General features: G+C 40.3%; 2 protein-coding genes across 2 annotated transcripts; both read left to right on the forward strand.

Annotated features, from left to right (window-relative positions):
- The first annotated feature begins 13,985 nt into the window (after positions 1-13,985).
- sv2a (synaptic vesicle glycoprotein 2A) lies at positions 13,986-38,059 on the forward strand. The gene is made up of 12 exons (XM_085365935.1): positions 13,986-14,595; positions 27,259-27,439; positions 28,232-28,383; positions 28,578-28,711; positions 30,337-30,426; positions 30,932-31,039; positions 32,177-32,265; positions 33,729-33,893; positions 34,385-34,518; positions 36,460-36,666; positions 37,295-37,454; positions 37,876-38,059. Exons 1-12 carry the CDS (start codon positions 13,986-13,988, stop codon positions 38,057-38,059), a joined length of 2,214 nt encoding a protein of 737 aa, XP_085222061.1.
- A 6,260-nt stretch (positions 38,060-44,319) lies between these two features.
- bola1 (bolA family member 1) lies at positions 44,320-45,804 on the forward strand. Its single transcript, XM_085365936.1, has 2 exons — positions 44,320-44,370; positions 45,052-45,804. The coding sequence occupies exon 2, from the start codon at positions 45,073-45,075 to the stop codon at positions 45,523-45,525; it is 453 nt and encodes a 150-aa protein (XP_085222062.1). The 5' UTR covers positions 44,320-44,370; positions 45,052-45,072; the 3' UTR covers positions 45,526-45,804.
- Positions 45,805-72,089: the final 26,285 nt, after the last annotated feature.

Below are 72,089 nucleotides of genomic sequence, written 5' to 3' on the forward strand. Positions count from 1 at the left end.
TTTAGATTGTGGCTCGATGTGTTGCTGTTTGAGATATTTTAGCCCGCTTTACTTTATCAGACAGGTTCTAGTTAAGTGATTTCTCAAGTGATTCCAACAGGTCTGCCAGTAATCAGGCCCGAGTGTATTTATGGAAACTGAACAAAAAAATGTGGTCAATCACAGTTAATTCACCATTTAACAAGAGGTGCAATTACTTTTTCACACAGGACCAGGTAGGTTTGGTTACTCAGGTTATCTTTGTCTAATATTAAAATTTGTTTGAAACATGTGAGTGTGACAAATATGTAAAATGCTGGGAAATCAGGAAGGAGGCAAACACTTTTTCACACCACTGCATCAAATCAATGACTGTGATATTTGCACCTCCAGTGCAGTTTTCATCCCTCCTTGCACCGCTTACAATCACGCTGGCAAGTGGGGCATTTAATGTGCAGTAGGTCTCTTATTTTGAAAACCGAGCAGGTTCTTTATTCTGTTTCCTGTCCTTTTCATCTGCTCTGTGTAGCTGGATGTGATTGTGATGTGTCTGACTGAGTTGCACCAGCTGTATATCCAGGATTAAATATCTCAGTTATTACCCACAGAGGATAAATCTCACAACTTTCCACCCAGCACTTTATAAATAAGTCCAATAAGTGAACATATCATTCGTTCTTCAAGGCCATCAAGTTAAACCCTACCACATTTCACTTTATCCCCCCAAATCAGGGGTGCTGATACTCCTCTACTCATTCAACTGGAAGATCTTATATAGAGTACATCTGTAACCCGCGCTCACCCCAGCTCGCACTTCCATGCAGTTTGTGTCTGAATCCCGCTTGTGTTTATTGTGATAATAGCGGCTCTGTTCTGTTCTGTGCTGCTTTCCCTGCATCAGAGTTTCCACATATGGAAAGTCGTTGAAGTTTGAAAGCAGACACATGCTGACAGATATACTGCAGATGGAAATCTGCTTTTGACTCTGGCAGTATAATACTGCAGTGTGTCTTTGTAACCCCCCACCGAGCTGTCGTTATGGTTGTAGACTTCTAGCTTATCGTGTCATTAATGCTTAATTCGCTGTAACTGACACATATTTGTACATATTTGTCAGTTTCTAACAAACACACATTCAGCTGCACTGAAACTGCAGTGGACTTGTGGAGACGGTGCACCAGTGCTGAATACTAATGAACTAAAATGACATTAAAGTGAGCTGCTGTAATATGTTCATGTTGTCCACACAGCTTTTTCAGGAATTGAGCTGAACCTCTGCAGCTGCCCTGGGTCTGACTCCTCTTCAGTCCATTTTGCAGCGTGGAAAGCCAAAATGGATGCAGAGAGCTGACGTCACAGTGTTTGACACGGTGTTGCTAGCCACTTTGGTGCCACCAGGGTGACGGTGCACACTGAGCAGGGAGCAGTGATGTGAGTCATGTTAGTTGGGCTGCAGATTCTCCCAGAGGGGAATTGTGCATGCACAACCTAGCTTTGGGATGGGGGTGCAATCTAGTCAGTCTATACCAACCAAACATCGCACCCTCCTCTTATGGCTTTACCCTGGATGGGCCCGAGGCCATGCAGGAACGTGGTGCAGCTGAATAGCTGTCACTTCCTGTGTGACCCTGTGCAGATGTCTCAGTGCGGCTGGTGCGGATGAAAAAGCAGGAACTGGACAGAGATGGTGAGAAGTGGTTTATCGCACCAATACATCACTCCTGAGGGACGAGCCGAATCAGGCACCTCTGTCCTTGTGGCCAGAAAACAAGACATGAATAATTGATGGAATATTCACATGGTCTCAGCTGGAGTTCCCTGGATGCTTAGACTAGGCTAGCTGATAGAAAAATGATGAATGAGGAAGGATGAAAAATGCCGGGTGAAGCTGCCTGAGGAAGATTGGCTGGAGCAGGCTGATGAGTAAAAGCCAGTGTGTTTGTGTGCAACACCTTCAAAACAATGCAGATTGTTCCAGCTCACCCTGCTTAAGACTACAGGGCATTTCAGTGACTTTTACAAGCAGGGGACAAAAACACATACATGAGGATTATTATTAGTGGCAGATATTAATGTTGATGATATCAGACCCGTAGAATGAATAAAAAATTAGCCAATATAAATCACTTTAAACAAAAAACGAGTCAGTTTAATGAGGAGCTTTATATCATTTGTAGTAAGATCTTATTTATGAGTGATGATTAAATGGAGTTGGTGGGTCAGGGCAGTTACAGTTGTCATTATCTCTGGGTAACTGTACCAATACAGCTTACAGATTTAACACATTATTGTTCTGGGAAAAGTGTTTTACCTTTAAGGCAAGCTTCTTTATTTAAATCTAGAAGATTCAGATTAAGCAGCAACCTTTGATGCTGAAAAAAAAGTGACAGCTCTTAAAAATGGCAGCTCATCAAAAGTGTGCCAGTTTGCAGGTTGATTGGCTAATTGGACTCAGGTGAGACACATTCAAACAGGGGAAACTCGTAAGTGCGGGGCAGGTGATTACAAGGAGGGAAAACCTCCAAAGCAAAGCAAACAGAGACACAGAAAGAGAGCTGGTGCCAAAACGGAAACAGGAAGTATGGTGAATATCAGAGACACAGACAAAGAAACACAAGCGACATGGACAAGGTGAACAATGGGGAAACACAATAAAAACAAAATAACTTGGATAAAAAGGCAACATTAGACTATCAGCGCCATCTCCACTTATTTTTCCCATAAACTGTCTTTAGATTTTCATAACTGCTCTGTTTGTACAGCCTCCCACAGCCAGTGAAACACATCTATATACTATAGACAGTCAGCTGGCACGTCTCGCTTTTCCACTTTAGTGAGCTGATATGAAATGAACCCGTGGCTGAATGTAATCTCCTCCTGTGGTCTGAGCTCATAATGGCAGCGGAGACCGTGCTTTATTAAGAGCATTGGTGGTTGTTGACTGAGTATTTGGGAGGGGGTGGGTGGACCTTACTGACCCCACCCAGAATGCAATGCTCCCGATGCACTCAAGAGAGCAGAAAAGACTGTATGTATCTGAGATATCAGTAGGCTGAGAATGAACACACAGACGTCTGTGTGCTCGGGAGGATTTTATGTGCATCTTAATGGGCTGTGAATAATTAGTTAGATTAGACCTGTTTCCCCTTATTTTCCAGTGTTGATTATAAAGAAAAAGTGTCCAGCAAATGATGGAAGGGCACAGGAAACTGGACTGAAAGCTGGGTGTGAGAAAGCACCACTGAAAAGCAGTTATAACGCCTGAGTCGCCTTGATGAAAGGCCTTGGCTTTAGTTCTACTTGTGTTGACTTCAGAGGGGATTGTGACAGCAACTTACCTGGCATCATGATGATTGCAGTGCTTGTTGTTGCCAAGAAACTGAAAGGTTTGTCCTAAAATACCTTGGTACCAATGAATTTGACACCACAACCTCAGACACCCCCTCAGTCTATTAACACCACGGATTGAGAATGTGATGTGTAATTTGAAGGCCAGCCCGTGAAAGGTACACAATATTGTGAAATACACTGAAAATTATATTAATTTTAAGCCGATTTAATGTCTTTTTGATTCTGGAATGAATCTTTTTCTATCTATCAGCATGTCATCTTGATCAAGATGTGCTGAGCCACAGGGACAATCAGAGGAGAATATTCACTACGTGCGTCACAGCATGAAATCAAAGATGTCAGGAGGAATGAATTCAGTGCATGACATTACCAGCCATCTGCAGCTTGCAGGAATTACCACTGGGCCGTCTTTGGCTTTTTCACACTGCTTTTTTTTAATCACTCTGACTCTGCTCGTAACTGACATTAACTTGGATGTGGGGGGCGATCTGATCCCACCTGGATCACTCACTTAAGGTCAGGTGTGGAAAAGGCTTTCAGCTCTCTAAGGCTCACCTCTACGTACAAACATTTGCAGCGATTCACAGAGAAGCTTTCATCACTCAGGCTCGTCTCTGTCACGCTTGCTAATTACTGCGTCTGTGCTGTCAAATGCGCAACAAAATTCAGTGTGTCAATAAGAGCTTGGGTAATAATTATGAATATTTACTGGGTTCATGTTGGTTAGCTTTTTATAATAAGTTGCAAAAATCGTTGCAAGTTTTTACCTTTTAATGTAATGACTGTTATATTTTGCATGGATTGCCATATTGTGCATTGTGCAAGCTGTGCAACAAGTAACATAAATGCTGGTGAGGGTAGTTTTTTTTTTAAAGAAGTTTTGGTCTTCAGTAATAACTCTGCAATCATTTCACCACTCAAGTGGAGAGATGATGGGACAGCTAACCTTTCAGGTTATAGGATTGTCGTGTTTTAGAAGCAGGACAGAGAGGTGTGGTGAGTGCAGGTGAAGGTTTACGTGTTGATGACGACAGGTAATTAACAATGTGCAGTGAAGGGTGGGGGGTGTTACGTTATGTGACTCTGGAAAACACACGGCTTTGCAGTGAGTGTTGCATGTGCTTCATTGTCTAAATTGCACTGCACTTGTCCCACTGAGTTTTATGACCTCTTGTTGTCTTTCACTTTATCCTATAAACTCACTTATTCATGTAAATTCTGGTGCCAATAATCAGTTTGCATTGGCAGTACACAACCTAATTGGGGGCTTGATATATGAATCCTTCTCAGGTCACTAACGAACACAGTGCAGAGCCTAAAAAGCCCAGTCCTGTCTGGGTGGAGAGGACGATCAGGTGGTTTATTGTATCAGGTTGAAGAGTATGACAACACTTGTCATAAACAGCTGCTGATTGATGAGAACAAACCAACCAGTGAAGCTGTGGTTCAGGAAACCAAAACAAACTGTTGCAAAGATGCTCTCCAAAGAGCCGAGGGCAACTCACTGCAGTAGGCTGCAGCTGCGATCACATTGTGAGATGGACATCAATAACTTTCTGACATGGTCTGAACTTTGTCCCACACCAGTCTTTGGTTTATAATGGCCAATTTTCAGCCTCTATCTGGGTGGTTCTGAGATCAACGCTTAATAGCAGTGATCTGTGTGCTCAATATTCTTTTTCACTTGTGTAACATGTGTGTCAAGTGTGATGGGATCTGATCGAAGCCAGTCTGTTCAGATGATGTTTTCAGTGTTGTTTTATAAAGTGGTTTGAGGGTGATGCTGCTGCGCGATGAACTCTGCATTGGTTTCTTCTACCTCATCCATCTCCTCTCAGCACACCACTGCTTATCTTTTTCTGGGCCGAAACCTGTCTGCTGCTAAGTGGGTCTTGGATTTCCACAAAATAAAATGTCTCATTCTTATCAGTGCGTGCCACAGCCTGGTGTCAATGACAACATCCATTTTATTAGCTCAGTTTAACAGATGCTTTGGATTTTTTTTCTCTGTATGAAAGAGTAACTGTTGAAAGCTCAGGGCCATCAGCGAGCGTTATGAATGGTGGTTATACGCTGCTGTCGATAGAAGTGCCTCATCATTTAGACTAATTTAGTGGCAGATGGGAATCTCCAGTGCTCTTTGAAAGGAATATCAGTGAGGCTTACAGTTTAAAATACCACCGGTTATATGGATAGCTGCAACAAAACAGATTAATGATCACATTATCTTGTCTTAACGAGGGGAAAACCCAAAGTCTGGTTTTAAAAGGTCAATTCTCACAGATACAAACAACATTATGCTTCTTCCATTATCCCTGTAGTGGTTTTTATTTGGAGCAGGTTCAAAGGTGCGCTCAGAATTTAAGGGCTGATGTACTTTGTCTGAGATTCATTACTTAAGTAATTTTTGGTCACAATATATTAACACATGAACACTTTATTCTAACCTGCGAATCTGTTAAGTGAAGCAAATAAAGTCACAAAGATTGCAGTTCCTCAAATGGCCACTTGGGGCTTACTTCAAATGGATGTCAAGCTGCATAGGCTTGTTTGTAAAATGCCAACACATTCTTGGTCCCATAACATATTACGCTATGTGACAAGTTGTCAGAAAATGCCTGACTTTAGAACAAAGATAAACAATGCTGATTTTCTCCTACATAACAACAAAAGAAGGTGAATTTTCATAAAATGCAGATTTAAGGTTTAAAGGTATGCATCATTATAACACTCTGCCTTGACTGACGTGTATTTCCGCTAGCTGTCTGCACTCTTCCACCTTAGTTTATTTCAGTCACTGAACTCTTGACTTTGTGGTGTTGTAACTGTTTGGACAAGTTTACCAGCAGAGACCTTTTAGGCAGGCGGCCTGGTTGGTAATGTGCGCGATGTAGTTGTGCTGTTGCGGGAAATGAGAGACCACACCTCACTGCTTGGTCAAAGAGTGAGAGTAGCAAGACTGTGTGAGAGACTATGGCAGCCAAAAATGTGTCTAGATAGCTTAATTTGAGGTAAGACAGTTATCAACCTGCTGCATGCTGTGTTTGATGCCTTTGGAAAAGGTCAAGTTTGCTGCAGGTTTGCATCGATGACTCTGCTCGTCTCGCCATTTCTTCAAATTTGTCTGTGATTATGAGCCTCGGGTCCACTGAGGTATCGATGTTTGTGTCAAAATGTGGGGACCTGTCCATAAATACACAAACCATGTGCGATGTAAGGCTACATCCATCTATTGTATTCTTTCTGTGATTCATACACATTTAGGAACCACAAGTAACAACAGTATTTATGGATTCATGTTTTTGACCACATGCCAACCGTACGTCCAATATCACAGCTCCTTTTAGCTCTCTTTGTCTCCACCAGCTCCTGAATTACGTACTCATTTACCAGTTCTGCAGCTGGTGGTAAAAGAATGAGCTGTTAATGGTGAAAATGTATTGGCCTTGAATGCAAATATGGCTTACACCATAAGTAGCCTACTGGCATATTCATTTATTAGAACTAAGATCCTCATGTGTTAAGTTGTTTAAGCAGATGTTTTTCTATTTTCTGAAGCAGTTCCTCCACCCGAGTGTGTGACTTGTAACTGTGTGACTTGTGCAGTCTAGACTGCAGTGTAGCTCCAAGACAGCATCATTTATTTAACTCCCATATTTTTTGTTTTGTTAGCATGCTTTTAGGCTGCCGCATTTTATGTTGCATGTGTGGCTGTGTGTAAGGCAGTGCTTCCCAACCCTCTGGCATTGTCTCTGCTCACTGGAAGAAAATAGGATTACATAATTAAGTCTTTCATCAGCAGCCAACGACAGGCGGAGTATTTGCTCGGTTCCCCATTTGACTGTTAATTTATTATCATTTTACACGTCTTCGGAGATGACAGAGCAGTTTGGGAAAATGCTTTGTTTCACAATAATTCTTTGCACGGCACAACTCAGCCAGCCATTTCTGTAAAACTCCCAAAGGCCAGCAAAAGTGTATATTTATTGAAAATCTGTGAACAGGGAGATATTTTCAGTGCTGAGGAAGCAGCCACAGCTGCACACTAACCCTACAAATGCACTCCACCAAACTGTTTGTTATTCATAGGCAGCGAGTCAAGCAGAACACACTCTCATCTCAGCGTCTCCGGCTTGTGAAAGGCTTATCATAAGGTGATGGGATACTTCGTTATATTCAGATGGGCCTCAAGAGTCCCCTGGTACAAAGGTTGTGACCATGGTGATGAAAGAGGATCAGTTATTCGGTTGGCTTCTTAAAGAGTGGTTGATAATAGATTGAGCCATATGCAAACATGGATGTAGAACATTGTGGCTCTATAATGGCTAAAAATAGAGAAACAGACAAACAAATTTGTCATCTGACATGTGACGTAGCTAAGGTGATGCAGGATCAAAAGGTCAGAAATAAGTTAAGAGTTAATGTTACCAACAGTGATAGTAACAGCCTAACACAGTGGTAAGACCCGCCTCCATGTCCTTTTTTGTCACAAGTCATAAAGGTAGAGAGTGGACTGGTTGTTTTGACTGGCTGCTGTCATTTCAAATGACTTCTTCTACTGCAAAGCATTTTCAGTGTTTAGGCAGCTCACTTCATTAGGATGAGTCAGCATTTAAACACTTGAATGCACTGTACTCCAGTCCATTTAAGAGTGTATATTTTCCCTTTCAGATCATCTCTTTGATCCTTTCTAATTTGTGCTGCAGTCTTTACGCTACAGAACACAGACAAAGTGTCTTCCTGCTCTGTCGCACAGTGATTCAGACAGGATGGTGGATAAAAGCTGGAGTCTCAGGTTTATCACTTCTCTCTTTGCAGCCGTGAAATTCATCTTTTTCTGCAGCAGCAAGCACAGCCATCACGGCTGACGTGTTTCTTAATGTGTTCTTGGTAGAATCGCTCTCAAAATTGCTTCTAAAACACAGATCAGAGGAAGTTAAAGCTTTAGACTCAAAGGGGGAAAACCATATACACTTTATACGCCCATCTCTGGCAGTTATCTTCATTATATGAATTCATCCAACACCATCAGGTTGGTGCTAAATTCTAAATTTTATTAATAACGTGTGTTAATTAGGTAACACTTACAAACAGGTTCTGATATTGATGTCGGACAATATGAGACCAAATGGCATTATTTACTTTTTTAATCTTTTGCATATTGTAAGTTCCAATCATATTAAAAATTATACACTAATCAGCCAATTTACTATAGCCAAACCTTGCTAGTACTGGTTTAGACCCACTTTTACCTTCAAAACTGACTTTTGGTTGACTCAACTAGCCAGTTAAGATGCAGGTCATATCCATATTTGTCAGATTGTTATATACAAAAGAGTCTGTAGAATTTAATAAAAGGTCTGTTTAACTGTTTTATGCTTGGTTGTTAAATCTGATAAGCAGTCACTGCTTTCAAATACGAATCTGCAAAGATGTGTAGATTCTTCACACACATCTTCAACCCAGTGACAGAGAAGACCCCCGTTTTAAAGTGTCAGTGTAAAATATGATCTCCACCCTGGCGTCCGGTGCTGCGTTCTGGGGTGGAATAATGGCTAAAAGGATTATTGAATATTATGTCACAGTAAAGCCAATCTTTGACCCTTTAAATGTAAAATGTTATCATGGCATTATTTCCTCCCATTACACATTTGTGTGGACTAACTTCTGAGTTTCTCAGTTTCTTCTGCTTCAACATTTCTAACCTTCTTATTCGTGGGACTGCTGACCAGGCAACAGATTGATTAGCAGCAGGTGAACATGTGAGTCCAAGCTGAGCAACCAAAACAAAGCAGTTTGTTAATATGTCTGTACTGCCTTTAACCTCCGTATGTTTCTGATTTTCTATCTGCCTGCTGTATCTCTATAGAAACGACATTGATGCTTGTTTTGCTTGTTAATAACACATGTTTGAATCTCCTGGCTGGAGCTCCATGAATTGGTCATTCACTTAACACAAACATGCAAGTGAAGACTAATAATGAGCAATGAGCAGGATGAGATCCAGGCTGATGACCAAGCACCAAATGCCTTTCACAGCATTTGCTCGTGCTGTGATGCTGCGCTTCACAGTGTGAATGTGTGGAAAACAAAGATCTCCAGTCTGTTTAAGATAACCTCAGTGCGAATGATGATGGATAGGTGGACCAATAAGTGATGTTGGATGAACTATAAGAATAATTAAATCTGTGCAGCAACCTGAATAGTTTCTGTCAAAATCCATCCAGAGTCTGCGACCTGAGGGACTCACTGTAAGCCAAAAAATCCAAAGCAATAACTCAGCTCCAAATATTTGCTTTTCTCTCACTTGATTTGAGCAGAACTGTTAAGTGAGAAATTTAGTGACCCTGCACCGTACCTCTGAGGCCCAACTAACTTATGTACACAAGAAATCGATGTAACCTCGACTGCTTGTCGTTGCAGTTCAATCTGAAGTGTTTGTGTTTTTGACCCCTGTGTGTTTGTGACTGATGCAGTTCAGCAGTCATTAATCCTTAGTTCTCTGCCTGTATAAAGTACAGTGGTGGGAAAAATACTGGAAGAATCAGCTTCTTCACACTGGAAGAAGCTGAACTAGAACAGATACCTGAATTCAAGCTCCTTAGAAAAGATAGCTCAAGCTATAGATTAGTACAAAGAAGTCATCCTAATTGGGCTTTCATCAGCACAGAAAAGAAGATCAGACACCAACTAGGGAGGATCAGAAAGACAAACGCAACAACACTGTCATCCCCTCTGTATCGGAAAAACTCAGGAGAGTCTTCTCCAAGCACGACATCCCAGTGTACTTCAGGCCCAGCCGCACACTCAGACAAACACTGGTTCATCCCAAAGACAAAACTCCTAAACATAAGCTTAACAATTAGAGTATGCTATACAGTGTAGCAAGGAATGCTCAGACCTCTACATTGGAGAGACCAAACAGCCACTTCACAAACGCATGGCACAACATAGAAGAGCCACCTCCACGGGTGTCCACCTGCATCTAAAGGACAAAGGTCACTCTTTCGAAGATGCCAGTGTTCACATTTTGGACGGAGAAGACAGTTTGAAAAAGGGGTGAAAAAGGGGTGAAAGAAGCCATCTATATCCACTGTGAGCGACCATCTTTGAACAGAGGTGAAGGCGAAGGTAGACATTTGGTGGTCTGCCATCTATAATCCAGTTCTGAGATCCCTTCCCACACGCCTTAATGCCCACTCACATCCTGGTCCATCCGGGGGGACACTCCCACTGGGCTTAAATCTGGGACTCTCCACCATTTGACCCTAAAACTAAAGAAGCTTCTTGAATGAGAGGTGAAACATCTTCAAGCAACTTAAAGAAGTCCAGATGCTTTTCTTTCCAAGCTCCTTAGACAGCTTTAAGGATCCTTTGACTTTTCCTTTAGTGCTGGCATAATATCGGCATTTGTTCTTTTTTGTGTGATGTGTCTACACTGTTGGATGCATAGGGCCTTTTCATGTTAGCATGTAGCTCAGAGCACTGCTCTGTCTCACTGTTGCGTCCTTGTGGGAAGATCTTGGTTTAACTTTATTTTTGACATTTTTCACCTTTCATTCTGAGAGGTACAGAGCATAGACAGGAAAGCAGGGAGAAGGTGGATTTACATGCAGGTGATACAGGTGCCATTTAAGTAGATTTGTATTCTGTAACCTCTGCATTTATTTTGCTGTTCTCTTCTAATCCTGACAGCCAGAGTGAAAGAGGATCTCACTGATGCAGTTTTCTCTCGTCTCCTTGGGTTTTGCTTTCAGCTGGCTCTCACTGAGCTTGTTCTTAGACACTCAGTTGTCCCAGCAGACCTCTGGGTCGTGTGATGTTGGCTCGGCAGTCTGTCTGTTCATCACCCCCGAGGCTACACAGGAAGTTTTCAGGGATTCCCTCCCTCCTACCTTCCCAGTATTTAACATCCTGCCCCCTGTTTTGCATCTGTAATTTTCTTGCTATAATAATATCATTGTGCACTTGTTAACACTTTTACAAATGGGCCAGTGTTATTTATAATGAGCAGGAACAATGATAATGAGGTTAGCTTGGCACTTACCCAGTGTTGTTTAATACTGCCCATCTGTAGTGCCTGACATGTTTCTCTAATTACACTGTCCACTGATTTATTGATCCGAGCTCTCTCTGCACATCTGATCACTCCCTGAACATTCGGGCAACATAGTACACTTTTTATGAAGTCCAATATTTCCCCCCAACAGGAGAGAAGGTTTTCCAGGGCCTTTTAATGTCACAAAATGACAACTTTAAAGAATCATTTGAACCTTTTTATTTTGTTATTACTGGTGCCAGCTTCTTGACTACTAAGAGTAACTTCCGTGTTAGAGCCATGAAATAGATCGTAAAATAATTACACACATAATTTCTTTTTATTTTGTACCAATAATATTTTTAAATATTTTTTTGTGAAAGACAATAACAGGGGACTAAGCGAGGAAGAGAATACTTTATACTTTTTTGAGAACACTTCAGGTTAGTGTTCATAATTAGTGAGTAACTATTACAATTCAGTAAAACAAGATTGTAAGAATTTCAACTGTTGATCATTTTTACCTTTGTGACCTGAATATTTCACACTACTGAATATTTACATCATGGTGTGCTTGTACTGATCATATTCACTCTAAGCAGGCAGATAGCGCTGTTCTTTTGACCTGCTGCAGAACATTCAGCCAGCGTTTGTAGTCGTGACGCTCGGAGCTGCTTGATCCCTCAGGCTGAACGTTGTCTTTCTCTCTCCCACTGAGCTGCTGCTGCTGCTGCTGCTGCAGTTCTCTTTAAAGAGACTGTGGAAAGCTACTAAAATTACTTCAGTGCCTGCTACAGCTGCAGTCGACCCTCAGAGACTTTCTCTCCAAGGACACGTCATCTCTGCCTGTTCTCCTGAGCACATACATGTCGAAGATTTGTCATCGCTGCAGGCAAACAGTAAACAATCTTGGAGAAATTCTGCATGGCGGGCAGATGTCACGGCTTTATTAGCTTCCATGTTTGCTTGTGATTTCTTAAGATGAAGCAATGGGATGGAGAGATTTTGTGTCTCAGAATTATTTGATTTACAACCCTGTTAAACTTTACACCATCACTAATGGGTGTCATTGGGTGCAGCCTTTTAATTAGTAACCACGGCAAAGACTGACACCACAGGAAATTGGAATAAATGACCTCACTTCAGTAAGATGACTAGTTAAATCCACTGGACACTAAATAATTTACAGGGTTAATAACCTGCTCACTAAATACATATTATTATTCTTAGACTATACTAGAGTAGCTTTGCATGATTTACATGAATAGTTCATAACAATACTTGTTTGTCTTACGCTAGGCCTCAGTACAGCCCCTCTAAAACAAGCTTTTTATCAATATTTAAGCAAACTTCTTGACTGCCCCTCATAAACAAAAGACTTGCTATAGTTCATGTGAGCATCCACCATTATAAGAATGGATGTGTGATAGAAAATAAGAAACAGTGAAATAGATCCCATTTGAGGATTTCTAAGGACTCAAAGAGGCGAATGTGTCCAGTATTTAACACAATATAAATTGAGACACATTTTATCTCCTTCTTAATGTGGTGAATCATCACATTAATCCTTCCAGTCGGGAACTGTTCGTAGGATGCCAAATTGATCATACAGTAAATGCTCAGTTTATTATGTCTATTTGTTGAGCTTACAGCCTTTTCCTTTGGCACAGCATGCTCCTGTCAGTAAGACAAAACAGAGCAGCTTCACAGAGACAGAGGTGCCATGAAAAAGAGCAGGCAGTCCTGCTGATACAATCAGGATTGCTAATTATGACTCAATGAGGAAAGACAAGTTCTTTTCTGTACAAACTAAATATTTTATAAATACCTAATGATGTCTTGAAAAGGGAATCCTCTATGTGGGAATGACTCTTCAGACCATTTTGAAGTAGTATTATATTCTGACTGTGATATCATGGGATTGCCTGACTGTTTCCAGTATTCAGTGTCTGGATTTAAAAACAGTACATGGATTATAATCACAAGTGTTCTTGGGGTAAACTTGAATTTAACCCCCACCACGGCGGTACTTTCTGTATATGCTGACCTTTGCTACAGCTCTTTGCTTGTTAATTGCACAGACCTGTGTCACAGCATGGACCATTATATGTTCGGTAGCTCTGTGGTGCACCGCTGTAAATGCCACAGAGTGATTTGGGCTGTAGAGAGAGCTGTGAGATAACTATTAATATAGGCCACTGAGCTCTAGACTCAGTTGTCAGCTTCTTAAAGCTGTCATGTCCTTTTTTTTTCTCCAACCATTAGTGCTGAGCCAGATAATATGTCCTGCAAATGTCAATGCGATGTGAATGCCTGTGGTCCTGTGCATTTCAGTATTAATTACCTTGAACCTAGACTGTTTAAAAATGTGTCTCTGCCTGACAGGTATTGTATGACTCATGCTAACTCTACTCTTTTCTTTGCTTTTCCACAGGATTTATTGTGTCTGAGCCGACTCTGTCCAGCAGCAGCAGCAGTGCAGTGGAGCTGGGAGCTGTCCTCAGTGCTGAATTTATCAGCTCACATAAATACCCATTGCACACTCATGTGCCTGGGCTGCTCCTGATACTTCCTATTCCTTGCAGCAACTGACCAACACCACCTCTACATATCCAAGATGGACGATGACGGTCGCTACAGAGACAGCCGCTCAGACTTCGTCCGTGGCGCCAAGGACATTGCCAAAGTTGCTAAGAAGCAGGTCGGTAAGAAGGTGGGGCGTGGCATGGACAAAATGACAGATGAGTACACCAAACGCTCTTATAAACGATTTGAAGAGGAAGATGACGACGACGATTATGCTGGCGTGCCGAGCAATGATGGCGGATATTATCGCAACGACAGCCGTGCCAATGATGAGGAAGGCCACAGCGACTCCACTGAAGGACACGATGAGGATGACGAGATCTATGAGGGCGAGTACCAGGGCATCCCAAGAGCTGAATCGGGGAAGGCTGGCAGCATGGATGGCGTGACAGCCGCACAGGCACAGCAGTTCAGGGATCTTTCGGCCTATGAGGGCGAGAGGAGAAAAGATCAGGAGGAGTTGGCACAGCAGTATGAGGCCATCCTGCAGGAGTGTGGCCATGGGAAGTTCCAGTGGACGCTCTACTTTGTCCTGGGCCTGGCACTAATGGCAGACGGTGTGGAGATCTTTGTTGTTGGCTTCGTGTTGCCCAGTGCTCAAATAGACATGTGTCTCTCCGAGCCCAACAAAGGCATGCTGGGTAAGACATCCAGATTTCACTCTCTTGCTTGCCCTGAGCTCGCTTGTCAACACTCAGGAGGGGGGATTACATAAGAGCCAATGTGCAACTTTTCTTTCAACTAGTCTACTCTGTATTGTCTCTCTCTCTTTATTTTTTATCTGTGTGCCTCCTTTGGCAGCGTAGGCCACCACTTCACATTTTATCTCTGCCTCATCTTAGCCATTACCTTTGCAGCTTATTCCCTGGTAATTGGTTTTCGACGGCCTCGTTGGCAGTGGAACTACAGCTATTTAAGATTCAACTGCCCATGCAGCTCCTGAACAGCAGCAGCAGAATTTAAAATCGAACGCTCAGCCAGTCCAAACATAGTGTTCTCTGCTTCACTTCAGCTGTTTTTAGCTGGATACAATGTGTGTATTTATGTGTATGCATGTGTGTGTGTGTGTGTTCACACTCAGAAAATGAGGCACCTTCTTGGAGTCCAACCGCTTGTTTCTGTGCTGGTACCCTCTAAAGCAGGGGTCCCCAATCCCAGTCCACGAGGGCCGGTGTCCCTGCAGGTTTCAGATGTGTCCTTGATCCATCACAGCTGATTTAAATGGATAAATTACCTTCTCAGCATGTCTTGAAGTTCTCCAGAGGCCTGGTAATGAACTAATCATGTGATTCAGGTGTGTTGACCCAGGGTGAGATCTAAAACCTGCAGGGACACCGGCCCTCGTGGACTGGGATTGGGGACCCCTGCTCTAAAGTAATGATGTAGTACCATGGACAGGGCACACCAGTCTTGAACTTCCTGTAAAATGTATATTTTAATGTATATTCTAATGCACATTTTCTTTGTTTTTTTTCTTTGCACCTTTAAATTTAGAGTAGATAGTTTAAATATTTACCTTTGTAAACCCAGAATATCTGGTCAGGCTCCGAATCCTACCACGCCATCTGTCATTGGCTGTACACCAAAGGCCTGAGTAAGTGAGGGTGAGTATCTGAGGGTGGTGCTGGACGTGTATGGGTACCTCAACACAGTGAGGAGGTGTGTGGTAGCAGTAACAGATGGGTTCAAGGTGGGGTTAGGATTACATCAGCTCTGATGCCCGTATTGTTTTCAGTGGCTGACAGATGAGATCAGGCAGGAATGTTTGTGGACGATATTGTGATCTGTGGTGAGAACCTGGAGAGGTGTAGGTTTGTTCTGGAGAGAAGAAGAATGAAAATCAGTAGAAGTATGGTGTGAAGATGGTGGAGTTTTAATTGGGAGTGACCAGGATGGACATGACTAGAAATCATTACATTTTTAATCTCATGATGAGCAGTTTGGAGACAAATTGAGAAAGATGTGCAGAAGAAGGATAGTAGATCAGGTAGGAGGAAAACAGGAAGACCTCAGGGACGATTCATAGCTGTAGTGAAGGAGGACCTGCAGAGTGGTGGTGTGACAGGGAAGGATATTAGGGATAGGGTGAGATACAGGCAGATGATGTGCTATGGTCGCCCCGAAAGGCAGGAAGAAGAAGAAGAAGAAGAAAAAGGAGAAGTAAATACACTTCAGTGAAAGCGACGCATGATTTTGATTGAAGCACTGCTGAATCCACTAACAGATCCCTGTTAGAGCTCTGCCTGGACTCTGTGTTGTTGGTTTTATTTACTGTAATGTTGATGAGTTGGATGCGTTCTGATTACATAATTTCCTCTCACAGGGGTGTTGACTGTTCAACTGTATGCTGCTCGATGCACATCGTCGCAGCAGATGTGGATGTTGAATATCTGTGGTGTTTAAAGTGAACATCATGGGTTCATAAAAGTGTCCTCTGTACAAACATTACCTGTTAATTCTGATTGACAGTTCAAGTGCTCAAAGTTTGTTTCAGTATGAAACTTTCATTTCAGATTAATTTGAACTTTTGGTGATGATAGACATTCTGATTAAGTGCAGGATGTTTTTATCAACAGTATTATATGATTGATTAACTGGGCTATGCATAAATCAATGGAAACAGCCCAAACAGGCTTATGAGACACAATTAAATAAAAAGAAATCAGGGCCATGAAGTGAAAATAAGACAAAAAGCATGATGCCACCTGAGAAGGGCTAATTTACCCATATCCCCAAAAGAACATTTCATTCTGTCGCCCTCAGTGCACCAAAACATTGAATTTTAAAGATTTGGATATTCTTGCATCTTAATCAGGACAGAACTTTTTCTAATTTACATAACTCACACAGTCCGTTATCCTCCTGGATGTTTTTAAATCTGCCAGCTTCAAGGACAAGAGGAAGGGTTCCCCGTAATGTCTTTGATTCCTCAGTGATTTTGCAGTATAAGGTTCAGAATCACAGTTAAGCTTCATTTCAATATTTTTTTGTAGTTTTGGCTTCAACAAAATGTCTTTTTCAAATCTAGTAAACATCTTTGTTCTGATTTCATGTTGGTCATATTAAATTATTCAACATGAAATTCTATATCGCTCATGGAGAGCTGTGTGAAACCTTGTTATTGAGTCGATCTTCTGCCAAATTAAGCAAATTCATCATTTTACATTTTTGCTTTCTGATCCAGGAATCCATGTCAGAAAAGTCAATGTACAAAAGAAATTATGAACATACAGCTAAAGCTGGTCTGTACAGAGTCTGCTGCAGTTTATTATAAATGATTAGTGCCACATTTATGCAAGATTATCACTCAGTATGGTAACACCCAGAGCATGAGTTACTGTATATGTGTAATACATGAAAATACATGCTCAATTGTCCAGATACAGAGGTCCACAAGATCACTTTTGTTCATCTGGGAAGACCTTACCAGAAACGTTCATCAAGATGTATGCTTACGACAGCCAATGGTATTCATGAATGTAGCCTGTATATAAAAGATGGAAATGGTCACAGTGACATCACCCATTGGTTCTGGACTTTGTTGCCACAAATAATCATACTTCTCAGTTAACAACAGCAAGTTCTTACCACCGATAAGACAGAGAGGTCCAACTCAGTGATGACGACGAAAAGGAAAGATGGAAGAAACAGGAAAGAGGCGGAAGGGCAAATTATTAAAGAAAGCCAATGAAATAACTACTTGTATATAATTTTTCAAAATATTAAAAATTATTACATTTTTCAAAACATTTTCCCTCCAGCTCTCAGACAAACACATTAGCCAGTGCATATGATGGATCATTCTAAAAGGAAGTGGAGCAAAATTAGAAAACTTGCGACTTGAATTGCTGCCTAGTCTGGCTGCCATCTATACCTCCTTTCCCCTTCTTTCTCCCTCTGGGTTTGTGTCATGCTGGGGGAGGGGCAGGGAGACACGACTGGCCTCCATTCCCTCCCCTCTTCCTGTTACGCAACATTCCTGACTCATGCGAGAGAGCCTCTTGTGCTCGTACCTCTCTGCATGCTGTCTCCTCTTCCGACCCCCATCCTCAGGCTCCATCTCAGCCTATCCTGCTAGCTGCTCTTACCCCACTCAGTGTTCTGGATCATCTGTTTTGTGTGTGCATTAGTATGTGCATGTAATGGGTGACTGCAACAATGTCGACATGATCACGGATCCGTCGTTTGACATTTCAGCAACACAAAAACTAGAATTAAATAAGGATCAAACACAGGAAATGATGACAGATCGAGCGGTCTAAATAAAACCCTGGTGCAGCGTTTCTGCTCGACGAGCTCGACGAAACACATCGACACAGCAGTGAAACAGTGAAGTGGTTGTCATTGATTTGCCCTTGTTGTGAAGCTGCAGTGGACTGTAGCTTTTTTGTCATATAGGAGACGGGAGTTTGTTCCATGCAGGATATGTGCAGGATCAGCGCATCCTCAGCCTTTTGGTGTTAAGAAGTTTTCTCACTGCTCAGCATTCAGTGTATTTCCAGCCACAGTTCTGTTAAATATAGTCTTGAGAAGGTTTTTTAAATCTGTAACCTTTGCTACAATATGTTCACTGCCTCCTCTAATTATTGCAGTTGCATGGCTGCATTTTGAGACAGCGACTGCACAGTTCTCCTCAGGCTAAAAGGAACCTTTGTGTAATATAATGTATCCTCAGCCTTTTCATGGACATGGAATAAGTAACTGAAATCAAGGATGAAGGGATAAAATGGGTGAAAACAGTCAATCGGTCCTGGGGATGATCTGTCAGAGAAAACTGTAGGCAAAAAGATTTGGATATTGTAGCCTGCTGTACATGTATGAGCATCAGAAAGATGTTAAGTTTGCATATCAGTACTTCTCCAATACTAGAAAATTAATATTGAAGCTCCTGGGTTACATATTCATTTGAAAAACACTGAGCTTTGTTATCAAAATGAGCTTTTTCTTAAATTTCATTTGTATTTTTATAAACCACTAAAAGTAATATTTCCAGTCAGTACAGAAACAGCAGTCGTAAATTATCTTTACTACACGCAACACACAAATAAGCCTTATAACAAATGATTCAGAATACCAGAAAAAACACCTGACTTTGTTTACAAAATTGGAAGCAGCGTAAACAGTGCGGAGGATTTGATGAGTGCTGCCAAACAGAGCTGCAGGTAACCGAGCAAACAGCTTATTCAGGAGATATTTCCCCTCTTTTTGAAGGCATTTTAATCAGCTGCTGCAGTGTTTGTTTGGACCAAACACCCTTATTCACACTACCATCACAAAGTGAGACCACTGCAAAGCACTTATAGCATTTATTACTTCAGCTTTCAGTGGTAGCAGTGGATATTTGCTGGCTGACTTTCAGTCACCACAAGAAACTGCAGCTGTATTCTCCTCCTGCGCTACTTTTTATTTAGTTGTTCAATAAAAACAAAGCAGGGGAAGCACCACAAAGGAGAACCATGCTAATTTTTGCAGGTGATATGAAGGAAAACTAGAAGTTTACAGAAGACATCTCAGCTCACTGTGCTTCACAAGCAAATCGAAAAGTCATAAAATCCACAAACAACAAACCACTGGATGAAAAGTGAATTATTTAAATCACACAGGAAAATGAAATAAATAGACTAATATATAATAAGTAGGGTATAGAGGATGCATATGCTTTTTACTGAAAGACTGACCTTAAATGAACTCCTTTTGAGACATTTTAAATGCTTTTCATTTAACTTATATAAATCTTAAAACCTAAGTGAAAAGATAATCGTTTGCTCAACAGTTGAACACTGACTGTCTACTGATATTGGACCTTAATATCTAGAAGACATGTACATGTACCTTTTGCTTCCTGTGAACATATTGTGTCCTTAAAGGAACCCATAATTACCTTGAACCCTAATAATGAACCCTGAGGGGCACATTTGTGTAGATTGTACCTGTAGGAATACAATTTGGCTTTACTGTACCCTGTTTCTGAGACTTGTAAGTTCATGAGAGAAGAACACTGCAGTGTAAGCCATCTATAAATGATCAGTTCTGCTCTACAAGAGCTGCTAACATGTCTCCCTCACTGGATCCTTAAACAAGCCCCGTGTACTCTGCTAGTTGGGGAAAACCTGCTATTAATAGAAGCCTCCTGCCCTGCCCCCTCTTCATGCACATAGACACACAGTCTCGCACACTTTTGTCCATTTCCACACACACACACACACACACATGCATATACACTACCCTGGAGCCCTTGGGAGTTCTGTCACAGCGCTGACTGGCCATCGTCCTCCCCCCTTTCTCACCCCCCCCTCCCCCCCCCCCCTCATTCAGAGTGCAAAGGTGCTCAGCTGTCTGGAGATTTCTGCTTCTCTCCTTTCTCTTCATTTTGCACCTCGTCCTGCTCACCTCTCTCCTTCCGTCTCTCTTTCTGTCTTCACCACATTTTGTTTCAGCTTTCTCTGAAAAACAAAACGCAAAACGCGTCTCATGAATGATTAAAATGTAGACGAATAGAAAGCAGTGGTTGTTTTGATGTTACTGAGCATCTGCAGCTTACTGCAGCATCAGATTCACTGGAATTCAATGAAGTGTGTTACTAGTGGTTTGAAAATCATGAAAACGTCACCAATAGGAACATTATTTAATTGAATGCAATTCTAGATTCAAGAGTTTGTTGGGAAAACTGTCAAATAAAAAAAATCACAAAGAAATAGTCGGGATCTCATTACTGCTGAATGATTTCAAATACAAAAGCCGTTGGCAGCAGAACTGTTTTTGATAGGATGCTTCACCTCCACACTGTAGGCTGTAATGGCTTTTCTGTCTCCTTCTCCTTTTATTTAACTGGAATGAGGCTCAAGCTGTAGACTGTGCAGAGTGAATGCAGCCATGAATGTAGCATCTTCTCCAGCTTGGTGTTGTGAACCCAGGCATGATGAAACAGAGGAATTAAATCATATATTGCTTTATTTTCTGGTTTCTTTTCACTGAATCATACTATAGTTTACAAAAGAAATGGCATGCTATATTGAACTAGTGCTTCAGGCTATTAACCTAATCAGGTAAGGTCATTTCCTCATAGAATTCTCTGTGAATGAACTTCTTTGCAGGTCAGTTTTGCCCTTAAAACATCATTTGTTCACTATAAAATCCATATGCTGCCTTTTTGCCATTTCTACCCCATTTCCATACAGTTTACATCATATGGTTCATGTTCTGCTGTAGTCCCTGTTGGTGGTGACCCCATTTAATCCCATAAGGGTGTAGCCAGAACAACCTGCACAAGCATCAATCACAGCATCCCATCAGGCACCACTACTGCTAAGAACTGGGTCATTGCAGTGGTTATGTTTTTTTTTTTTTTTTTTTTGCACTATGATGCTTCCTTATTTAACAGTTTAAAACAAAAGCACAGTGTTGTCTCTTTGGCCATTAAATAATAAACTTTTTTCATTAGCTTTTTGGAAACATTTCTGTTTTCTGCTGATTGGTTTGCAGCTTTTCCCTGTAAAGAGCTCCCTGCTGTGGCCAAAACCAGCTCCACGAGTGTAAAAGTCCACAGGCTGTAAAAAAAAAAGAAATACCTGAAAGAAGCCACCTGTTCATCCACTGGGAATATAGTAGTATTGATTGGTCTTTCGACTGTTATGTGCATCTTTAGGAATTTGGTGAAAAATATTGTTTTTACTGCCAGAATGTATTTTACCTTTAATATTTTAGTTGGTTTCTGCCGTATTTGTCCATTTAAAAGTACATAAAAGCAACAACTTGGGCTTAAATCAAACTCTTCCCTAAGATAATGTTATTTTATTAGTCAAACTAAATATTGATGACATTGTGGTTTAGCTTTAAGGCGAGCTTTGTTAGCCTCTTAATTAATTATTTTACCCCTCAGATATAGAAGAGCGATAAATTGGGACACAATTCATCCTCAAGCCAAAAGCAGCTGCTAATGCATTCTAGCCACATAGACAAGCAAATGTGATGACAGGGGAAATGATAATGACGTGGTTACTGGTCACGACAGCAATCAGGCTTCCAGCTCCCAGCTGGATATGGTGGTTTAGAAAGAAATATTTACCATTTGATCCATCCTACTCACTATGGCTGTCTGTCTGTTTGTTTACTTTGATGCTGCTGCAATGCGGCGACATTTATCATCACCATCACTTGCTAGTTGTTGCTGCTGCTATGAAGGATATTTCCAGGAGAAGTAGCTCACAGCGGTACCGCTGCTTTGGAACACACACAGCTTTATGATTCCTTATCTTCAGCGGACTTTCTGCTGTACTTCTTAATCTCCTGAAGATTTAACCTAATTCTATAGGATGTTAGCAGTGAGTGAAAAGGAAATAAAGCATAAAACAAGTCACCAGATATGATTGGGTGACCATTAATAACACACACACTTGTTCAATGAAGGGAATGAAAGTCACCTTGCTCCTCATTTCACAGCTGCAAAAGTTTACACTGAAATATACAACCAAAGGACAGACAGCAGGAATGAAACATGTGCAGCCAGAAACAAATACACACTTCAATAATTTCATTTAAAGGTCTTTTCATTTAAAAAGAAAAAGGACGCCCACTGTCACATTATTCTAGTTCAGGACATCCATCCTCTGTGTTAACCTGGCTTTTCAACCAGCTTCATCATCCCAGCACTTTGCACCTCTGTCAGACTGTTTAATAACGGATCGTATTACCAGATGCGTTTAAAACCTGTGTAGAATTATTTTTTTCCCTGCCTAATTCAGTATTTTTTCTGGATGTCTTACACCAGCGGTCCCCAACCTTTTTTGTGCCACGGACCGGTTTATGCCCGACAATATTTTCACGGACCGGCCTTTAAGGTGTCGCGGATAAATACAACAAAATAAAACTAGTACTGGTACCGAAAAAAAGAAAATTTATTCATAACACACGTGAAAACCGAGTAAACGATAAAAACGATAACAAAACAACGCTGAAAACTGTTAAAAACCCTGAAAACTATACATTTCACATCTGAGCCTCAACTCTCGCGGCCCGGTACCAAACGACTCACGGGCCGGTACCGGTCCGAGGCCCGGGGGTTGGGGACCGCTGTCTTACCCACTAGCAGTTGGCAGGACTGTGTTGTTTTTGTTATGCAAGAAACAATATTAAATGTAACAATGTGATTCCCATGGCATTGAGTATAGTTTGTGCCTTGATTACTGGTACTTGTCCTCAGGTTAATGACCGTTTCAGATTTTCCCCATGAATTCTACCTTGAAATAGCAGTCAGCCTTTTCGGTCAGAAACTGAAAAATCTTGTCATGATAAAACAATGTCATCTCAAGGTTCACTGATACACTTATACCAGGACCTGTGTAGCAATAAATCTATTATAGCCCAGCAGTCCTTAATGAATCTGTTCCTTGGCATTGACACTACATGCACAGCTCATGTTCATGAACTGTGTGCTGAATGTTTCTCAGTAAACCACTCTGCTGAATGGATGGTGTGTCTCTGGCTCTTCACCTTTACTGTTTGCACCTTACCTGAAGGATAAAGCTCACAGGGTGACATTAAAGGATCAGTGTCTGAGCCATGCTGCTTCACAGCAGGAATTCGACAAGACTACGTCTTGGGCCTTGTTCTGTCTTACACATACACTCTGCTTCTTGTACCACTGTGGTGTTGAATTCAGTTAGAAGTTCACAATTCAGTAGAAGAAGTAATTGTCACCTGTCTGGTTGATGTCTCAGAGTTTAAGTCAAACCTGGACAAAATGGTGCTACTGTTCCTCTGGGACAAAATATCTCAGTGAGACCGGATCTGTCCTTCATCACTTTGCTGGTTCTAGTCATAGACTGTACATAAAAGATGGACACAGCCACTATGACATCACCCAGTGGTTTGCATTCTTTAGCTTCCTGGTTGTATTATTTATCAGGTCATTCCATTATAATTACCCCAGTACACAACAACATCAAAAATTATGTTTGAGAACTTCATTTCAATAAGGTGACGCTAACACTGTTATTTGAAGAGACCACGCCCCTATCATTAACAAAATCCAGAAGTACTGTTGTTATGAAGAGCAAACTCAGCAACAAAGGTCAAAGTGGACTGGGATATAAATGCATATTCAACCTCTGAAGTTGGGAATTTTCACAGTGAATGGAGTTTTTAGGGATTAACATTGTCATTATCATTTATCTGCCATAACAATGACACTCATTTCATGTGCACGTGCAGTAGTGGTGCAGCAACGGATCAAAAATCTCACTGTTCAGATCAGATCACGGTTTTAAGTCACGGATCGGATCAATTTTTGGATCAGCAAAAAAAGAAAAAAGACAAAAATGTAACATTTACTTAATGAAGTATTTTTTGCCTGTTAAAAACATTCAACTCAAGACTCATTCCACGCAATTATTAAAAAAAAAAAATGATACAATATAGGGCAGTGTAGGGCTTTGTATCTACCACTCAATTCAATTCAATTTTATTTATAAAGCGCCAAATCACAACAACAGTCACCTCAAGGCGCTTTATATTGTAAGGTAGACCCTACAATAATACATACCGCTCATTATATCGCACTCCGCTGTGATATAATGAGCTGTCACGGTCACGTAGCTTTCCGTTGCCCTGGAGGTCCACAAATTTGTAGTAGTTAGAGCAACAGAAGATGCCTGGGACAGTTCAGCCATAACTTTAAACTTTTCCTGCTCATACATGCTTGGAACAATCTTGCCACTAAAGCGGACGTGCAACGGGATATCATCAAGCACGTTCATCATAGTTTAAACCCCTTGTTTTGCACAACGGAATACGGCCTCCTGTCTGCAGCTAAACACCCCAATAGCTTCTGTAATAGCTTCATCCCCGGTTGGACTGGGCTGCTTAAATGCCGCAGACCGCTAGCGCTGGCCATAACTATCGCTTGACAGACCCACCACGCGCACCATACACATACTTCTTTTCCTTCTTTTTCGAATCTTCAGATCACGTGTGTACCGAACCGTGGAGTGGGATCGGTTCGGATTACGGATCAACCGTGATCCGTTGCACCACTAATGTGCAGATACTGTGGAAAGCATAAAGGGTCCCCAAAAACGTGACTCAGTCTAATGGGTTTTTGCAATAGTCAGTAATCAGCAACCTGTGGAGCTCTAGGCATTGCATTATTCTATGCATTTTAACACTTTTTCAAAATTTCAGCATCACAGTTAATTGAGACATTTTCTACTCGATCTTTTGAAATGTCAGATAAAACAGTCAGAACAGAACTGTGACCCTGTGCTCTTAGAGTAATGAGCCTTAAAAATACTCCACAAAATTTAACTAAATCTTTCACCTCCAGGGGGTAGTATTTCACAAAAGGGTGATTTAAAATGATTTTGGATCTGGTTCGATGTTCTTTTTACTTTTTAGCACTTTGACTGTTTTATCAACTGTCTTTGCCACTTAAATTAATCCTTAATCAATAAAATTGACTGAGAAATTTGACTCTAATGCACTAGAAAAATTACATTGTGCTTATTCTCCAATCCAATTGAATATTTTGAGAGCTTTGGGGTTAATTCTTGCCAAAAAATAGTATACAAATGCATGATTACTACCTTTTCACATACAAAAAAGTGATAATGAGAATTTAAATATAGATGTCACAATCAGACACAGTATGGTGAAAAGTTTCTCCTTAAATATTCAGAGTGATCTCACCAATAACTTGTCTCACTGAACACCCTCAGAGTGCGAACACTGTTGACAGGATGTCAATAAGGTGCTGATTGCAGGAGAACAACTGGTGTATGTGTGGTGTGGGAGCATCATCAGTTTTGCAGAGAGAGAAAAGGTTTGACAGACAGAGTGTGGGATATGAGTCATGTTGGCACCTTAAATCACAAGTCGGGTTGACAAAGGTGCTGCTTGTTTCTGTTAACGGCATCTCCTCCCTGGTGGCAACTTCCTGATGCAGAAGAGAATAAAGCAGTTTTATCCACGGGTTTCAGTTTATACTGTTTGGCTGTATAGAGAATTTCATTTGGGTAGAAACACCAGGAAGCAGCCACTAAAGGGATTGTATTGAAGTTGTAAAAGAATAAAATCTTTAGGGGCAGCGAGTGATGAAAAGGTTTCTTCAGATTCAAACAGAGGTGTCATTTATAGGAAAGCAACACAACATGTATACTTATTTTAAGGCTGCAGCAGTTTGTTCCTGTTCTCTGGTTCCAGCCTTTGTCTAAGATTTTTTTATCAGCACTTTCATGTTTTGGAAGATTGTCACCTTTTTGGTGACCTCATTATTAAGCCCAGGTCTTTAATGCATGCTAGCTCATTCAACTTAGCCAGTGTCTCAGATGAGTATATATCCATGTATGTCACTAAAACTATTCAGTGTAATTATATAAACCTTATAGTTTCCAAAACACTAATATTTCATATTATGAATGTAATAAAGCTCTAGTTAAAGCTAATAATCATTTACCAACACCTCTAAAGTTCATTTATTTGATCTGATTACAGATTATACCATATTTGAGCTTGAATATAAGCTCAGCATGGCCCATTTCCTAGGTTTGTGCTAACATCAGCTAATTGCCACCTGCATTTTGCTCCATGCTCCAGTTTTAGAGATTCATCTTTTGCCTGCTCACACTTTCTGAAATACACATCTGAAATATTGCAACAAGGAAACAAGGAAAAAAATGCTTAACTGTCTTTTGTGTGAAACCCAGCTCTCAGTTACAACCTGATTATACTATAATACTATAATACGTGTGTATTGTACTATAATACACATGGTCTTGATTAAATTTGAGAACCCCTTGAAACCACCTCCCTGTTTAAGTCTCCTGTCTCTTCTCGGTCACTTACTGTTACTCAAACTAGTATTGTCCAGTAATCAGTCTCTCTGGTTCCTTTACTTTGCTGCTTTTTAAAAGAAAAATACATTTATACAATTTAGGGATAGATCAGTGTTTCTTTTTTATTATACACATAGTGAAGGATGATATTTTGCATATTTCACAAAATCTGTTGTGAATAAGATGTACGCCACGACCCTCTCTGCTATGAAATATATGGTTTGGATGATTATATTGCATTAACTTGCTGTTTCATGCTTAATGCAAAATGCTTGAGTCCAGTGAGGCAGTCAGATGAGCTAATTTACTGGGCAGTGGAAGTTTAATGAAAGTGCAAGTGGAGGCTGGAAGTAATATCAATGAGTTTACTGATGAATAATAACTCATTATCTTGCCCTTTGTCTCTCTCCGTCTCATTATCTCTTCCCATGACGTTCTCTTCCATTACTCTTCCCTCTTAATCCCCCCTCCCTCCAGGTCTGATTGTGTACCTGGGGATGATGGTTGGGGCGTTTTTGTGGGGCGGCCTGGCCGACCGAATCGGGCGACGGCAGACCCTCCTCATCTCCCTCTCCATCAACAGTGTGTTTGCCTTCTTCTCGTCCTTCGTCCAGGGCTACAGCTCCTTCCTGTTGTGCCGCCTGATCTCTGGTGTGGGGTAAGGGGATAGATGAGTCACTCAGACACAGCTGCCAGAGCTGGAGATGAGGCAGTCACGACCCACTGTAGTACATCAGTCAAACTGATAAGCAGAGCAATGTCACGTGGCACAGAGCAGATTAAATATGAAGTGGCTATATTTCATTAAAAGAAAAAAAAATAGTGTGCCCTTAGATACTGGTTGTATTTGGTGTTTGCTGTATCTCAGGTGAAGTGTTGAAAGGTACTTTTGGGCCTCCCATTTCCTCAGGTTTGGGCTTAGAAACGTCAACAGCTTCCATAACATGGTCCAAAGTCATTGACTAACAATGTGAACACTGACCTACTGCAACAAGCCAACCTGTCTGTAGTTTTACTTGCATGCAGCATCTTAAGGCTGTTGTAAAAGGATTTTAGTCAAAGCATTTTGTGCTCATTGCTGGTGGTTATAGCAGAATGCCAGCAGAATGACAGCCTGCATGAAATCATGCCCTTTCAGCTGGTTGTAAGAAATAATTCATAAATATTTTTCTGTTTTCATTTTTGGTGAAATCCATTAAAATGATTTGCTGTACATGCTATAGTTAAAAGACACAAACAGAATTAATATCTATATTACAAATCTTTAGAAATATTTCATTTAATATTAGCACACATGCAAGAAAGTATGTATATAATACCAAGATGGACAGTTCAATGAATTCTCAGTCATTCACTGATAAATAAAAAAAATCACAAATGACTGAATCTTTTGTTATGGGAACAGATGCTACCTTTTCTAATTCGGTTACCTTCCGTTTTAACTCCACAGCATTGGTGGCTCCATCCCAATTGTGTTTTCTTATTACTCTGAGTTCCTCGCCCAAGAGAAGCGAGGAGAGCATCTGTCCTGGCTCTGCATGTTCTGGATGATTGGTGGCATCTACGCATCTGCTATGGCTTGGGCCATCATCCCACACTATGGTAAGAAAATGTACAGTATTTAAATATGAACATTCTAAGCTTCGAGATTGTTTCCTCACGCACCAGTAGGCCAGTATCCATTCTAAGCTATGTAAATGCTAATTTTGTCTTTACATTTCTCTACAGTTTTTATTGCAAATGACAAATGCTGCAGTTCTGTCTCACGTCTCTTCTTGCTTCCTTTCCTCATGTAGGCTGGAGTTTCCAGATGGGCTCAGCCTACCAGTTCCATAGCTGGCGTGTCTTTGTGTTGGTGTGTGCCTTCCCCTCTGTGGCGGCCATCTCTGCCCTCACCACCATGCCTGAGAGCCCCCGCTTTTACCTTGAGGTCAGCCTGACAGCTCATACCCCACTTAGACCTTGTGGAAATATATTTTTGAATACATTTTGAATGCTTGAAAGCATAAACAGCCTTAAAGACAAAGTGCTGCTTATGCACTTTTCCAAAACATTTTGAATAACTTAATATGTACATATTTATCGTCCAGGAGAAATCTGAACATTGGAGATTCTGAAATATACATCATAGATTCTGAATTCAGTTCAGTATGTTTTAAACACTGACACAGAAAAAAAAACTGATTTTTATTTAAAAATGCCCAATATATAAAAAAAAAAATCAGGCATGTTGTCAGTATTTTAGTACTAAACCACTTTTAGCTAATCATGTTAGCTGCTGGTTTATACCACCAGATGTTCTCACTTCTTGTATTGTTTCTACATATTTACTTATTTATTTTATTTTACACCTGCACTCACGTCCCACGCACTTTCATTCACATCAGAATATCTCAGTTTAGTAAATGAAGCTGCAGCTGGTGGCAGACAAAGATAAAACACTGTAGAATCAACAACCTCTCATTTGGCATTTTGAAACATTTCCACGTGTACTGTGTGTGGTTTAGTCTCGATTTGGACTGAAATGTAGTCAGGCTTTCACATAAACATAACTGCAGCACTTACTGAAATTTAACGAAGAATAAGAATCAAATGGAGGGCAAGATTACAGGCAGAGAAATAAATGCAGAGGCAGCAGACTAAGGTAAAATCCAAAGCAAAATGAAAAGGTCATAAAATACAAAACAAGACGCTGGGTGAGGAACATGAACTGACAACTGAAGACTCTGCACTATATATAACCTGCACATTCTTAATCATCCAGGTCATGGTATTCTGAAGGCTAGAAATAAAAGCAAGTGGATTTCTTTTTGATTCATGAAAATATTCAGTTTCTAATCCAAGAGGCCATCTATGTCCACTGTGAAAGATCATCACTGAACAGAGGTGGTGGCTCACGACACCAGCTATCAGCTGCCCATAACGCAGTCTCGAGATTCTTTGCGAGCCAATTGTGACCAGCGTAACTTTAATAGCTCAAAGGATGTTGAAGTATGGCTGTGTTTCAGAAAGTAGCCACACCCCTGGCTCGCGTGAATCTCAGAACCACCTCCAAGGGCACGAAGGTTACATCTTTATCTGTTTAAGAAAAACAAAAACGTAATTTATCTAAGTGTGCACATTGTTTAATAGTTGTATAAATATGGATTTATCTGAATGTGACTCTAAGTACTGCACAAGATTTCCTATATGCCCAGACCTAGTTTACAAACGGTAAATGAAAGATCTTGTCTTTATCTAGGATTTTAAGTACTGAAGAAACCAAAAAGACGTCCAGTTGCCTTCAGTTCAAATGGTTAGGAATAAACTAAGTTAAGATAACTTGAAAACGAGTGTCACATTAAAATTAAAAATCTATTCATAATAAAACAAACAATGAACTAAAAACAAACAAAACAAAAAACCCAAAACAAATAATCATCCATGATGGAAAGACAACAACACCAAATGAAAACTAATATAATAAATAGATAATAAAATATAAGCTGCGTTAATTTAACTGAAAATGGAAATGAAAGATCTGCTAAACATCTTTTTTTGTGCCCCTCCTAAAAGAATGGCAAACATGACGAGGCGTGGATGATTCTGAAGCAAGTTCACGACACCAACATGAGGGCCAAGGGTTACCCCGAGAGGGTCTTCTCTGTAAGTAACACTCAAGAATGTTAAGCTTCTTTCATGCTAACACTTTTGCATTAATGCAGAAAATAACATCATCATAATAGTTTGCAGTTTGTGGGCTTATAGAGTGCAGCAGGTTTAGAGCTCTGTGCTGCATATTTTTGCATATTAATGAGTTAAAACAGATGCTCTTTAAACTTCTGTAATCTCTTTATGCCTCAGGCTGTACAGTTCATATTAATAATTTAAATGAAAAATGGTGATTCAAAGATGTTTTATAATCTTTTCTTTGAGTAAAATTATTAAAACAACTTTCTGTTTTACAGATTGTGGTGTTACTGGTCAGCTGTTAGCCTCATAACATGGATACATTGTAATACTAACTGAACTTTAATGGAAAAATACATCATTTTATATGAAGTTGTGTGATTATTCTATGAAACTTTTTTAACAAAGAGATTTGTAAAGCACTCTCAAGAGGAGCACGATTAACAATCGTTAAACAGAACAATTAAATCATACCTCCCAGGTGACCACCATCAAAACAGTGAAGCAGATGGATGAGCTGGTAAACCTGGGCGATGGTGCTGCCTGGCACGAGAAATGGAGGATAAAGCTCACCACGCTCTTCCATCAGGTAAGAAAAAACCCTGATTATTCTTTTTTAAAATCAATTTCTTACTTGATACATATTTAAATGAAAAAGAACGAGAATGAAAAGGAGAAAGGATTCAAACTACTTGTGGCTCAGGAGGTTGTCCATTAATTAGAAGGTCTGTTTTGATCCGTGGCTACTCCAGAACCAGGTGTAATGGATAAAGTGCCTGAAATGAATAGAATAAATAACTGAATGTTTCTGTAAATGGTCTCATGTGGTTTGTAGTGTAAAGTGTTCTGAGCAGTCAACAACACTAGAAAAGCAAAACACAATTCATTAACCTTGTTGCTGCAAATGGACAAGAAAATGTGCACAGCAAATTTGTGATATCAGCGATACATTTACATACAGCTACTTTAACTTGAAAACAATCAGTGGATTTGAAAAATTTATACAGTCTTTTGATAACACTTTTTGTTGCTTTACTTAGTCCTACGTCTGTGGAAACATAGACTGTGTATTAACCTCCTAGGACCTGCCGTTCACATATGTGGACATCACATTTTTTACATTCATCGGGCCCCAATATGTCCAAATATCAAAGAGAAATTAAAATGCATGCCGTGGAAGAGTTCGGGTCTTAGGAGGTTAAAGATGGATCTAGTCTCCCACTGGTTTGTGTTGTCCTGGTCTGGAGGCTCAAACGGAACATTTTTTGCCATCGTTGCTTTGATCTTTTAAAACTGGGACGACTGAAGGTTGTGTCTGAGAAGCCAAGAGCCACAGAATCAAATGGCAGCATCTTGTTTTCTGTGACGATCAGAACTCCACTGACAGGCTTTGAGTTGGCTTCACTTGTTAAAATGGACCTGGTCTTGATCTGAAGGAATTGTAACTAAAAAGAAGGTATATTAAAAATCTCACCAAGGCTCTGTTTATCTTGTTAGATCTTATTGTGTGTTTAGTGATTCTGTGTGTTTGTGTTCTCCCTTTTCGGTCTTTGTTTACACTAAAACTGGAAAGGGATTCTGGGAGATGCTTTTTATTTCTCACAGTTGGTGAAAAGAACCCTGTTTTCAGAAATGTCTGAAGTCTATTGACTTTTTAGCTGAGTGTACTTTACATTTATTACTTTCTCTTTGCACATCTCTTGTGTCTGTCTGTGTGTTTCTTCAGGTTTGGAGTAATTTCCAGACCATTTTCTCTCCCGAGTACCGGCGCACCACCTACATGATGATGGCTGTGTGGTTCTCTATGTCCTTCAGGTAGGATCAGGTGTATTAACTAATGCAGGATTTTCTGTGTTGCATAGTGAAATCTGTTTATTTGTCTAAACTAAAAAGAGCAGATGGCTGTTGATCACAGCGGCTTTGTGTTTGTTTATCAGGAGTCAGTTGGCTGTTGGTGATTTAAATGTAAAGGCCAACATTATCTCCTGGTCTAGCTGGCCACGGCAGGTTCATAATTATAATAGTTGGTGAAAGCAGGAATTTATCAGTGAGTATAAAACAAAAAGGGGCTTGAAGCAGGATCTGCGAATGGATGCGATCACTTTCATGTCATTTAGTGTCAGCAGTGCTGCTGAATCACTCAAATGGCTCTTTTTGTAGCTGAGAATGAAAAAGCAGAATCAAATAGAGATTCACCCTGAACCCATGACCCCTCCCACAGGGTTATGCTGTTTTGTTGGCATGAGCACTACAAATCAATACGAACAAAGTCTTGGGCGATCACATTTATTCTGTGATCATCATTTCTGATGTGATGTGATGTGACAATAAAAAGTGATTTGATTTGATTTGATTTGATTTGATTTCTATCCTGATGGGATCTGTTCCAGGATGACAGCACTGCTTTCTGCAGGGTCCAAAGAGTTATTCATGGTGTCTCTCTCATGGCCATCTTGGTGTTCATCATGTTACTGTTGCTCCACAGTCATCGTTACATCTGAAGAATCATGCGGCTGTGATGCCATTGCAGCCTGGCCACTATACCAAAGCACAGCTTGCCCTATTTCACAGAAATATTCATGTATTAAATAATCTTTAACACATATCCTAAAAATGTGATTGTCCTCAGGCACCACTTACCACGTTGCGGAAGGTGCAATAAAATATTATGCCTTATTTAAAATAATGTGAATCATGTGCTGCAATCTTTATAATGATCCACAAAATTAATAAATTGATGTGAATTTATTTTAATGTTCAAGGGCATGTAAGACAATAAATTTTCACCAGTGAACCTTTACTAAGCCTGGTAAACAGGTTCAGTTTGATACAGTAGTTTGCTAAAGCAAAACATAACATTACTTGGATTTATCTAACATTTATTTCAGTTAGTGCCAATATATTATGTATATAACTAATAACGAATATAAATCCATAAAGCCATAGTGCACTGAAATATTAATTTACTCAGTAACGCTCGTCTTCCAACATCCTTCTAGAAGCCAGTCACTAATCAAATTTCCCTGGACGTTATATTCTATTGTTCCTGAGCAAAAGTACACAACATTATGTTTAATTAAAGGCTTAATCGAAGGCTTAATTACCTCGAGCTCTCTCCAACAGAGCGCTGAACAAACGGCTTGCAAATTCATATTATGTAGATGGTAAAAAAGAAATGACACTTATGTATAACCATAAAGCGTCACTGGCTCTTTTTTCCCTTTTCTCTTAGAGGTAAATTGATCTTTTCTGTGAGAGAATTTTTCTTTGTCTTCCAGCTACTATGGTTTGACGGTGTGGTTCCCCGACATGATCAAATACCTGCAGAAGCAGGAGTACTCCTCGCGCACCAGGGTTTTTGTCAAGGAGAAGGTAGAACACGTCACCTTTAACTTCACCCTGGAAAACCAGGTTCACCGTCAAGGAGAGTACTTTAACGACAAGTGAGTTGTCTTTTACTCCTCATTAGTGTTTGCGTTTTGAATGACAGCGAATCCTTTGGAATTGGGCTTCATGTCAGTCAGATGCCTTTTGGTCCAACGCTTAATGAATGAATTCATTCAGACAGAACTAGCTTGTGGTGGACGGCAACAAATGAGATGCAAATATAAATGAGGCTCCGAAATGTTTTATTCTAAACACTGGTTTGATTGCATGAAAGCCCTGGGGACTTTTTCATGTTCAACTAGCCTGTCTTTGATGTTTCCTTTGACCTTGCCTTTTCAGCCTGAACTCTGCATGTGATTTCAGATGTTACAAATTTACAGCATTATGCTAATGCCATATCTGACACTCTTGTGATAAATCACTTGTTTCTCTGTCTCTTTGCATCTTCCTTTGTCTCTGTCTGCTCTCCACCTCCGTGCTGCACCTGTTCATTTTCTCCATGCCTCCATTCCTTAATTCCACTGTTCCTCTATGTGTTCGCTTGCAGGTTTATGAACCTGAAAATGAAGTCTATGGTTTTTGAGGATTCCCTCTTTGAGGAGTGTTACTTTGAGGACATCACCTCCACCAACACCTTCTTCAAGAACTGCACCTTCATTGCCACCCTTTTCTACAACACTGGTAGGGAACACACATACAAACACTCGCAGGTGTTTTATAATAGGAAAATATGGTCTTGTATAAGTAAAACCTTTAAATTAGAAGCTTTTATGTGTGTTTCAGCAGGCCCTGAAAAAATGCAGAATAAATTATATATGGACATTTATGGTAAAAATGTAATGTTGCTGTTGCTCTGTGCCCCTGTTCTTTCTTTGCTATTTATAGACCTTTCAGAGGTCTCTTTATAAATAACTTCCTTGCAAGTAGTTCTACTGGCTCAGTTTCACTCCTGTGTTTTCTGTTGAAAAGTGACAGTTTGTTGCTACTGTCTAGTAAATACATTGTTACCGGTGAGTTCTGTGCGCTCTGTGTGTTCTCTGAGCAGTTTGGCTGTTTGTCAGACTGCTAAATTGCTTCCTTATTCACCTTCACAGAATGACTGGATCTATACTGAACTGAGTATTCTGGAGCTGCAAAATCCCCTTACACACCGGGGGATTGTTATATTAATGTTATTCTTTCTTCACTGAAAAAGACAAATGATACCACATGTGGAAATCTATATCACACAGTTTCAGATTCAGCAGCTGTGTCCACACATGCAAACACCGCCCTGGTCTCGCTTTGTTGGTTATTTGCAGTCTTTACACAAGTCAAGCGATCACTCAGCTGTGCTATCACTGCTGGCCAGGAGTTCCTTGTTATAATGGAAATTAGAAACTTGTTTGCTTATTAAGGATTAAGGTCTCTTTGGGTTTTCTATGCAGAACTTGAGACTTATTTTTACACTGCAGAATGACGAGGAAATAACACATGAAAAATGCAGCTGGGCTGTACCTCATTTTAGTCTTTGAATGTACAGATCTACAGGTTTAAAAAAGGCTCAACTTTGCACACTTTCATTTTCTAAGGTCTGACATATCAGGAAATCTTTTTAGAATAATAATTGTAACATATGGCTGCATGTACCGTATCTGCGTGAGTCAATCTGAATGAAGCTTAGCATAAATATCGTCACATTTTCAGAGATGATTAACATCTTTATATTTTAAAAAACATCTAATACAATCCCAGTTCTTTTGCACCCAGGTGTTTCATATTCATCTTACATTCTCCATTTGCATTTGTGTCGCATGTCATGTTCAATGTACGTTGCCTATCATCAAAATTTGGATACGCAACAGAAGTTTGTTTGATTCACCTCTAAATACAGACTGAAGAATTGGAAAAGGCACCACAGGTCTGGTAATAAAAAAAATCATCTAATCCTGAGTAAAAATGTCATGAATGTTTAACTTTCACAGTGTTTGACTGTGCCCATAAAAATTAAGTGGGGTCGACATTAAATGGAGAAAAGTCCATAACAATCAGCTCTCAGTTTTCTTCTTTTAGGTTTATTTGGGCTCAGCGTCATGCTTCAGTATGGCTGCATGTGTCCAGCTCCAGGGTAGCAAAATACCCCCAGAATGTGGATTTGAGCTACTGTAGTTTAATTTTCTCTCTCCTTTTCATTTCCTCACATTCATCCTTCGGTTGCTTCCATTATTCTCCACTTGGCAGTGAATGATAGATGATTTTCTCTTCTGGGAAATATTTTGGAATTGCTGCTCATCCTATAGGTTCATTACTAGAGAGCTTAATTTTGACAGGACCTGCTCATTGTAATCTTGTGTTCTTTATTTCGTAAATTCAGCACCAAAGCAGCTTTTTTATGCTGCTTAGTGAATACAACTTGTGTGAATTTTCTGATCGACAGATTTTCTGTGACCCCTCTGTGGTCCAAGAGTAATATTTGATCTTGCAAATGTTGTCCTCTTAGTATCATTCACTGAGTGTTAATAAAGTGTCTTGCTTTGTCCACCTGACAGCAGTTTACTGACCAGTTCTTTGAACCTCTTACTCTTTCTGTCTCCTCTCCTGCTATCCTGAACATCGCTCCTTATCCCTTCTTTCTCCTCACAGATCTTTTCAAGTACAGGTTGATCAACTGTAAGCTCATCAACAGCACTTTCCTGCACAACAAAGAGGGCTGCCTGCTCAGTGACATAAGCGATGAAAATAATGCCTACATGGTCTACTTTGTCAGTTTCCTGGGTACCTTGGCTGTGTTGCCAGGCAACATCGTCTCTGCGCTGCTCATGGACAAGATCGGACGGTTGAGGATGCTTGGTATGGGCCATGTTACTCAGTGGTGCTTGAATCAGAAGTTAGGCCTGCTTTGATCCAATTCATTTTTAAATATAAATACAGCACACGTTTAAATATAACTCCCTCTGCACTGTAAATCACTTGTTTTAAAGAACTTTTATCAGCTGCTGCCTGAGGGCATGAAAAGACAACTTTCCTGTGGAAGATTACTTCTTTTGCCGTGTGGTGCTAAAAGAGCCAACAAGCAGCACTGTCCAGATTGTGAAAAAAGAAATCCACAAACCTTATTATGTGTAGTTTTCCTACATTAACCTGCTCATGATAAGATTTCTGGATGCCATCTAGTTCTGTTCAAGGGCAACTCATCCAAAAGCAATATAGATGGAACAATGGAACAATTTTGTTTGGTCTGGAAACGTATCCTATTGGTCAGAATGAGAAATTATAGCTATAGATTTAGATAAGAAAAAGAAAAATAGAGGGAGATAAAGAGAGATCATTTTATTTTATCTGTTTAATAAGTGTTCTGTGGAATAGAGATTTATGTGCAAAGGTGCAAAATGATTTGATCCTCAGTCATTTTCAGCTGAGTTATGCAGGAATCCCATCAGTTCTTCTGACATCATTCTTTCCCCCTCTTTATCCACAGCGGGCTCAAGCGTGATATCTTGCATCAGCTGTTTCTTCCTTTCTTTTGGCAACAGCGAATCAGCTATGATTGCCCTGCTCTGCCTGTTTGGAGGAATTAGCATCGCCTCCTGGAATTCCCTGGACGTGCTGACCGTCGAGCTCTATCCCTCTGACAAGAGGTAGGTAATCCAGGCAAGCCCAGAAATCTCCCTGACACCATAAAGGCTGTGACGTGTTAAGTTATGTCATAACAGATGCCCCTTTATGATTGGTTGGCTTGCAGGGATGGATGACATTGTGGGATTCTGGGTTTTCTTGATTCCAAATAATGGTTTTAAAAGGAGCTTCTCTGGGTTCCACTTTATATTTATAACTTGTAGTATAATATATATATATTGAAAGTAATATAAAGTAAGAGCACCTGTGTTGTCAGACTCATCAAAGAGGAGCACTACCTTTAGTAGCGTGCCAAACGCTGTTGATTTTTAGGAGCTCTAGCACCACCCTGTGGTAACTCAAGCAACTGTTTTCTCTGCTGGTTTACTTTAAACATGCTCAGGCACCGAAGTGACTCTGTGCTTCTTATCTTTCTTTTCTCAGAACCACAGCATTTGGCTTCCTCAACGCCCTCTGTAAATTAGCGGCGGTGTTAGGCATAAGCATCTTCACTTCGTTCGTTGGCATAACCAAGGCTGTACCCATCCTGTTTGCCTCAGGTGCACTGGCAGCAGGCAGTTTTCTGGCCCTCAAACTACCTGAGACGCGGGGCCAGGTGCTGCAATAATGTGGCACCAACAACTTTCCAGAGGGCAGAAGAGTTTTTGCCACACTGTGAACGAATAGCTCAAGAGCCCTCCAAATCCTGCACTCTAACCTCTCCCCATCTACAAGAGTAAATTGTAATGCAGGTAAATATTAGTAATTATTTGATTGGTACAACTCCATTCCACAAAGAGCTGTAAAAAAGAAAAAGCTAAAGTAAAATCTGCTGCCTGTGCCTCATTGTTACTCTAAATTGGAAAAGATGAAAACACCAGAAACATAGTTAATGACATATTTAGTTATTAGAGTCTGTCTCCCACACTGTAAATACATTCCTCTGGGGTTGGAGGTCAGGGATGGGGACTCTTGATGATGAGCCATGCAAATAGACTCATAGAAATGACCACTAGCCATTGTTGCAGAATTCTCTGTAGTCACCTCCATTCTTCCGAGCAAATCCAACTCACCTTTCCAGTCTTGAGTGCTTTACCATTGTTGGACACTGACTCAAAAATGCAACATTTTCTGCCTTGATTTGAAGCATTTTTGACTTTGCGAGGTAAAACCAAGACACTCTTCTCTTGGCTTCCTCCTTAACAAAGATCTGTCGTCATTCTTTATCTCCTGAGGTCTTGTGTTGGTGTACAGACTAACTGCCATTTTTTTAGATAATAGAACATTCCAGGTTTGCTTTTGTTGCGATAAGGAGCTCCATTGAGCTCCTCTCTCCCTTTATTGCATTGCTATAGTGAAACACCGCTCACCTCCAAGCAGCCATAAGATCATACATACACATTTCCCACTCAAAGGGAAAACTGCATTCTACCATGAAACCCATTTAAATCACAAAGGTGAAGATATCTGTTGAAATGTACATGTAAAGCACAACCACTTGTCAGTGTGAGTGCCCCTAACATTTTCCTGACTTGAAGAAAATGTTTAGAATCTCACACTCAATCATCGTTTCCAGCCACTCTGTATATCCCTTTGTGAGAAATGCCTTTTTAGTACTCTTTCTCCCAGACTTACAGTATGTTTGTCTCTTGTATGCTTTGGAGGGTGTTCTGCATGTCACAACGTATGTATGTAACGTTATGAAAACTGAGAGTACAACATGTAAGCAGCACATGTTGCATCTGCCCATCAATTACTCTGAATTAAGTTGTATTTTGATATTTTTTATCCATAAAAGACAGCACAGTGCTTTTATTCTGATGTAGGGATCCAATACTTCTGAACTGTTCTTAAAGCACATGCCACAGATTTAATCTGGTTATTACACATGAAAAAAAAGAAGAAGATAATAGAAAGTTTTTTAAATGTTACCCCACAAGCTAATGTTTTAGATGCAGCCATAGATTGTGTTAGATGTGTAAGCTGACCTAAATACCTTTATCTGTTTGAGCTGAATGTTTTCATTAATGTGAGTGTGCTTCTTGGTGCAATATTGAACCTCTGTGCAATATTGAATATTTTGTTTTTATTTATTTATTTTGTCTTCTACCATTTCACAAATGCAACTTTGATTTGTGGATGGATGTGGAGTAACCTATCTAATATACAGTAGATAACTAACAAGGCACGATAACATACAGTACTGGACATGATTAAAGGACAGTTCAAACCAAATCAGATTTGCATGTTTTTTTCACCCAAACTCCACAAACCTTGATTTGAATAATGTTACACATAAATAATTTTCTCTCCATTGTCTCCACCTCCCCACCAAAAGAAGTTTGCAGCGAGCTAACATGGCAGCAGTATTTATATCCTGTCACTCTGTCATTTGCACATCATGAGCTTCTCGTCATGTGTAGATGAAGAGCGATGCTGAGTAATACCACTGGCTGGTGTAGTTCAATAGAAAAACCAAACCAAACAAAAGAAACAGGAAAATATTGCAACATCTCATTTGTAAGCCTGTCGTGGACCACAGTCAGCAGCTTTAACCTGGACACGCCCAGGGTTCCAGCACAGTCCTCTGTAGGTTTGAGAGCCTACAGGTGTGAGGCAGAAACACTAACCACTGAGCCACTGTGCTGCCACCTGAAAATATTGAGTAGCTAGGTCATGATTTCTGTAAAGATGCTATTGTTGATTTTTGGGCACTTGGTGCACGCCAATGCAAGTGTCATCTGATTCTCTTAGATTCAGGAGAGGGAACGATGCTTTCCACAGCTTACACCGAAGCAAGGTGGAACAATAGCACTTTAAGTCAGAGAACAAAAAAACTGTCCCTTAATCTGTCTTTTGCTCTTGAAACAAGAAAAAATACAGTTCAACAGTTGGAGAGTAAATATTTGAGCTGTTGTAAAGTACTTCAGGCAAAGTAAAGGACATGTGATCGCACGAGAGTTATTCATCTTAATCAACTTATTTTGGGGCTTGTATGTTCTTTAGGCCTGTTACAGGATTTACTGCATTTCAAGGGGATTGTTATGCTGATGAGAGTGTGAATTTTGGACATTGTGTTTAAGTCTGCTGTATGGTTGAAAGGTATCCAGATATAACATGAAATTCATCATAGAGAACTCACTGCCAAGGGCTGACTGTCATAAATTCCACACATACAACAGCACAGAAAATATTGCCACATTCCCCTGATCCGCAAAATGATTATGATGTGTTCACATTTGCAATGTTTAAGAAAAACAATCATCGACATGCCAGATTAACAAGAATACAATCCTTTTCTCCAGACTGCCATTTTCTTAGGATAGCAGCCATACGTAGACTCGAGACAGTCGAAAACAACAGACAAACCATTGCACTAAATGAACACTGTCATAAAGGCACAGTGGAGAATCCCTCGATTCCTTCTCGACACATCTGGATGCGGCCTTGCTAGAAAGTGAAGTGAAAGACAAGGTTTAGCAAGAGCACAATGACCAAAATCTACCAAATGACAATTTTGTAATTGTGAACATGAGGTGCTCACGCAAACCCCCCCCCTCCACCAGGACAGTGGCCTGCCCTTTATACATTTTCCCGTCTCACTCTGATCCAAATCTGACATCGGACCCCTCATCTATGAGTGTGCCATGAGACCACCTCTCATTAATTATTGCCAAATATTTCCTATGCCCTGAGTTTACATATGATACCATTAATTCTCTGTTATACATATGAAGATATGTAAATAAAAATAACTAATGTAACTAATAAGATAAGCCTTTCAAACCAATGTTGCAGTCAGTCTTTGCCACCCGTCACATGAAACAAGAACATCTGGACTTTTCATCTTTTCACGACTCTTAACAAATCTGACTTTAAGGGTTCAGATGTTCTTGTTGGAAATCTGCAACAAATAACATCTTTAGAAGCCCAAACGGCCAGCGAGCCTGAAAATAAAATTAGCCAGATCCTCCCTTAAGAGCACACTGATACACAAACGCACATTCACAGCATAAATATAAATGCCAAGCGTTAGCAGTTCAATTCTCTGTATATCGTCCTGTATCACCCATGAAATTAAGAGCAAGGATGTCAAGATAATCGTTGTATTTGTTTAGCATGGTACACTGTCAAGACGCTAACATGTCTCGGTGACTCGGTTCACGTCAAGATTGTCTCTTGTAGATACATATCCTAGCTTATGTTACAGGGTTTTTTCTATAATTAACGTGTGGCCTGAGCAACAGTCAATTGTGAGTGCAAAAAGTTATCAAAGCAATAAGTGTTTGGATATTTGTCTTTTATTCTCTCCTTTGAAGTTATTGGGAATCGGAGCACATTAGCTATACGCTGGCCTTGTCCACGGAAATGCTGGTTGTTGGCTCAATAATGACACAGAAATAAACAGCTGACATTTGTGTGTACTCTCTGAAGCTACCCTAAGTCTTGACGCCTTTGTCAATAAAATTGCATTGCCATTAATTAAATGTAAGGAAGAATTTATCACCCTTGTCACTGTACTGTGCTGTAGAAACTGTAGTTGATTGTAAGTTTAGAAACTGTGGTATCATAAATATTAAAAAACAAAAAGCTGTAAAAAAAAAAAAAAGCAGTGTAAATGAACAATACTGTATGTTGTCTTTGATTTTATGTATTTTGTAAATGAGAATGAAACACAAGTAAATACATCAATGTTAAATACCAGTTATAAATCATAATTAGAGTAAATATGGCGGCATCATTTCTGTTTAAAGGTGTGTGAGATTTTTTTTTCTTATATTTTCTCATTGTTGATTTTTGGGTTTACATTTTTCTGTGACCCTTTGGAATCACAATGGATAACAAAGAATCATGATGAATAAACAAATTAAAAGAATTATTTTGTTTTTTATATTACCATTAAGTATAATGGGATATTCACTCGCCCTAGGTACTATTGTTCATCCACTCATTGCCACAAATATCTAATAGACCAATCAGATGGCAGCGACTGAAAGTATGTAGACAAGATTACCTGCTGAATTTCAGGCTGAACATCAGAATGGGGAAGAAAGGTAAGTGACACTTACTTAATACAGCTGTTGGTTGTCAGACAGGCTGTCTGAGTGTCTCAGAAACTGATTGTCTACTGGGATTTTCCCCGTCACAGCCATCTCTAGGATTTACAGACAAAGGTCAAAAGAAGAGAAAAATACCCAGTGAGCAGCAGTTCTTTGGTCAGACAGGAATGGTCGGAATGCTGTGAGGTGATAAGAAGGGCAGAATAACTCAGATTACTACTTGTTAAAAGCAAACTATGCAGAAGAGCATCTCTAAACACACAATACATTGTACCTGGAAGCAGATGTGCTACAGCAGCAGCAGAAGACGACACTGGGTTTCATTCCTGCTAAACCAGCTAAGACCAGGAACCTGAGACTATGTTGAAAAAACAAACAAAAAAACCTCAAAAACATTGCTTGGTCTGATGAGCCTCAGTTTCTTCTGCAACATTTCGGATGGCATTATGGACTGATGATTTCACCTTATATTTCCTCCAGCATGTGTCAGAATTTAGAGTAAACAATATAAAAGCATTGATTCACCCTGTTCCATGTGGTAGGACAGGAGATTCAAATCATGGATGAAGAGAGTGACAACTCTGTAGCAACTGTGTGATACTGTCAGGTCAATATACATCTGAATCTTGGAGGAATGTTTCCACACATTGTTGAACCTGTGCCACAAAGAATTAAGGCAGTTCTGATGACAAAACAGGGTGGAAATCTGCATTAGCAAGGGTGTACTCAGTCAGATGCACTGCCTGAAACAGGAAAACATAATGCAGGGTGATGTGTTATTTGAGGGAAAGAGTATTCCAGAAGATATTCTCTTATTGGGTGTTTTGATGAAGGTAATGGACAACATGGTTGGTTACACTGGTTGCTTAAGCAACCCTACACATTTACTTAGGTTTAGATGATTCACATAATCATCATAATCCTTGAACCACCTGGTGTCCAATGCATGTGCAAACATACTAGTTTGATTTCTTGTATGTTTGTTTATATGTTTGCCAGCATACAAGAAATCCAAAGACGAAGAATACAGCCAGAAACGGCTTTTCCTGCACAAGAAGACTTATTTATCCAAGATAGGCTAAGACTTTGTTAATATGGGCTTAGGGGTGGGTTCATCTTACTGGCAAAATCCTGATAATAAGTGTGAGTGAGACGACTCAATCGTGAAAATGACTCTCCTCAGAGTGCTTTTTAAAAATGCCTGGCAGCTGGAGCCCTGATGCTACTCTTCACACCATGCTTAACCTGGACAAATTTGATTACAGAAACTTATGGAACGTCTACATGACTGTGGGCTGTTTAATAAACTATAAATATAAATGCATTAAAAATGGAGTGGGTGTGCAAACAATAAATGGCAACAATATACTAGCGATGCATCCAGTATGCTCAAACTCAAGAAGAAGCAGAACAAATGAAATTGGAAATAAAGGTAATAATACCATTCAAAGAAGAAGAAAACGGCGACAATGTAACAGCAGAGGGGGGCGAAGCGGGAGATGATACACCCTTATTCAGTATACAGAAAAATATTGGTAAAAGCTTATTTATTTTAGAAATATGAAATCAATGGTAGGCAGAAGGTAATTTTAGTTATTTTATTGAAAAGTCTTATCAATTATGGAATGACAACATTTTTCTTTTTAAGAGAGACAGACTTTTTAAGAGAGTCTAGAGATGAAATATAAAATGAAGTAGTTTGCTGTGTGTAGAAAACCTTCGTGAAACAGGAACTTCCCATTTCCTGCCGCAGATTTGCATTTGGGGGTGTTGTGTATTTACTCCAGCCCAGCAGGTGGCAGTAACACGCTGGTTGTCAACATCCAAAGCCAAGTAGAACAACGAGACAGCAGCAGCACTGAGCATACTTTGCTGGAAGGTTAGTAGCCAAATTTACTTTGGTTAATTATTATCTTGTCAATTATTATAGTTATAATATTAAAGACAGAGTGTGCGTGTCTTGTGTGAAAATGTTCGGTGTAAACACAGCTTCCTTCTCTCAGTTTTTACTATGAAAGCTGGAAATCTCAAGCTAGCAAGCAACGACTTCATGCCACCAAGCAAACAGTTACACAACCGTCCTTTCGGTCGGTGTACCTTTGTAAAAGGGACAATGGGAGAGCTGTGAGCTCTTTATTAAGTTGCCAGGGTAATGCAGTCTGTAAAAATTAAATGCGCATGTGTCATTTTAATCCATGCATGAATGACTGACTGCATGAAGTCGGTTTTGGCGCTGAAGCTGCTCTCACGGCAGCACAGTGGCTAAATAAGAGCCTCCTCACCAAGCTAACAGATATTTTCCTGTTATATGGTGAATCAAAAGCATCCTAACCCAGACATGATAAAGACACAATACCCTAATTCTTTTTCAGAGATAATTTGTGCCTCAACAGAAGAAGATATCTGTTTATTGCTTTTATCATGTAATGGGCATCGACTAAAACTGCTTTTTCACCCCAGCTGAAGCCCTGAACATGTCTTTACTTGATTCTCCAGATGTTGTCCTGAACACAAGTATGTCACATTACCTTACATGTCACATGTTTTTATGCCTTCCTAGTTGGTCAACTGCTACAGCTTGATGCTTCCCAGCGTCCTCCGCTGTGCTCGGCCCGTATCCTCCCATCCTGCTTTAACCCGTCCCTTTGCCCACTTCAGACCACATATGGACCCAGACCCCAGCCGGCCCGTTCAAAGGGCTATCACAACCAAACTGACCGACGCGCTGAAGCCAGACCACTTAGAAGTCCAAAATGAAAGCCACATGCACGCTGTGCCCCCCGGTTCGGAATCCCATTTCCGTGTCCTTGTTGTCAGCTCCAAATTTGAGGGCCTGCCGCTGATTCAGCGTCACCGTCTGGTTAACGAAGCTTTGAAGGAGGAGTTAAGTAGCTGTGTTCATGCACTGGCGATCCAAGCAAAGACTCCTGAGCAGTGGCAAAGTAACCCTACCGTGGCTAAGAGTCCGCCCTGCATGGGAGGTTCGAAAGGTGATCACACAGTGGAGGAGAAGTTAAAGGCTGGGCGAGAATGAAGTGTTGGACTGTGAAGTAGTTTCACTGTGCTGAGGGACTGAAATGTGAAGACTACAGGAAAATACTTGACAAGTATAAAGAGCAGCATTTCCTCTTTTATTTGGAGATCATTTTGTTGTGGTCTTATTTCTAAATCTTTTTTTTAATTCATTAATAATGCAAAATTTGGTTTGAATGGTTCTGTTGTTATAAAACTGCATATAAATTATATGATTTTAGATGGTCACAGGTGTTTTTATCATCCAGGTGCTGCATGAATACAATACAGGGATGCACTCTTCTTCTTTAAGCTACTGTATGGTTTTATTTTTGTTTGATTTGTGCTCATAGCATTTAGTGATTTTCCTGAAATCTAAATTTCAGGAAAGCCCCTATTTGCCTGTATACTTGCATTTACTTAGTCACCTCTTAGAATAAAGCAATGCTTGCATTGCTGTGAGTGGCAATAAAAAGTTCCATTTGTGAGACTTGATAATTAAAAGTTTGAATGAAGTTATTCGAGTAGGTATTGGGTATTGAGTATTGGGGATAATACGTGAGTGCAGTTTAGTGTTTCTTACTATTAAGTCTGAAGAAACAGGTCTTCTGTGTTTGCTCAACCATTAAGTTACAGTTTTCCACAGTGGTATACTACAAAGTGGGTACAAAAAGGCAGATTTTCTTTGTGTTGGAAGGCTCAACATCTGAAACCCCAGTAAGAGATGGGGTGAAGTCAGGGTTGTCTGTGCACCTTCAAGCAAACGGTAGATATATCAGGTGCTTCTTAGCAGCAGTTCTGGCAGGATGAACTGTGAAGAGTTTGGGGCTTTACTCTGCTCAGATTCAGCAAAATGCTGCAAAACCAGTTGGATAGAGCTTCACCGTGCAACTGTATAATGAAGCGAACTGCAAAAGCAAATCAAGAATTACTTAAAGCAAAGATGGGATCTCTGCCCACCAGAACATGTTTTCAGTTATTAAATGCAAAACTGAATGCAGGAAGGTTGTTCGTCCAAGTATTAAATGCAACCAAGTGTTTCAAACATATGTTCATTTTAGCCTCTGAAAATGGGGCCTGTGTGTAAAACTGTCTGCAATTCTAAAGTAGTTAGTTCAATACTTTTGTTAAAGCGCTTTAATTAAACCTGAAAGTCTGCAGTTCAGTTACAGAAGAAAAAAAGTTATTGTCTAAATGCTGTGGACATAAAACGAACTCATGAGATGCTGCTGGTGTTCAGGGAGATGACGGCAGTGTTGCAGTTTCAACACTAGAGGGCAGTATGTGTGAACAAATCGGATTATTTGAATGGCTAAATCAAAAAACAAAACAAAAACGTTGACCTAGTGTTGGATATCAGTTATTGTGCTGCTTTTTAATTTTCTCCTTATGATTATGCATGTAGTGATATTAAAAACACAAACTGGTATAATGCTCAAATCCCAGGACTAAGCTAAGAGAAGCTTATCAACAAAATACACTTTAAGACAAAAATGTGTTTATTTAAATAGAAGTATTTTATTGCTAATTTGTAAATTAGATGTATTTTGAATTATAATTCATGTATTTTTCTCAGAGTTTCACATTGAACTTTTACACAAAAAGTACAAAATGGAGTTTCTGCTTGTTCTCAGGATGATGCATACTTTACAGTCAGTTTGCGTGCGCTGTATGTGGGTGGGCGTCTATTTTTGAGTCGTGTCACTGCAAAGGTCAGCCTGTCCTGTCCTCAACCCTGATGATGGCCAAAAATCACCTCTCACGCCTGCGAAGGAGATAAGACAAGAAAAATAACTGGAGGGAGTCTGACTCAACATAAGGTTTCATTCAACTGAAAGATTCATTTGAGTTTTGTTCAGATTACGTGTAGGACAAAAGCAGCAATGCCAAGCAGATATCACCGAGCCAAAGCAAGCGTTAAACGCTGTGCTGCAAAACTGTTCAAAGTTATTGTTAGCTCAAGACAAGTTGCTGAACTCAGGCCTTTGGTGGAATGTGATGTCACCTCAAGGTAATGCGTGTCATCTTCTACAATCATCCCCTGCCTGGAATTGACAGCCTGTCAGGCCGCACAAAAGGCTTCGGTGAGGAAGGTGAACAACTGGTGTCACTGGTTTGGAAAAAGGAAAAACAGAAACAACCACTTTATGACCCCTGCTTGCCCATTAGAATCAGACCTAAGGGTGCAAGAAATGAAGCTGGGGCTGTGAGAGAAAGCCGTACGTTGGGCTGCAAGGCCCCGGGACCTGCAGACTGTCTCTGCTGACGTGATTTATTGGTCACAATTCCAGGTGCTGTTATGGATGGAGAGGGAAAAGACATCAAGGATGATGAGGTGGAGTGCAGGGACTTGTTTTGCACTTAAAAGGTTGGACTGTTTTACATGCGCTTCTAGTACATCACCTATTCAGCCGTGGCAGTTATACGGGAAAATAATAGGGTTGCTCGGTCACTGTTTTGGCCAGAGGTGCAGTTCTAAGTGTATCCAGAGATCAGTAATTTAGATTTCACTGAAATGGCTGTTCATTAAATAATTGGGTCAACTAGCTCAGCTAGGAAAATAAAATTTAAGAGTTGCCTGTAGCAGTACAATTAGCGTCCAGTCAGATGGAGACTCCACTCATGGTTGTTTGGAAGGTGACAGTTCAGTGAGAGTGAGCGTTCATTACTTCAGTTTAAAAAGTTTTTTCTTTTTACATGTTCTTATTTTTGTTTGTTTTTTCTTTCTTACTGTATTTAATCTTTACAGTCAGCTTGGCACATTTGGTCTAAAGACTTATTAGGATAGTCTAGTATTTTTCCCACATTTTTAAAAATGCTGAAGTAGAGACATCAAAAGAAAGAGACATGTAACTCAAAGGATCCTGTAACTTCCAACTGAGAAATGTCTTTTTTTCTTTTGATCCAAATAAAACAATTAAAACAGTTTTTATTTTTAGCCAGTTATTCCACAGCTGTTCTTTTTATGTCCTTTTTGCCTTTAAAATTAAAGTTAATTATTAAATGCTTCAAAATAAGTAATAGGAGATGTTTCAGGGTGGCTGCTGAGTGGCTAGAGTTTATGAAAGGGCTTGATTGATGTTTGGATGTGCCAAGTTAATGTAAAGACGTACTTTTATGAGCAGTGTTTTATTCTATTAGTTATAAAACGCCAGTTAAACACCAACTTCGCTAAATATATGCAAGGTGTATTTTATGTATTAATTTCTGCAGGTACTTGTCTATCAGAAATTCACTGTAAAGCTATGGTTTTTATGATGTAACTGACTATAGTTTACCATAAGGAATTTCTGTTATTGTTGAAAATGGGGTTCATTCTTCCCTTGTATCAGCTCATTCTCACACAGAACTACTGTTCACTAGATGTATACCATGCCTCTTCCATCATCTCCAGACTCCAGCAGTGATGGATCTGTCTCCGGTCTCAGATCTGGCCTGCATGGCCTGGGGGGTGCACCAGGTCAGTGGGAACCCACCTTGGCAGTTCTGTTTCTGCGTCAGAGGCCTGGGACAGATGGTGCCAGCCTGGGCTGGGACCCCGGGCAGGGCAGGGTTCCCGCGATGAACAGTCCCTGATTTACGCTGCGGCTCCGGACCGAGGGCCGGAGTGCAGGGGGCTCCCTTTGCGCAGCTGACCCTGGCTGGCCGCAGGGTCATCCATCGGTAGGGACAGAGAGGGGGGAGGTGGGGTGGGTACGACAAATGGGTGTCTGAGAAAGGGTGGTTTGTCTGTCTCGAGGGACTGGCGTCTTCTTTTGGCCCCCTGGGCAGCTGCAGGATCTGTGCAGCATGTGTGGAGGAAGAGTCGCCTGTTAAACACATTTCATTTAAACCCCTCTAAGAACAACACTCATTACATTTACTGCCTTTAATGCCAAACCTGGTGTACTGCACAGTACCAATAGCTCAACAAAAGCACCCAGTTTGGTCCTTTAGTCTTTGGTGTTAATTGGAACAATTCTATATCACAGACTCAATATTAGCAAAAAGGTCTCAAAATGATCAGTCCTACTTACAATTTAATAATTACCGAATTACTTTTATGAGCTCCCGCGCTCCTCTGCTGGTGATTAATCTTTAGCTTGTTTCATGTTGTAAAAAAGAAAAAAAAGAGTTGAACTAAAGGTGATGGTAATAGGCTATTAAGGCTTTTTAATTGGAAAGCCCCCACCCTCACCAACTCTCTCACACCACACCGCTGACTAATGAAATCAGTGAATAGCTGCCTTGAAAGGAAAGGACAAAAGCAGAGATAGGGAGAAGACAATATCCTTGTGTGGGAGAATTAGTTACACTCGGTAGTCTAAGTATTCAAAGCGCAGAAAAAAAAAGATTTGGGGGGTGGAGGAGGATTAAGAGAAAAGTCTACACAGGTGGGTTGCTGGGAGGGAGGAGGGGTCACATGACAGCACATTACCTCGTTTGATAAACAACAGCCGGGGCCCACAGGAAGGAGGAAGGGAGTTATTTTATAGGCGGAATTAACTGCTTCACCACATCAGGTATTCATTATGGTAAATCTCCCAGGTGTGCTGTACATGCAAGTAAAAGCAAACAACTTAGGAGGTTGGACTAGATGCAAAACAACTTGTGCTGATAGGTACAAGGTTTGCTGAATGAACTGCTTCCTAATCACAGCTGAAGTGTTAAATGTGATTTCGAGAAACAACCCGCTCCCCCCCCCCCCCCATCCTTTTATTGTACAAGCACTCACTGCCATTTGTGCACCTTCATTATTGCCAAATGTTTAAGACTGTGCCAAAAGTTACATGTAATTTACTAGATGAATGAGATAAAGTCATTAAAGCGCTCATGTACATAAGCAAAACCACATTTTATGTTACAATAGAGAGAAGTGTTACTAGTTGGCTACAGATGGCGATTATTTATATTAGATAACTAAAAATATTAGTTATCTAATATAAATAAGTATAAAATAATCCAATCAAAAAAGAATAAATAACTGAAAGTAACAGATGAAATTTAGTTTCCTGAAGAAAATTTTCAGTGTAAAATAATCTTTAGTGTCTCAGGAAATAGGTTGGTGATTGTAACTCTTAAACTTAATAAGAAGAAATTAAACTTTTATTTATATTTTAGAACGTCACCTCATAGATGCTCATTCCACTTTCATGAGTTAAAAGTCCCAGTTTTCAATGATTTTCGATAATTGCTATTTAATCACAGACTGTATATAAGAGATGCATGTAGCAATTGTGACATTACCCATGGATTAACAATGTCCTGTCTTGCATTTGAGAGCTGAGCGGTTTTCCGTTGCTTTGCTGGTGGCTTGGAAACTACAGATGTGAATCTGACTGAGAAACTGAGCACACTGCACACTCTTCACTTCACAAGATAACCCACCCTAAATTAAAGCCTGTTTAATACTCTTTTTTACTTTAATGGGAGCAGTAATGTACAAAATAAACATTATGTGGTCTATTCAGTACGACTTCAAAATAATGATTGAGACCATAAACTCATCAGAAAAATGTTTACTGAAGTCATAGAAGGAGGGATGTACTACCAACAAAGTTCAACAAAGCAGACTCTCCTTTAGTCTATCGTGGTTGACAAAACCTAAAACCCAAGTCACAAGTTTCATGTTGGTGGTTATTGACTTTGTCTTTGAACCCAGGCTTTCTATTTCAGGCTGTGTGCGTGTTCACATAAAAAGGGGCGTGTGTGAGTTTTGCCTACTCTGATCAGTGACATTATCTGCAATTATGATGAAATATACGAAGACCACAGAGAATGTAACAATAAAATGCAACACTGTTGCAAATATGAGAAGAGATCAACGCAGCAGAAAATTACTAATCTGGTGTTTTAGCGCACAGAACGGTAAAAAACCTCCAAACACTTTAATTGCAGTTAACTATTTTAACATTGAGTGTGCTCTAAGTGGTGACAGCTGCTCGTTACAACTCTGAAACTTTAAACTGGTTACATTTAAATATTAAAGGTTATTGTTTCACAACCTAATAAGGGAAACATGGAAATTGCTTTGTAACTTTACATTTATTTAAAAAAGGAAATCAATAAAAAACACTTAATTTGTGACATTTGTGAGGTATGGCTCAACTTGAACATATAAAACATTTTCCCCCAGCAGGAGGTTGTATATGTACATATTGGGAAAAAAAATGAAGTCATGGTTGACCCGGCTGATTTTAAAACAAAACTGAACATAATCCGCTCCTGTTTATTAAAAAAAAGTTACCATGGAGACTAACTTGTCTCACAAACCCATTAATGTTGCTAACTGAGAAGAATGTAGGTTTAAAGCGCCTTAAGATTAAATAACATTTATATAAAGTCTTTGGTTGAACTCATTTCAAAAATCACGCTTTTCCATGAATTAAAAGGTTCATCTCCAAAAGTTGAATTCGTTCATTTGGACGTAGCGTTTTGTGGGAGAAATGTTTCGTCACTCATCCAAATGACTTCTTCAGTCTCAGCTGACTGCAGGTTTCCCCAATCTTATAAACAGTGGGCTGGTTTCAGTCATTATGCAAATGTACTGTTTATAAGATTGGGGAAACCTGCAGTCAGCTGAGACTGAAGAAGTCACTTGGATGAGTGACGAAACGTTTCTCCCACAAAACGCTACGTCCAGATGAACGGATTCAACTTTTGGAGATTTACTTTCCTGGATGATTGAGAATGCATTAAAAGGTTCGTCATTCATCTGGGCTTGACTAACAAAATGTGTGACAAATCAGCTGACAGCTATGGTGAAGAGAAAAGCGAGAGAAGAAGAGAAAGAAAGTAACATCTTTATCTTCACTGACGTGTGACACCCTTTTTCCTTACTCTGTTTTTAGTTCCCAGTGTAGAGCTCAGTCAATCACATGATCACAGCAGTAAGTCACGGGAGTTTTTCCTGGGGGTGTTAAAGCATGGGGCTGGTTAGGCTAGTTTTTGGGCCAGAGTGCACAGGCCAATGCCTTAGCCCTAAGCCTTGTGCACTCAGTAACTGACACGCATGCAGCTCCCCTTCCCTCCCCTCCAGGGCACTAACCAGAGGAGTGTGCATGTCAAGACAGATGGGTCACAGATAAGACTCTTTCAAGGCCTTCTCTTGCGACTCACTCATTACCCTCTCCCAGCTCTCCCTCAACCTTTTTGCTCGACATCTGTGATCTTCCTACTCCTGCTCACAGACTTCAAACCTGTGTCTCATTCCTGTTGCACCTCACTTGCTGTCAATCACATCATTCTCAGTGCAAGTCATGACCCAGTTTGCACACTTGGGCTAGCTGCTCCTTGCCTTAAGTGGCATTCTCCTCATAAATTATTTTGACCTCTCTTTATCAGCTTTCATTCAGCATTTTAAAGAGTGCTCCTTAATGCTGAGCTGAACATGCTCCGTGTTCCCTCTTCACTCAGCCTCTCTGGGGTTCCCAGGTATTCATGACTGAACCCTGACACAAGACTTTCTTTGCCTCTATTTCCCACCCCATTTTTTAGCACTATGTCTCAAGGAGGGTTGCATTCACTTAACCCCCTGGAGTACTCTACACTCTATATGATCATGTTTATATCTCATGCACAGCCTGAAGCTATTATCATATTATCATATCATATCACCATATTATATTATCACCTCTCCCTTTGGGTATTACTCGGTGCTTATGTTTTTAGTCAAGAGGTTGTAAGTTATTCAAACACCAGTGTTTAGAATATTTTGTGGGATTTGAGTGACAGCCGGTGTGTAAGAACGTTCAGCTGACCAACAAAGCTCATGATATTCACACAGCTGCTTTTATATTTGCTGCAGAAAGACACATAAACCTGTGCTCATAAAGCTCCACTCCAATGAGTTTATCATCATAAAATCAGAGTGAGAGTTAACAGACACTGGTCACATTTATGGCTCAGCTCCAAATATCATAAACGGAACTGATCAGCATCGAGTTTTCTCTTGTGGTCATTGGTGTCACTCTGCACCTGCTGCACATTAGTTTTCGATGATGGACGTATGCATTAGCAGTGTTAGGAGTATGTAGGGATGTCTGTTGGACAGTCAGTCTAATGCTTTGGTTGACAATATCTGTAAGTACTGACTGAGTGGTTGGCACAGTGGTATCCTCCACAATCCAAAGACATGGACGTTAGCTTAGTTCAGAGGTGGGCAATTCCAGGCCCCGAGGGCCGGTGTCCTGCAGGTTTTAGATCTCACCTTGGGTCAACACACCTGAATCACATGATTAGTTCGTTACCAGGCCTCTGGAGAACTTCAGGACATGTTGAGGAGCTAATTTAGCCATTTAAATCAGCTGTGTTGGTTTAAGGACACATCTAAAACCTGCAGTTGCCTGGAGTTGCCCACCCCTGGCTTAGTTGGTCACTGTAAATTAATTCAATGTGATTCAATTGTATTTATAAAATGCCAAATCAAAGCAACAGTCACCTCAAGGCACTTTATATACAGAGAAGCCCCAACAGTCCGATTAGATTTGATTCTGGATTTAACTGTGAGAAAATGAAGAGAAACCAATATGAGAGAAATATGCGGATTACTGGCACGGAAGTTGCCTCGAATGCTTGTCTGTCTCTGTGTTGTTTGCCTGTGATGGGTTGGTGACCTGTCCATTATCAGCTGTGTTAGAGACCCTGGCCTTGTGACCCTTGTTGGATAAGTTTTAGAACAATAGATAACTGACTCTTGGATGCCACAACAGAGTGCTACAGAGGTAGTGCAACCTATGTTAACATCACTCTGGTTCACTCAACAAAAAGCCAGTTTTCTCACATAATAAGCTCTTTTTGAGCGTGCCTTGCAGGTAAAAGTCTGTGTGGACAGTGAAAGAAGAAACCCATTTGCTGAAATCCAATCTCGGCTCCATCAGCTACAGTCTGAGTAAGATTCATAAATAATAGCCAGCAGGCGGAGCAGGACGTCTTAAACCTGATATCCACAATTTGGATATCCCAGATAAACCAGCAGGTGCTTATTCTTGTTTTGGCCAGTACTATCATGATTAAATGTTCATTTTTACAGGGGTTCTCACTCTGGCCTTGGGAGGGGGACACATGCACATGCAATGCAGACTTTATCATTAGACAGACAGAGTTGTGTATCAGAGCAAGAGTTTTGGACTCAACATTAAATGATCTTTAACTGGAATCTTCACTGTATAAAATCATGTAATGTAAAATGACACACATTTGAGAATAGCCAAAGTAACTGTTAAGTAAATAGATAGTGGGTCTAATGTTTCCTGCCTGCCTTCTGCACACTCTACCCAGACAGCGCAGTTGTCAAGGCTCAGATCTAGACTCAGACACAAGACACTGAAATAAAAGTTTAACAGATTTATTGCAGGCATGGAGAATAAACAGGTATTGCAAGGCAGTAATTTTGGAGCAGATGGTCAACTGAAACACTCTCAGTTTATCTTTGGATGGTGTGGTAGTGGAGAGCAAGAATAGAGAATGGGGGAAGACATACAACTAAGGGCTCCAGGCCGGACTAAAACTGTTGCATTTCAGCCTAAGGAGATAGCTATCTGCTCAGTCCATGAGCTAAACTGGCACCCTGCTTTCAGATTCTTGTTCTCATGGCTTCACAGAGGTAAGCCAGGTTAGATCAAGGTAAGCAAACCCAGTAACATAGCCCATACGGACCATAGAAGTCAAACAACACCATCACAGTAGCAACAACGAGGCATTTCTTTAGACTTGAGTAGCAGGTAGGTTAATGACCAATTGTACACAGGTTACTTGATTGCAAACAGCTTTCAGGTGTGTCAGTTGTGCAGGGAGTGCAGGGAAATCCTGTGTCTGGAAGGCAGCATAAACCCATAATGCATACCGACAGGAGAGAGAGGGAGAGAAAAAACAAAGTCGAAGGACAGAAACGGCAGGTTAGCATCAAGGACCAGAGGACCACAACAGGCATGGCAAAGTTTTTCCACTGGTGGGAATGCATCCTGAGCTTCTGCTGCATGTTCCCTAGACACTCTTTGTGATTGTAAATTATCCTGAAAAGTTTTTCAGAAGGAGTTGTGCAGTAAACAAACAAATAAAAAAAGGTATCTGCTTCACTCAGGTTGTCGGTTGTGGTCTAAAGTAAATTGCATTGGACACAACCCCCTAAATTTAATGCCACTGCATTGGAAATAGATTTCCAAAGCTGTTTCATCCTCTGACAATCTGTTTTGCAGTAGGATCTGTACAGATTAAGTGCAGCCTCAGAAAACCAGTGGTGTGCCTTTCACGCTTCCATTTTGATTCCAACTGAAAACAGCCAGCTGTTGTAATCTCCTAAAAACATGCAACACTTTTGTAGTTTTTCAATCACGTCTAAAAAGGATGCCCCCTCTATGGGGTATCTTTAACTTCTATAATATCCCATAAGCAATATTGTTAAGGCTGCAGCTCAGGTCAAAGGGGTCAGCCATATGCAAGGCCAGCAAGCACAGGGTTAATCTTGGCTCTTCCAGATGTACTTACCAACTCAAAGGACCTGCGAACGCTCTGGTCGGACTTCCACAGAACGTGATCTATTGTTCGTCTGTCAGCTGCTCCGTGATATATTCTATCCTACTCTCGTGGACAAAACATATCTGAGCGATTATACAAGTGAGGCCATTTGCCCTGCAACAACGGCAGCCCGGTGACTGTGGACACCAGGCAGCTTGACCTCAGGGTCTCGCGCTTCTTTGTTTCCTTTGACCTATGTTTCTTTTACCCCCCTCTGAACCTAAAACCTCTGTCCTTCCAGTTCTCTCCCCCCGCCTCTATTCCATGCCCTTTTCTCCCACAGACTCTTCACACACATACAAATAAAGAAATGGGGCCCCCTTCAGTTTATTTTATTAGCACTTTGAAACCCGGGCCTTTTACAGGGGAAAGGACGGAAAAATAATAGGAAAGAGGTTTAATTAGGAGAGTTGTTAGGGTTCAAATAAAACAACAGGGTCAGGGGGAAGTGTTGGGTCAAATAGGAGTGTGTGGGTGTTGATATGAGGACTTTGTCATCTTTGGGTTTGACCCCCATATCCACAGAAAAAGGAAGGGCAACACTGAAGACCTGAAGAGTGTCTTAAGATAGGGGCACACTTTCTCTGAAGTGTTAGCAAGGCCACGGGCAATTCTTTTACGAATCCAAAGTGAGAATGTGAATGAAGGAGTTCAAGGTGTTGCACACTTTCTACTCTCTGAGGATTTACATTGTTCCTACAAAAGGATGGCTGCTCACCACATAAAGCAGTATGTACAGTTTCAGCTGTGTGTCTGTGTATACATATGTGTTTGTTCAGTACCAGGTGTGCCGTCCCCTTCCTTTGTGATCAGCCCATCTGTGGATTGTGACATGGAAACCCCTGCAATTTCCTTTACTCAACTCTTTACCGGCTTCCGACTCCCTGAGCGTACGATCCCCTTCTGTCCCCCTTCTCGCGTTCCCTCTCCTCCATTTCCCCTTCCCCTCTTCCTCTCCTCCCGAGTGGCCGCTCCCTTCGGCTTTCTCGCTGTTTACCAAACATACCAACGGCCTCCTCCTCCCTCTTCCCTTGCTCCTGCACATGCATGTCTTTGTTTGCGCTCATCTGAGTAGAAAATGCTTTCCAACTATTGGTGCGGCTGCAGTGTGAGACAGAAGGCCTTAAGTGGTGCTCGCCAGGGGGGAAATCGGGGGCTCTGGATGCTGCTGAGTGCTAAGACACTCCATCCACCTCCTTCAAGGGTGTGCAGGGGGTGAGGGAGGGTGAGAAAGGATGATGCAGAGGAGGGGAATCCCCAGAGCTTGGCACAAAGAGAGCCTGCACTGTGATCAGTGAAGTCTTAACACCATATCATCAGAGGCAGACAAAGAACATGATGAATATATTGCAAAACTTTGTTTGTTTTTCAAACCATGGCTTCTTGCCACTGTTTCACAGATGAAACAGTCTGAACATTTCTAAGGTAAGAAATGGATCTGTATGATTTTTATATATGTATATATATATCTATATATACATATAGATATTGGTATATCAATCTTTATGCTTTTTGCCAGTGGTGGTGTGTTTTTAAAGGAAGCATTCTGTATCTAATTTTATGTGAGCTTTATAGCTTGTCCCCACATGTGAAATCACATGACCAATCCCTAGAGATTTGGATTAAAAAGGAAACAATGCATTTCCCGGAATTCTGTAAGCGGTACAATATTCGGCACAAAGGGATTAAACCTTTATCTCTAAACTTTTGCATCAGTCACAGTCAGATGTCGCTGCCAAAGAGCCCTGCAGATGGGATGATGAGCGTGCTGCTCGGTGAGATGTAGGTATTATAAGTGGCTTGCTCCAGGATGACCAAGTAGGTCAAGAGAATCAAGGCGGGAGTGAAGGGGCTCACAAAGCTGTGAGGGGAAGGTCAAGCGTGAAATCCCTCCCTCCTTGCCGCTGTGACCCCCCAGGGAGGATCTGTGGACAAGCAGTGAGGTTTGTGCGTTTGTAGCTGTACTGATGTGGCAGTAGTGCCAGTCAAGCAGAGTCCTGAAAAATCCATGTTACATAAGTTAAACTACCTGAAGGACCTATTTAGTGGTACAAAACAACCTTGGCAAGGTTGTTTTTAATAAAGTCCTTTCCTTCTTTCACAGTTTAAAGTGCTTTGCTGTATCAGCAGCAGCTATTTTCAGGACATAGAACAAAGGAGTATCTCATGAGAAGGCTGTCCAGCTGACCTTTAATGCAGAAATGCCTTTAAGTGTAGCAGGTGCATCTATTGGAGCACAGATACTCCAGGTAGGCAGTCCTGGAATGTAGTCTAAAGTAAAGTGAAAAAATCAGCTTTATACAAGTATGTGGGTGTTGGCCCCGTGGTTATGTGTGAAGTTGAAGAAAGTGTTTGAAGAAGCAAATGTTGAATTTACTTACTGTCTGTTAATAAAGGTGATATATTGATATACTTATATTTCAACTAATAAAAAGACAGTCACAACTCTACATTTATCACAGCTTTAAATCTATTTAATTAGAATCAACCGTTTCAACTCAAGTGCCAATGACTCGGATATTCTTTGTGATTGACAGGTGGTATCTGTTTTATTTAAACCTGTGACATGTTTAGTCTGGCCTCATCTTAGTTATTGGACAGTGATCTAAAGGCCAAAGCCTCAGAAAAATTCAAATGAGCCTGACAGGGTATTTAAAAAGATTTCCAATTATTTATTTTAATAAATAATTCCACTGTTATAGAGCTAAAATACAAGTGGCAGAGATTTCAAGCAACGTGTCAGTTCAACATGACCAGCAATTTCAACCTTAGAGTAAATAAAATGTTCAAGAACCCCAACAGTCTCATCACAGCATCTTTGCAGCTACTGGTGCATCCATATGCAATCAGAAAGAGTTTTACAAATTTGATTTTCATTTAATAAATTACTGATAAGATCATGTTCCTTTTGGTTGTATTCAGTTTTCTTTATCTGGCAAGACAACTGCTTCTTGTTCAAATATATGTAGCTTCTTTTTCATATATCTGTATATATAAGATACTCATGCATGCAGGCTTCATCTAGGGGCTCATCTTCCTCCAGCCAGATTGTGTTAGCATGCACTGCCGCCTCCATTTTTGTCCATATTTTGTTGCCTCGAATGCTTGTCTGTCTCTGTGTTGTTTGCCTGTGATGGGTTGGTGACCTGTCCATTATCAGCTGTGTTAGAGACCCTGGCCTTGTGACCCTTGTTGGATAAGTTTTAGAACAATAGATAACTGACTCTTGGATGCCACAACAGAGTGCTACAGAGGTAGTGCAACCCATAAATGTTTTACAGGTGAAACTGTGAGTTTACTGGCATTAATTAAGAATTTATTTATCCTTCAAAGAGTCACTAAAGTTGCAAACACTGGGCTCATTGTGTTGTAATTAACACTGTTAAGGCTTTGCAATGTCATATTGTCTGCAGTAACATTAAAGTGCCTTATCAGGATGTCAGTTACATAGGGGTACCATGTCTTGATGATCCCTAATACCAAGACAAAAGCAAGAAACCCAGGCATGTCTGACAGCGAGAGCTGTATCAGGTCCGGATGGTAACAAAAAATGGGAGCAGCTTCAACAACTTCCAAACCAGCACAATGCTACTACTGCACATTCACCTAATGTATATAATATATAATGTTTTTCCTCTCTCCCCCCTTTTGCACAAGTCGAGGAGCGTGTCAGGTTACATTTCACTGCGTGTTATACTTGTATAACTATGCATGTGACGAATAAAGAATCTTGAATCTTGAATGTTTTCAAATTATGCAAGAAAACTGTCTCCGCTAAACGTGGAGACAACATACTTGTTTCATGCATGCAGTGGGAGATATGAGCAGCTGGTGATGGTCTGAAAGCAAACAAATGACTCACCCGAGGAGGAAGCTTTTGGTGGAGCCTGTGATATTTGTGCTCGACAAGCAGAGCCCTAGAAAAAAATTCCCAATTTCAGTATTATTATTTTATTATTATTAATTATAGTTTTATTATTTATGTGACAATATTGTGCAGGGTCCTGAAGAATTGCATGGTTAAGTCACTTTTATGTTAGACTGAAGGCTTAAGCAGTTATTTTGTACTTTTACTTGAAATTTACAAGGAAAACACTACAAAGATTTGGCTTCTGCTGTGTCACTATGATTGCACCACAATGCTACTGCACTTTGTGGCAAGTGAGGCCACAATCTGAAATAGTTAGTCTGTCAACAATGACAGAAGCTCATTGGAAAAGAAGGATAGAAAGTCCCTTTCATTTTGTTTTCACTAATAAAAGCTGTTGCCTCCAAGCTGCAATATCAAATACAGCAAATTTCCTTGAAATTGTTATATTGTTATATAATTTGGAGGTTATATTATCCAACCCTACAGGCTCCTTGGAGTGGCTGACGAGCTGGACAAGTACACACTGAAAGCATGATTGATTAATGGATTACATACGTTCATAACTATACTAGAAACAATAAATACTAAATAATTTTCCCACAGTGTTTTATGGTTGATACCTGATCTGTAAAGAATGAGTAAATTAGGTTATCTTATTACAAAGTGGTGCCTTTGATGTACATGTTGAGTATATGTGTGTAGGTGTGTCATTGTGTGAGGAAGATTCCTTCTTGTGTGCCCTGCAGTCGGGTTGCTTATCCTGTCACACCCTGTTGCCTTCATGTCACTCCTGCACGGTGCCTGCTTTTCTCACTCTCTCTCCACCTCAACGACCAGCAGCAGAGAGACCCCCCCACCCCCCAGTCTTCAGACTTCTATTTGTCTGAAGACTGAAAAATAAAATAACTTCTTAATGAGTTGTTTAGATTAAGTGTGCACAACTTTTACATTTCACTTAACATTGGAATGATAAAATATGATTACATGCTGCAGTTTCCATTAATGAAGCAGAGTTGTTGCTTTGTGATGTAACTGTTGAACTTTAAATGGATCCATAAAACAGAAAGGCTTTTAGATTCTTATGAGACGAGGCTCTGTGGTAAACATTATTAAATTAAACGAGTATAAACTGAAGAACTACTGCTAGCTTTGATAATTAAATATGTGTTTATGTGAACTAAATATGAATTTCCATGACAGTGTAGACAAGCCTCTAGGTGGAACGACCAACTTTTCTGGGCTCCTGGTGTCAGCATGTTGTCTGGATAACAGGTAACGGCTGTTATTTTTCTTCTTTTTATGTTCCATGGGCTGGTTGTTAATTACAGATGCATTTTACAAAGTGTAATTAATATCAGATTACTCCACGAAAATCACTCCACAAGTGGGATAGAAACAGAAGGTAGAAAACTCCCACTATCACAACCCTGTCCTTTGCCATAGCTGTTTACAGAGGGCAGCTCGGTGATTGGTCGGTTCCAGGTTCCTCCCACAGTCCAAAGACATGCATTTAGTGGGGTTAGGTTAGCTGGCGATTCTTAATTGCCCATAGGTGTGAACGTGGGTGCGAATGGTTGTCTGTGTCTATGTGGTAGCCCTGCGAAGATCGGTGACCTGTCCAGGGTTTACCCTGCGTCTCACTGTATGATAGCTGAGATAGGCTCCAGCCCCTCTGCAACCCTGTTAATGATGAGTGGAAGAGGATGGAAGCTTACAGAGGTTTTGACCATTACAAACCAAACCACCTTACTCTGAGAAATCTCTGTTGAGATAAAGTACAAATTCATTAAGGACATTAAGGCATAAAGACAGCCTGACTGATTTTTCAGTTTCAGATTAAAAGACTATAGGTGTCATTTGTCTAAAGAATATAATGCAAACATTTACACATGTAGAGCTCACCAGTCTCTTCAAATCTCTACAATACTCAGGAAAGGAAATAATTACTCAGGATTAAAATGGAAACATGACTTAAAGCCCTGAGACCAGGCTTCCCAGGAAGTATACACCGGGACTGGGAAGGAAGGAGGGGAAGTTTCCCTCTTGAGACCTCTAAAGTAACTGCGTCAAAAAAACAAAACAACTTTCTCTACCATTAATTAACTTGGAAAAGCTCCTTTCACTGGCTTTAAGTAATTGAGAATTTAAAAACTTAATTGGTAAACTAACCAATATGCTTTTGTTTCTATGGCAGCAATACATCATCATCACAATGACAGCAGAAAGCCTGATTTCCCTTGTGAGGAAAGATGTGCAATGCATCAGGCTTAGATAATGAATGGCAAGTAACTTAACTGAGGCTGAGTGACTATTGGCAAGTGATGACTTAAAGGTTTCCTTTAACATGCTGTCACAGAGAATAATGCAGCTGCCACAGAAGAATGTCCAGCTGAACGCTGGTGTTTTCGTTTGCCTGAATTTTAGGTTGGAAGACTGTTATTATGTTGAGTACTTTTCATGACCCCTTAGGCACGGAGTCCTTTCCAAAACAGGTAAAGGTGGTGAGGTTTGTTTCATCTGTCAGCAGCCCTCAGCACCATGTGTGAGGTGAGAGGGAATGAAGTGCACTCCCAAGTGCTCCCTAGCACATCAGCATTACAGTTGTTATAATCTCTGGTGCATGTTTCATGCAGACGTGAATGTGATTGTGTGTGAAGAATGATTGATAAATTTTACATACGTTAGGTCCCTGCGGACCCCAAGAATAACTTATTGCAAGAAGCAAATATAACTGTATTACATTACAGTTAATTTCCATGTATTGTAAAATTAAAAATCTTCACTTTTCTTTACTAAAACTACAACTTTAATCCCAAGTACAATACATATGATTTCTTAAAAGGTTATTTACCATCCTTTGATTTTTGTATCACTTACTTTCAGCAAAACGGTGTGTGCTGTATTTATATGAAAAAATCAATCTGGGTCATTTTGACCCCAGTATAAAAGTAAATGAAATAAAGACAAGCAGACCACCAGCCAAAGACATAACTTCTCCAGCAGGTCCCAGGCCTGCCCCAGGGCCTCCATTACATGCTAGAAACACCTCAGCTTATCAAACAGGTACATCCTGCTCAGGTGCTCCAACTACGGCTCCTTTCGATGTGGAGCTATAGTGACTTTACTCTAAGACCCTCACACATGATTAAGCTCTTTACCCTCTCCCTAAGGCTTAGCATAGGAATGTAGCTCAGCTGGTAAATCGACAGCTTCACTTTCACACTCAGCTCTCTCTTCACTACAGGCCAGCACAGAGTTTGACTGCACCAATCTGTCTGTCAGCTTCCTGCTCCACTCTCACCTCACTCATGAACAAACCTACAGACACTTAAACTTCATCACTTGAGGCAGCAACGTGTTCCTGACCCAGAAAAAGCACTCCACCCTTTTTGGGTTAAGAACTGTGGTCTCAGACTTGAAGGTGCTAATTCTCGTCCCAGCTGCTTCACACTCAACTGCAGACAGTCCCAGCACATGCTGGAGATCGTGACCTGATGAAGCTAACAATACCACATCATCTGCAACAAGCTGAGATGAGATCCTGATATCACTGAACCCTCCACTAATTGGCTCTGACTAGAAATTCTGCAGCAAATCTGACTTATTGCTGGCAATGTGAACCACCGCTAACTGTGGTTGTACATGGACCAAAAACAACAAATTTGAACACACACTAGAGGCAGTTATAGCACTCAGTTTGCTGCATGCTATGTCCAGGGCATGCTTGCATATGACAGGAGAAGCAAACAGCTGTTTGTCTATCTTTCAGGACAAAAGGCATCACCTTTTTCAAATACATTTTCAGCTGAACATTCCACACATCAGCAGGTAGAGTTTTCCTCACTCTTAGGAGGATCATTGCTGTGCAGGTTCGGGTTTGCACCATAGCAGCATCAGCTCTCTTTTTCATGTGGCACAACCCAGTACTCTCAGATAGATCAAGTTGATTGTAAGCCCAACAAAGGACAATTGTTGAAAATTAGCAATAGCTATAAACCTATGTGCGTTACATCAGTTTCATGTTTTGTACTTGAACTATGTTAAACTAAATAAATTCAAATTACATCTCCACCATTCTTATAATGTCCAGTTTACAAAGCTTCCCAAAAGATGCACGCAGTGAGGGCATCTCAGCTTTTCTTCTGAGTGCCAGCACAAGGTTATCTATGGACATAACAATTTTACGGTGAAAAGTTTGGACATAATTGCTGTGAAATTTTATCTTCATATATCAAATACTTTTTAAGATATATATATATTTTTGAAAAATGGTTCATCTACCCACTTTTAAGGTAACTTTTTTGCTACATTGAAATCCTAGAAAGTATTTAAACATGAATTTCTCAAACATTTGAATCCTGAAATTTTCACTGATCTTCAACATCAAAATGAATCAGGATCTTTAATTTGGGACAGATACATCAAAACATGTCTGAATACTGGCTTGGTAAAATATGAAAAAAAACCTGTCCTTTGAATTCAAATATTTTAGCTCGTGCTAAAGAAAAACTTTACAAAAGAAAATTGGCAACAATGTCTGAATGTTATATAGTTACAGTTCACAAAAGTAGAAAACCAAAACAAAAAAACCCCAGAATACGTTTTTACGTGAAATTCTCAAGAAAATTAAGAAAATGCTATGAAAAAATAATAATAATATGGCAAATCAATTAAGGGGAATAAAAAAAGGATCATCTAATGTGAGTAGTTTTGCATAACCGGACTGCTGTGTCCACATGGTGCAACTGAAGATGCTAACCTTAAACCCCTAATCCTAACACCTAACCCCCTAACACAACCAGAGCCAAGCAGGGATCAGGCAGTGAGTATGCTAACTGTCTGAATGACTGCTGCAAGAATTTGCATATTTTAAACTCCAGTCTTTCATCATTTTTCAAAAAGATGCATTTTGGAATATATTTGACGTGTGAAGTTAAAATTTCACAGGACTCATTCTATATTTTCAAGCCTTTTACCATAAACTTTTTATTCAAGTCAGAGATGGTCGAGCTGAAAATGTTCTAAAAAACTGGCTGATTTGAGATGGAGCGAACCTTTGGACAAAGTAACTAAAAGTGTTAAATAAATCTAGTCAAAATCATTTCCCCTCTGAAATATGGTTACTGTAATACTGCTCCATGCATGCAAACAGTGAATGCATAAGAGTGAAAGTTTGTATGTGTGTATTACTGAGTAGGAGGCGGGCCTGTTGGCGGATTGGGTCAGCAGGTAGAAAGGCAGTGGGCTGAGCCGGGAGCCACAGCCCCTCCCACGGGTCAGAGCAAAAGAGGATGAAACCTGTCATTAGGGAGGTGTGGGGAAGAAAGCTCTCAGCAGGGAGGGCATTGTCCTGGGGGCGGGCTGGTGGGACGGCTCTTTAGTGCCTCAAATAACACGGCCCCTGGCAGCCATTGTTACTAAGTGAAAGGGCCCAATGGGGGGGTCACAGGGGTGAGGGGGCTATTCTCAACACTGGTCAGTGGGAGAAAGGACTCCGTGGGTGAGGTGGCGGAGAGGGGTGGGGAGCGAGTGGGGGTCGGGGGCTTTTATACAGTTGTTTTCCTCTTCTTTGTTGACAGCTCATCCAGAACAAGGTTCCTGTGGTTGTCTCTAGCTGCAGGAGATTCATCAAGTGTGTGCACTACAGAGTCAAATATCAGTGTATAAAACAATAACTTGCATGTGCAGTTTCCTCTTTTCTTATTTATCAGATTTTTAGATTTCACGTGTATTTCTGTTTATTTCTGCATGCACGTGTTTGTGCTTCCTCTTCCTGCAGTGAGGGTGCATCAGCGTGCCTGCTGAATAGCAAAGGTTGACATCTATGCTAGAGCTCAGTGCAGAGTCAGGACCTTTCACTCTTTCAGAGTGTTTTAAGGGGATGGGTCACACAGATAATGGTGAACCCGAGAAAAAGACCAAAGCTTTCCTCTTTACTGGAGGTCGTGGACAGCCTGTCACTCCTCTGCACACCAGACAACAAATAGGACACAATATATCTAGATGACAGCTTAAGTTGTGAATTCATTTGCCGGCAATTCTCTTTCACGTTTGGAAAGAGTTATAAAGATTATATTAGCGTGGAATCATCAGAGAGACAAATAAATTAGCCAATAAAATAAGCAGATGTTTGTGGAGGTGAGAAAAAAACTCAAACTGTTTATTTTTGGCTGATTTATTTCTAACTGTTAAACTAAGGAATCCAATATAGACAATTTACAGAAGCCGGCAGTCTTAGCTGACATTGCTTTTGAAAAGACAGGAAACTATATACATGCATTAGTTTTTATAGTGGCAACAAACCTGAAAATATTTCTTTTAAGATTTTTTTTCTGAACAAGGTGAACTTTTTGCACTTTAACCCATGGGGCCACTTCTTTGCTAATGATGTATACTTTACTTTATATGTCAAAGCTGTTTCCACAGCCAGAGTACCTAATAAACCGATAAACTGGACCAATTACCAACTTCATTAGTGGGCTTTCATCCAATCACAAAGCACTGATGACTTTAGAGGGCCAATAAATTTGCTAGGTTGTGACCTTAACGTTAAGGGACCTAAACAGAACGAGAGGGGACAGATGGGGGTCAACAACATCTCACACTTGTCACACCCTGGTGTGAAAGTGTGTTTACATCTCACTTTTGTATGAGCTTTGCTCACTTTTTTTTTTAAAAAGAGAGGCTAATTGGTCAAAAGGAAGAAAAGTTAATGGAAAGACTCAGTTTTATTTTTATATTAATTCATTTAGATTAATTTGTTCTTGGAATCAAAAGAGTTTTAAAGATTTACTCTGCAGGAAGCAACATAAATAACAGGATATGTTTGTTAATTAATAAGATTAATATATAAATACATTTGTTAAGCTGTTTGGATTTCTGGAGTAAAACAAAAATATTTAATTAGACTGTTTTTTTAATTTTTAATTTTATTTTGCTCCTGTAATTATTTTACCAAGACCTTGAATGTTTTGAGAAAAGAAACAATGCTCTGTTAATGGTAATAATTGCTGTTTAAGTAGTGGCGAAATTTACCTTTTAAATTGAGTTTGTTCACGGTGTTTCATTTACCAGCTTTAAGAAAATTTGCTTCAGTCGTACATTAGGGAAGTGAAGAAGTTAGCAGCAGGCCCCACTAAAACTGTTACAACCTGTTTTTTCAGGGGAAATGGAGGAGAGGTGGAGGAGGAGGAGAGAGGCAAAGCTAATCACTTTCCCTGCTGACTTCACATGATGGAGGGAGGTAAAGATCACAGCTCTACGAGCACATTGCAGCCGTCCTCCTCTCCTCCCTCCGCTCCTCCCGGCCTTTTGAAGGAAGGCCTGGGGTGCCTGCTTCGCTCCCTCTGCCCACTGGGCTATTGAAGGGAGTGATGGATGGCTTCATAAGGAGACTAGATCCATCTTTCATTCACAAGCCTTCTCCTTCTTAGAAAGACTTTTTCATTTTCCGTTCATCACTCCGTCTCCTTGCAGTTACTCTGCGTGGTCAGTGATAACAGTCCTCACTTTTTTTTCATCAGGTCCAGTTTCTTTTTCTTTTTTTCTTTCTTTAATCCATCCATCCTTCCTATGTATGAAGGAATGTTTCCCTGTCCATCATATTCCTTCTGTCGTCCTGGTGCTGGGGACAGATGTAGAGGCCTTCTTTTCCCAGCATTCCCTGGGGAGAGTAGGGACAGGTCTTAACACCCTTCTGGTGAAGGGAGGGGGGAAAGGCAAGACGCCAGGGCAGTTTGTTGTTCAAAGGGTCATGTAGTGGGAGTCAAGTGATGCATAAGTAATGCTTTGTTTGGACTGATCATGGGGAAGGAATTTTCTTAATTTAGTTTTAATTTGGTTATTTTTCTTTGAAATGCCTTTTGAAACAAAGACTGGGGAGGTGAAAAGGCTCTGAAGGTTCACCAAACTCTGAACGGTGTCAAAAACATCATTTTTCATTACAATTACTCAACCAGCTCAAAACTGTGAAATTCTGCAAAACTCCCACACTTGTAAGTCATAAAGAGGAAAACAAATATCTATGTGGTGTTATTTCTACATCATTTCAGGGCAATATCCATCCATCCTCTTATCCATTTTTTTTTTTATTATCAACTACAATTCAATTCAATTTAATTTAAACACACACAGTCACAATAACAGTTGCCTCAAGACCCTTTATATTGTAAGGTAGACCCTACGGTAACACATACAGCAAACCCCCCCCCCGAACAATCATATGACCCTTTATGAGCAAGCACTTTGGCGACAGTGGGAAGGAAAAACTCCTTTTTAATAGGAAGAAGTCTCCGGTAGAAGCAGACTCAGGGAGGGGCGTCCATCTGCTGATCAAAGTATCTGTTTAGCAGCAATCTGACAGTGTTGACCACTGAGCTGCCCAGTCTGACTACATCACGGATACAGCCCTGGTAGGACGTACAACCCACTCTGTGATGCTACAATTGCAAATCTGGCCTGATAATAATAATTTTTCTAAAAAGAAAAAGGTTTGCCAAAGTTAGGAGGTTTCATCTAATGCTCAGCTTGATTTCATGTCACTCCATCCATTAGTTGTTTGGGCCACTGTGTTTGTGGTGCAAATTCTTAGTATGGCTTGCCCAGTTTATAATTTAAAACTACAAAGAGGAACTTTTCGTACATTCTTTTAATGATATTTCATCTTATCTTGACAAGAAGGGGAAAATTAAATAACCCCAGGTGACATGCCTCAATCCCATGCACATTTTGGACAGAAGTTGCCAGGGCTATGATTTTTTTTTAGACATTTACCTCCCCAGTGCTGAGCACTAAGCAGCATGCTACTTATCGGCTCTTTGCTCCACAAACCAGCAGTGTGGTCAGTCTGTGAGGATCCATTCAGATCTTTCAGGCTTCCTCAGTCCAGGCGTGAAAATCGGCTACATTTAATCAGCCACGGTGGAGAATTTAAAGAAAGGGATCAAGAGAGCTTTGTCTTAATGGATTGGCTACAGTTTAGGGGTCCGGGAGACTGAGTTATACCTAGTTAAAAGCACATCACTTTCTAACAATATAATTCATACCACATGATGTGTCCCTGCAAGATTCTCGCATTCAGAATGATATAGAAAAAAAAAGTATGGTTTTAATATTTTTCTTTGTTATTTGACATTCAAGGGCCAAGTGAATTTGTGCAGTTTAACTCCAAAGATGATTTTTGATTGATTGTTCATTCAATTATTCCATCAATGTTCAAAAAACAAAAAATGAAAGAATAAACCAGCTTTTGTGTGCTGGAAGTACATCAAGCTGAGTCGCTCATATAGTGGGTCAATTCTTTCGGTCTGTCTGTACATTAGAATTTCAAGCTTACGGCCATGGCAATTCTTACCAATACAGTAAGGCCATACAAGACGGAGGCGACATTCAGAAAAGGGCCAGTGCAGTCAAACAAAGCAGTAAATCAAGTGGCTTGACACATGCTCACCAGACAGTTTGCCATTTGTCACAGTGCCTGAATGGAACTAAAAGCAAAGTTGTGGACGCATCGGGGTGATCGGCATTGCTCAGATACTGCACAAGAGCCCTTTTCAGACAGCTGCAACACTGATTACATTGTGTGAAGGCCAATCAAAGGGGAAAATGACGAGAGCAGTCACGCCGGACACACACAATGCACAAATGGCAGCGGTCAGATGGTGGAGGAGAGAGGTGGTGCTCCAGAGATTTTAAAGGCGGATTTTGGGATACAAGGCCAGGAATATTGAAAAGTCTCTCACAGCCAACATGCAGTATAAACAACTTCATAATATCTGAGTTAGACTAATTCAACAAGTGGAAGTAAATGTTTTAACCATTCTTCATGTTCATGTGTGATCAGTCCAGCTCAGTAATCAGTTCATCACTAAAGGGAACAAAATAACATCAAACCCATCCGAGCAGTGTCAGTTCTTTCTTTGTTCTGTGATTTGTGTTTACTTGTTTTTGTCAGTTGTATGTATGTCAGTAACAATTATGTCTCCATTTTAAGTGGAAAGTTCAGTAAAATTACAAGAAAGAAAGTACCTTTGCAATATTTCATACAAGCATTGCAATAAAGACATTAATTTATTATAACTACTTGCTTAATTATTCGACAGCAACGTGTTTTAATCTCATCTGCTATCAAGTGCTTCTTTAAACACTCGGGCACCTTGTAGCACACTCACATTGACCATTTCATCATATTTTACCATATCAACTTCACCTTGTTGGTGATCGTTAATCCGAACATTAACTAAACGTTAAATGCGATGTAATAAAAGACAGCAAACTAGAACCAACTGAGTTTATGGACAGACTGCCAGAGCTGCAAACAAGCGATGCCACAGTGGCAGATTATTGGTTACTGCGTCAGCATTATGAGGCCGCCGGATACAGTTACAGCTCGGTGCATATTGCATTTTGTTTCACGGAAGGAATCTTTGTGCAAATCAATCGGCTGTGTTCATATTGATTTGTGTGGAACACTTGTGAACGTTACAGTGTCCGGTGCAAATGGAAGAGAGCTTTGATAGTACATTCCTCTACGGAACTAAGATAAGAGATAAGATAAGACTAATGCAGCTGCACTTTATTTAAGTATTTCTTTGTTATTCCACTTTCTTTTTTTTCTCCACTATATTTTGGATGCAAGTTTGAACACGCAGCTTTAGTGCTCAACTACTTTAAAGTTTTTTTTTTATTTAAATCTACCAGTAAATAATTATTTTTATGGATAAAGCTACTAAGTAGCATATAAGTCATTGAAAGTGTCTTAAGTATATTCTGATGCTAAAACATTTGTACTGTAGGATTAGGACTTAAATATTCTAAATATTTACTTCACCACTTTGGAAAATAGTTATTGAGTACACAAAATTCATGTTTTCTATTCCTTTTTACAAAATGTAAATACTTCTAATCAAATATTCTGATTACCCATAAATCACACTGCCTTGTGCTCCTTGTGCAATTTTTAAAACTCTCAAAATCAGATGTAGCCAAAGTCGATGGGTTAGCTGAAAACCATGTGATTTCTGTCACTGTGAGTGAGCAGCAGGGCTGTAAAACTTTTTAACTAATCCAATTGTGTCACCTTTGCTCAACACACCTGGAGGCAGTGATACTGTTTCTTTATAGAGATGTAAGTGTGAATCATATTTAAAGCCAGAGGGAGCCTGTACAACAAGACACACAACATACCGTTTCCTTATCTGACTTACGCTAACATTGCCAATTTAATCATTGAGTACTTACACGTGTATATTTGTATATAGCCAATGCTAATTTCCTACACTTGCCCACTTATTGCCATTAATTGACTGAACTGTTAATAGGAATGTTGTGTAATACCAAGTAAAATGAATATATAAAACAACTGAAATAAATCAAAACGAATCAAAACTACATTTATAGCATGACTTTATGTAACTAGTTAATGTTAGGATTGTATGTCTGGACTAAACTGTTTTACAGAGAATCTGCTTTAAACTGGCAGGTAGAGAATTCCAGCAAGCTGTGTCTTTAATTGAGACCACAGTTTGTGCAAAGGAAGGCTCTACAGTTTCCTTCTGATATATTATCCCAGAGAGCAGTCACACAAAAGCGGTTATAAGCTTGTTAAGTAAACCCAGGGTTTCCCCACTCTAACTATGAATGCATTTACGTAAAACAGGCTGTTGGCAGCGTTTGATCAAATGCAAACATTTGTGAGTCTTACAGCAGAAAAGTATAACTTGGAGAAAATATGAAATGGTCAAACATATAATCTGATCTGCGTCCAGCGCAGCAGTGTGTGAGCGGAGTGTGTTAGAGTCAAGATGGCAATTAAATCAATTAATTGACTTAACAGCACAATGACTACACCTGTAAGACGTTTTTAGCCTTATTTTGTTTCAATAGTAAAAAACACATAGATGAAAACAAACAAACAGCATTCAATGCAAAATTTTCAAAAGGATTCAAGGAAACAATTCAAAAGGCCCTCTTTTGAATTGTTTCCTTGAATCCTTTTTGAAAATTTCAACAAGTATGAAGGGTTAGGATCCCTGTTTAAGGATGACACTGCCTTTTTACGGCTAGTTGCTTAAAAAAAAAAAATCAAAGACAGTATCTATAAACCATTGATCTTATCTGCACACTCAAGTCCACGGGATCTTCCAGGAACGGTGACGTGATGTTTCAAGGAATTGACTGATGAATAGGCAGCAGTTTTGTACTTGTTGATCTCTTATCTTGCT

This window comes from Diplotaxodon limnothrissa, linkage group LG11, assembly GCF_057381915.1.
Source record: "Diplotaxodon limnothrissa isolate DT_005_m linkage group LG11, D_limnothrissa_male_GT1.1, whole genome shotgun sequence".
NCBI classification, from domain to species: domain Eukaryota; kingdom Metazoa; phylum Chordata; class Actinopteri; order Cichliformes; family Cichlidae; genus Diplotaxodon; species Diplotaxodon limnothrissa.

Bases quoted from the DNA above. Each gene is read 5' to 3' on its own strand.
- sv2a (XM_085365935.1), top strand. From the start codon at position 13,986: ATGGACGATGACGGTCGCTACAGAGACAGCCGCTCAGACTTCGTCCGT. The intron at 28,712-30,336 runs GTCAGCCTGACA...CCCTCCTAAAAG, and splicing joins GCCCCCGCTTTTACCTTGAG to AATGGCAAACATGACGAGGC. The intron at 31,040-32,176 runs GTAAGAAAAAAC...GTGTTTCTTCAG, and splicing joins TCACCACGCTCTTCCATCAG to GTTTGGAGTAATTTCCAGAC.
- bola1 (XM_085365936.1), top strand. From the start codon at position 45,073: ATGCTTCCCAGCGTCCTCCGCTGTGCTCGGCCCGTATCCTCCCATCCT.